General features: G+C 35.2%; 1 protein-coding gene, 1 long non-coding RNA gene and 1 pseudogene across 9 annotated transcripts; 1 reads left to right on the top strand and 2 right to left on the bottom strand.

Annotated features, from left to right (window-relative positions):
- The first annotated feature begins 21,064 nt into the window (after positions 1-21,064).
- On the top strand, positions 21,065-68,064 carry LOC149542304 (dephospho-CoA kinase-like). Of its 8 annotated transcripts, none has more exons than XM_089797289.1 (6): positions 21,065-21,128; positions 21,211-21,306; positions 23,841-23,988; positions 24,655-24,800; positions 44,357-44,844; positions 67,409-67,518. In XM_089797289.1, the coding sequence occupies exons 3-5, from the start codon at positions 23,881-23,883 to the stop codon at positions 44,796-44,798; spliced, it is 696 nt and encodes a 231-aa protein (XP_089653415.1). In that variant the 5' UTR covers positions 21,065-21,128; positions 21,211-21,306; positions 23,841-23,880; the 3' UTR covers positions 44,799-44,844; positions 67,409-67,518. The 8 variants fall into 8 exon arrangements, with proteins under 8 accessions (XP_089653415.1, XP_089653410.1, XP_089653412.1 ...); XM_089797284.1 differs by having other exon boundaries at positions 21,068-21,128; positions 23,880-23,988; XM_089797286.1 differs by having other exon boundaries at positions 21,071-21,095; positions 23,880-23,988.
- Positions 21,321-22,571, bottom strand: LOC149542306 (protein BPS1, chloroplastic-like; annotated as a pseudogene).
- On the bottom strand, positions 44,882-46,374 carry LOC149542305 (uncharacterized). Its single transcript, XR_016355450.1, has 2 exons — positions 46,092-46,374; positions 44,882-44,951 (listed from the first exon to the last, which is right to left on the bottom strand). It is a non-coding gene; the product is annotated as an uncharacterized LOC149542305 (long non-coding RNA).
- Positions 68,065-72,089: the final 4,025 nt, after the last annotated feature.

Here is a 72,089-nt window from a genome sequence, read left to right as displayed (position 1 = left end):
TACTAGCCTCCCTTTCCATTTGACTAGGTATTCCTCATAAGTTATGTTCCTTGTACTTTTTTCTAGCACGACTGTCTAGTATCTCCTCAATCTCCTTTGTAGCCGAACTAGCTGCTAGAATACTCCACTGCGCTTCTACAACTTCATCTCCATCACCTAGTTCATAATACTCTATCAAATCTGAAATATTAAATATTGGTGAAATATTCAATTTAGCAGGCAACTCCACTTCATAAGAATTTCCAGAATCATGCCTTTTCACTATCTTGCATAGTCCAAACTTCTTCATCTTTAGCTTATTATATGTACCCACTAGAAAATGCTCCTTCCTCAAATGAATCATGACTTCATCTCCAATATGAAATTCCTCATGCCTCCTTTTCACATCTACCTTAGCCTTATACTATGTATTCATCTTTACGATGTGCTTCCTCACCATGTATTCATCTTTATGATGTGCTTCCTCACCTCCTCATAGATGTTCTTCAAATGTTTAGCAAAATATTCTGCTTTGGCACTGCTTATCTCTCCTTTATCCAACTGCCTCAATTCAGAAGCATTTATGGGACTACTCCCATATACAATATAGAATGGTGATTTACCAGTACTCCTATTGATAGAATTATTATATGTAAATTTTGCTTGTGGTAAAATCATATCCCATCCTTTTGGTTTATCTCCAACTAAACATCTTAACAAGTTTCCCAAACTGTGATTCACAACTTCTATTTGTCCATCAGTCTGTGGATGATGTAATGAACTAAACTTCAAATCTATCTTCAACTTCTTCCGCAATGTACACTAGAAATACCCAACAAATTTGGTATCTCAATCTGAAACTATACTCTTTGGAAGACCATGTAGTCTCACCACTTCTTTGACAAATAACTCTACCACATGAAAAACATCACTAGTCTTCTTGCAAGAAATAAAATGTGTCATCTTTTAAAACCTATCAACCACCACAAAAATAGAATCATGCTCACACTATGTCCTTGGTAATCGAAGAACAAAATCAATGCTAACATCCTCCCATGACTCCTTTGGTACAGGTAATGACTAATACAACCTTGTATTCTGATTCACTCCTTTTGCCATCTAACATATTCTACAAATCTGTACAAACTTCTTCACATCTTGCTACAACTATGGCTAGTAATAATTCTCAGGAACCAAAGCTATGGTTTTATCTCTACCAAAATATGTAGCCAATCCTCCACTATGCTTCTCCTTGATGAGATTCTCTCTCATTGAACTTTTGGGAATGCACAACCAGCTTCCTTTAAATAACATATTATCCCGAATCATGAAATCCAACCATTTTGTCTTGTCAAGTGTAATAGATTTTGTACAAGCCTTCCACACTTCACCAAAATCAAGATCATCATGATACAAAGTACCGAGTTCCTTAAACCTAACCACCTCTATCTGCATTTATATTAGCAAAATTTGTCTCCTACTAAGAGCACTTGCAACTTTGTTAGACTTCCCACTCCTACATTTCAAAACAAATGTATAACTCTGTAAAAACTCAACCCACTTCAAATGCCTTTGGTTCAATTTTCCTTGACTATTCAAATATTGCAAAGCTTGATGATCAGTATACAAAACAAACTCCTAAGGAAGAAGATAGTGTCTCCACTTCTTCAATGCTTGAACATAAAATTCCTAATCTTAAACAAAATATTTTCTTTTTGTGTCATTCAATTTCTCACTAAAATAAGCAATAGATCTACCTTCTTGGTTCATAATAGCTCCTATTGTAGTACCACTAGCATCACAATCTACTTGAAACACCTTATTAAAATCAAGAAGTTCTAAAATAGGTTGCTCAATAACTTTCTATTTCAATAGATTAAAACTCTTATCTACTCCTATAGTCCACTTAAATTCCTTCATATCCCCTCTCATTGTTTCAGTCAAGGGTCCACAAATATTACTAAAATATCTTATGAACTTAATGTAAAAACTAGCCAATCCATGAAAATATCTTACATATATCACACACCTTGGAGTAGGTCATTCAAGGATAGCCTTCACTTTCTCTAGGTCCATTTTCAGACCTTCTGCTGAGATTACAAATCCCAAATACACCAACTCCTTTACAAAATTGCACTTCTTCGGGTTTATAAGTAACTTTTCTTCCCTCAACTTATCAAACACCTTGTGAATATGGATAAAATGCTCTTCCAATGTCTTACTAAAGATCAAAATATCATCTAGGTAAACAATGACAAACTTACCTAGAAACTCCTTCAATACCTCATTCATGAGCCTCATGAAAGTGCTTGGTGCATTGGTTAGCCCAAAAGGCATGACTAACCACTCGTATAGTCCTTATTTTGTCTTGAAAGCAGTCCTACATTCGTCTCCTTCTTTGATATGAATTTGATGGTACCCACTCTTCAGATCTATCTATGTGAAATACTCAGCTCCACTCAAACAGTCCATAATATCATCCATCCTTGGCAATGGAAATCTATACTTGATTGTGATCTTGTTGATAGCGCAAGAATCTGTGCACATCCTCCATTCTTCTTTAGTGCTAATATTGCTAGTACAACACATAGACTCAAACTCTCTCAAATCAATCCATTCTGCAATAACTCATAAACTTGTCAAACTCTTCACTTTCTGTCGGTGTTATTCTATGCACTGCCTTGTTTAGCAAACTAGCTCCTAGAAAAAAAAATCCATTTTGTGATTGATCTTCCTCATTGGGGGCAATCCATCAGGTACATTATCTGATAAAATATCAAAAAATTCTTCCAAAATATCTGCAACTTTTGTAGGCACCTCCTCTACTTCTTCTTTACTATCTTTTGGAATTATAGCAAAACACATATGCTCACACTTCATACCTTTGAGAAACTCTTTTCCATCAATAAAACATATTCTGATAGCACTACATACCTTTTCTCCTTTCTCCTTCAATGACTTCAACTTATGTTTCACTCCATCCTTGGTCAAAGTGTAGATATTTGCTCGCCCATCATGTGCAACATGCCTATCAAACAGCCATGGCCTACCCAATAACATATGACATATGTCCATAGGTATGATATCCCATAGTACCTCATCCTGGTAGCTTCCAATCTTGAACTTCACGGAGCACTGCTCATTGACCATGACCTTATGGTCATCTTGCACCCAAGCAATACAGTATGGATGCGAGTGTTTCTGTCTCTTTAGCTTCAACTTGGTGACCATCATTTCTAAGACCAAATTGTTAGTACTTCCACCATTAATGATCACATCACAACACTTATCTTCACATCTACACCTTGTGCGAAACAAGCTCCTTCTTTGATCAAGTTCATTCTCACCACGCAGTAGCACTCTTCTATTAACTAGGTCTTCTCCTCTTTCAACATCTTCAAAATGTGATGATCTAGCATCTTCATCAACATGTGCAATCTGGCCTGGCCTTCTATTCTTCGATCTATCTTTCGTTGGTGCTGGGTACATTCAAATGCACTATGCCCTTCTTCTCTATAGTGAAAACATTTCCCATGGAAGCCTCCTCTTCCATAACCTTTCCCTCTACCTCTTCCTCTCTAATCTTTGTGGCTATGATCATAGAAATAATTGGAATTGTTTCCCCTCTGGTTCTGACTACTACTTCCAACCTCATCCTTGTTCTTCTGATCATCATTATGACCTCCATAAGATCGTCTGCCAAATCTTTCACTGCGACCTCTTCCACTATTCTTGTTGTTAAACTTCTTGATCAGTTTCTCCTCAACTCTTAGGGAAAACTAGTATGCCTCCTCAATATTGTTCATTCGAACTAGACTCATCTCATCCTGAATGCTTGGCCTTAACCCATTAAGATAGCAGGTGACTTTCTCCCTATCAACTTTTGCATAGCTGGTTCTAATGAGAACTAGGTAGAACTCTTCGGTCTACTCTTGAACAGATTTTTCTGCTTGCTTCAACCCTTGCATTTTCTTCAACAAATCAAGCTCATAATCCTTGGGAATTGATTATTGCTTCAGTTTAGCTATCATCCGATGCCATCTAGTGATTTTGTCCTTTCCCTTTCTATTTCACTCCAACTATACCTCCTGCTACCAAATCTTCACATGTCCCTTCATTTTTGCCTTCGCAAACTTGACCCTATCAGGATCATCAATATCTTCATACTCAAAGTACTCCTCTATTTTATTGATCCAATTGATCAGCTCCTCTAGGTTAAGATTTCCTAAAAATGTGGGAACCTCAAACTTAGGTCTTTTTCCAATCTTAAAGATGGCCATAAAATCCCTCTCTTTCTTTGGGTTTAGAACTGCCTCTACTTTAGCATGTTCTTCTACTTCATCCTCATCCTTTCTTTCATCTCTTACAGGAAGATTTTTTCCTCTATGCATTTGTTCTTCCAATTCTTGAATTTTCCTTTGGAGGGCTCTAAAATCCTTAGGTATAACACCTACAGCTCTTCTGCTATGCTCTCTTCATGGAGACATTTTTGCACTTCTACTGAAACCCTAGTGCAAACTACCTCATAATTGGTGATTTGTCTACACACTCAACCCAAACCATGGTCCTAGTGCGAACTGCCTCATAATCGATGATCTATCCACACACTCAATAACTCTAACTCTGATACCACTTGATGAAGGGTGCTCCACTTAATACCATAAACTCATAACAAAAACAAAGTAATAATAGCAAGTACGAGAACAAAATATGGACTTCTTATTTGCGCCACAAATGTGGAATTACAAAATTCATAAGTACAATATGCTAACCCACATGGGTGCCTTTGTTACAATAAATTACAAGACAAGCTATGAACTATCACCCAGAGCTGTCCTATACAATGTTCGAGCCTTTCTTAAATAGGCAATTTTATGCCGCACGAGAAGGTTCTAGACAATGAAACTTAATACCTAGGGTCGACAGACCCTAACAATACATATAGAGTCGGCCAAATACATATTTGACAATTATTTTAGATATTTCAAGTAGCCCAACTTTGAAAGGCCATAACTCATGAACTGTTGCTCCAATTGGCTATTATAACCACTTTTTGAAAACACCAGCTTTTGATCTATAGGCCTAGAATAGTGCTAGCACCCTTTTGTTGAGTTTTTGGACCTCATTCAAGCACTCTAAGGCCTCCAACAGTGAGCCTAAAGATTTTTTTGCAAATTTTTCACCAAAAATCCACAATAACTTCTCTAATACTTATGCTTGAGCAATGAGATTTTTATGGTAGGCTTACAACTCTAAAATGAACTTTCTTATAGAAAATCAGAACATTCCAAGCTCATATGAAAAACTTACTAAAACTAGCAAGTTCCCATAAATAGTAACCATCCTGTCTATTAGTCCTTATTAAAATAGAAAAGACTGAAATAAAAATATTTTTGGGTGATGCAAGATTGCTCTTACACCCAGGATGCTCCTGCATCACTTAGCATTGCTTTTCAAAGTGACATAGTCCATTAAGCACTCAACATCTAAACAATTCTAAAATTGGTGACCATAACCTTTGAAGTGAAATGAACAAGTTTTATCCTGTAAAATATGAAACAACTCAAAATGTAAAACCCTAACATGGATCATCAATCTCAAATTATTTGTCACTTGTTTTTTGAGTTCTAAAATGGATAGCATCTCTCTAAGAATCCCTATATTAAGAATCCTTTAAATATTTTTATCTAGGATTCCAGAGCCTTTGAATTGTAGACCGATCCAAAAAAGTTTGGCAAATTTTAAAATCTACCTCCATTTCTCATGTATTTATACAAAACTAAATTTGGAAAATTGCATGCCATTCCATAGCTAAGATATTTAAATTTGGTGAATAAGGTGGGTCTTAGCAGTGGTAATAGAATGTTCAATATGAATTTCAAATGGCATTACCATTCTTATAGCAGTGAGGAGCGATTTTTCCCTATTTCCCTTGTACTAAAAAACAAAATATTTAATGTGTTGGTGAATATTCCAAATAGTGATGTAGTGCAAGGCAGGAGTATCCCCAAAACAGATTTTCAAGCCCCCATCTATACAACCACACAGTGAAAGCACAACACCAAGAAACAACAAAAAAAGATCTGATACACAATTATAATAATATATTCATAAATATAACTGATTACATGCAATGTGTTAGGCTGTAAGGCCTTCCCCATTATGGCCAAATACAAAGCAAGTAATAGTTTTGCAAGATCCTTCAAGATCCAATCCAAACACTAGCTAGTCCAAATCCATACCTTGGTAGAAACCCTCAAGGAAGATCCCATCTTGTGCTCGCAAGCCCACCAAGCAATCTCCTTATTTCCAAGTCACAGCTACTAGTTCTTCTCCCAAAATTTGCTCTTCAAGCTACTCCACTCCTCCACGATGGATGAATAATGCCTAAAGACTTCCTCACAACCCCTACTTATACCAATCTAAGCCACAAGTCAGCCCAGAACACAAATTAAATACAAATACATAAATTAAATGCCACAAGTTGGCCTGCAACAACAATTAAATGCCCAAAATTGATGTCTAAGTAAAATTATGTTATCTCCTAGATCCAAATGAATTAGAACTCATGCTTAAATCCATAGTTAGTACTCTAGGCCCTCTTCAATCCCTAAAATTTGCATCCTCTAACTCATTGTGGAAAATTAGTTACACAGCCTGCAATAGGCACCAAATTCCTAAGCAAGGTCGAGCTCCTCCTAGACCATGTCGAGCAACAAAAGACCATACTGAGTAACCAAAGACCATGTCAAGTCCCAAGACCATGCCGAGCAACCATAGACCATGCCAAGCAACCAAAGACCATACCGAGTTCCGAGACCATGCCAAGCAACCATAGACCATGCCGAGCAACCAAAGACCATGCCAAGTTTCTAGACCATGCCGAGATCCTCATGTATGCCAAACACCAGCATCTACCAAGCTCCACAACACTCAACCAAAATCCCTCCAAACATGTAGGATTGCGAGCAAAACCAAGATGCTCCTGCATCAAATAGCAATAAAAAAACCATGTCTAGATTTTGGTAGTGTCAATTTGTGATTTCTTATATATGTCTAGAAAATTTGTACGAAATTAAAACTAATACTAAAAGAATTTGTGTATGGGATGGTGGCAAAATAAGTCTAGAAGTTGCCAATTCACAAGAAAAGAGGCAGCAAAAAAACCAGTTGTGTCATCAAAATTTTGAATTTCTGAGGTGAATCAAACACACATTCTAATACTATTATCTGCTAAATTGTCAACATGGCCAACCATCGCAATTCACAAATTGCCAAAAAATCACTACTAAAAAAATTGCTACTTCTTGTTGTTGTTTCAACCTATTGAGAATAGGTGAAAGTAGATTTGAATATATGGTAGCATAAGGACTAATAAAATCTCATATAGTTTGAATCTTGTGACTATATTTTTGCATAGTTAAAAATGAAAACATCAAATAGAAGTTGTGATCTCACACGTTGTATAGGTCAAGAACATATGTGCACACAAACAATACTCTAGAAATGTCTCTTTAATTGTGTCCTCCACCTTACCCCAACTACCTAGAACTTACATAGACCATCCAAAATTTGATATTCTTATGTTGACATGCATCACTCAAGATCTTGAAAGATCTTCACAAGTCACAAGAAATCTCCGCTATATGATTGTTAAATGAAAAATGCCCATGTTATTAGTTCTATTTATTAGGTAGGTCTTGCAACCTAGAGACATTAACAACTAGAAAGATAATTTCATATAAAAAATGTTTGCCCTTCATCATCTCCCCCAACTTGTCCCAATTACCCAAAACTTAAAGATGTCGTTCAAAATTTTTAGAACTCAATTGAAAAGAAAACCAAACTCTTATCTTGGAGGAGGAATCAATTTAAAGACATCAATGCAATTCATTCTTCTCCCTTTGTATTTCCTTCCATTGCTAATTGATTCCTTCGCTTCTTCAATTGTTGACATACAACAAGCCCTACGTGGCTCCCACATGACATCTCTATTCTACACTAAACCTCTCACAATTTGAGAGGCTTAAAATTTTCAATGATTGAAAGCATGGAAGCATCGACAAGACATGTGAATTTAAAAGATTCCAATAAAATGCAATATTGAACACATAGACACAAATGTTAATCGGCTCACCATGTATAGTTTTATAAATTATAAGTTGTATAATGGAGGTGCTAATGAACTTTCTATTTCCTTTTATAGATCTTTAAATATTATAGATTTTATGTACATGGGAATGTAGCTAAATATTTACATCCATGGTATACATTGTTCATTATTCCCTTGACATTGACACCTATTTAGGTTCTTGCCAATTGAACACATGACAAGTTTCTTAGAAAATAAAAAGGAATAAAAAACCTTCACTCCCAAATTAATCTCTATGTGAATAGGACATGAGAATGTCAAAAGTAAAAGAGGGAAATAAATAAGAATTCAAATATTTGTTCATTGGACTTCAATCATGGAATTTATTATAAATTATTTTGTAGATTTAATAAATACAAAAGCATGATTTGTTGTTCAATAGGCTTATTTGCAACCTCATTCACATAAATATTCTTAGATATGATATTTTAAAGATTCTAGGTATCCATATAAACAAGTATACTAGACCACAACAAAATTTTCCTTAAATAGTATGGGTTATTGTATAAAACTTGATAGAAAGGACTACCTCCTTACACACTCAATTTCAAATAGTTTTGTGCTTTCAAATGAAAATCAAAGAACACATTACCTAACTTTGTAGCAGTGGAGAGTGTTTTACAAAATATTTTGTTTTTGTTCTACAAACGAGAGCACAATGTAAAAGTGGTTTTACAAGGATGGGTTTTTCACTATAAATGTAGGGTTTAATTAATCAGGGTCTTTTTAGGATACCTTACAAAAGTCACAATTTGTTCTAGGGTATTTTGGATTTAGCTTTTGTACAAAGCATGAGTAGACATTTAAGCTATAACTCCTAAACATAGTAAACCCTAGGTAGTTAAAAGCATCACCGTGTTAAAGGACAATTTCAATCATTAGAAATTAAAGAGTTGCTTATGCACCCCAAGTTGTAAGTAATACAATATGACAATAAAGTTACTAAAAGAAAGAAAAAAAGGCATATTTTGGTAAGCCACAAAGTCACAATAATGAACAAATTATATAGTAAAGGTGAGAACCCAACTCATTAAAAAGTATCCATGAACTATGTAGAAAAAGACAAAGGAGGTTTGCCAATGTACCTAGTTGAGAATGATATATTAAATATATTTGCAAAGGGAAAACTTCAAGCAAAATGCACACAAACTACTACAAGTAGTGTGAGTGTAGTTCATGATATTTTAACATGATGTTTATAAAGGATGAGGTGGCATAATGCCTTGTTAGTAGGGTTGTTGACAATGAAAATCAAGGGGAGATCTTGAAAAATCCCAAAAAATGATTAATTTAATCTAATATTTTTTTCTAGAATGATCAAATACAAATTGCATAGTTACCACCTTTGAAATATACACAGATTAAACAAAATCAATTTTATTAAACAACTAAGATCCTCATTTATTGCTTAATGAGCAACTTATATCATACTCAAAAATGAACAAGTGGTTAGGGTTTTGAAAAAACATGTTTGGAGTGAAATCCCCACTTATAATAACCCATTGACCAATAATAGTATTATATAATTAAATTAATATATAATTTAAAAAATATTATTTCTATATTTTTTCTTTTACTAAAAATAATTTATATAAATAAAAATTAATTATATAATTTTATTTTTTTTGTATTAACATAGCGAAGTCATGTAGGTTACATCATGAGTTCTATAAAATGTTGAGCACCTTACAGTACATCTTCAAAATATGCCCTTCAGAAGATATATGTATACAACCTAAACATATACTTAAGATGATATTACTTTTTACAATACATAGTACCTATCAACTTATTACAAAAACATCTAACATAACTGATATTTAAAATAGTTAATATAAAAAAGGATGTATAACCAATTTGAATTATCCTTCCAACATAAAAAAAAAACCCATATATAGCGCTAGCCCATCTATCCACCTGCAACATGATCATGAGGACCAAAATTAATAGACTTTACTTTATCTCCAATACTGAGATCTCTAATAAACTACCTGAGATTGCCAATTTCCCTTTGCTTAAGCATATCCTTGTGGATATCAAAATATTGACATGAGACAATATCATTTTTGTGGATCAAGATCTGTCCCTCACACATCAACATCATTCCAAAGTAGCAGCAACTATGACATAATTTGAAATTGTATGAGTTTACATCCAAACTCAGTAAGTTGTCTCATTCTCTTTTGGAAAATCACTTCATTTCTCTCCTTCCAAAGAAACTAAAGAATTTCACAAGTTAAAATAGACCAAAAATTATTCATTTTAAGATAAAAAAATTCAATAAAAGCTGCAAGGATTTCATTCCATGAGAGACCTGGCCTACTATTCCAAACTATGGGTGACCCAAGAAAAATAGACCAAACACCACATGCAAAGGTACACTCAAAAAAATGTGCTCATAAGACTCATGGACAGAGTAGACACCACACATAATAGGATTACTAAGACTATTAGGCAATGTATTACCCACATCAAGTTTCTTCAAAAGTAACAACCATCTAAAACAAGATTTCTCGGGCTCACACCATGAATGCCAAAAAAAGTAAAGATAAAATGCCATCTATCAACCAAGACCCCCCAACCCCCAACCATGGTTAACCCTTTCAATAATAGAACAATCATCTTTAAGAATTTTATAAATATGTTTAGTAGAAACACTACTGAAGTGATTACCATCTTTCCACTTGATCTTTTGCACAAACTATTTAGAATCCATAATATGTCTAGGGAAGACATTACCATTAGCTTTAACAATGATGGATTAAGTCTTCTTTTGATAATTAGGAATGTGAAATTTTCTAGCAATCTCATTCCACAACCCTCACCTATTGTCAACCAATATATCACCAACATCAGAAATGCCATACTTATTCCAATTTTTATAGAACAACTTTGGGTTAATGCAAGAGGTTTAACATTAGATTCAACTCCCCAGCAAATAGATCTATCTATAACATAATATTTAGGGGGACCACCAACTGCATCTCTAAATGGAATAAGCTTCCTAACCTAAGACCAGGCCTTCCATAGAGATTGAAAGATGTTGGATCCAAACACAGATAACTCAAAATTCCCAAAAACCTTGTCACACAATTGAACATTGGTCCAACTTTTACCCTTTTTGATACCATATCTAGAAATTTTGTTTCTAACTAAAACTTTCCATGGTTCTTCCCCCTCCGAGCTTGAATGATCCACTTAAAAGCTAGTGTTATACCTTGAGCTTTTAAATCCATAGTCCCCAATCCCCCCTTCTCTTTGGGTAAACAACACCACTCCCATTTTACACAATGCCTTTTGTTATTCCCTAATCCATCAAACCACAAAAAGTCCCTCATGATCCTTTCTAAACTGTTGCTCTAATAGTTGGAAAATAGCCATGTTGAAGAGAAATATATGTGATGGGCAGATAAAACTTTCTGAACCACTTCAACTCTACCTACTAGAGAAAGGGGATGGGATTTCCATTTCAAATACTTCTTCTCAATTTTGGAAAAGAGCCACATCCACATATCCTTAATAGATGGCTCAATAGAGAATGGAATTCCAAGATACCTAACAATCTCATTATGTCTCAGCCATTGCCATCCTTTACTCACCACCCAATCTAGAGGGGACAAGGACTAGACAATAATGGATGATTTATGAGGAGCCACTTTGGCCCCAGATGCCCAATAGAAAAAATGCAATCTATGATACACATTATCAAAATTCTCTTCATCAAAGCCTATGGACAGGGGAGTATCATCTACAAATTGAGCATTAAGCAAGATCTCTTGATTGGACATAGTAATACCCTTGATAGGAGGTCCTAATTGAGACTCTTTGAGAATATAAAATAATGCATTAGTAGTAATTATAAACAAAAAGGGAGCAATTGGACATCCCTTCCTTATAGATCTTTGAGGGACTATCCTTTCAGTCAACTGCCCATTATTATCTATAATTGTAGAAGAATATTTAAGTAAATGTCAATCCACTTACAAAAACCAGGAGGGAACTGAAAAACATGCAACATACCCATCGCAAAAGGCCACTCTATTTTGTCATAGGCTTTTTCAAAGTCTAACAGGACCATTATTGCATTCTAACCATCATGCTTGGCCCAATGCATTGTTTCCCAGCTAGTAATGATGTTTTCAAGAATAAACCTCCCTTTAATGAAACTAGTTTGAGTAGGTGAGATAAACTCACTAAGAAGCCCCCCTATCTGCCTAGCCAAGATCTTGGCAATAATTTTGTAAGAAAGATTTGGTAATGTTATGGGTCTCCAATTCTTTACCTCTAACTTATCCCCTCCTTTTGGCAGAAGTTTAATTACCCCTTCATTGATGTCAACACCAAGTGAACCAAGATGGTAAGCATTCTCATACAACTCCAATAATTCAAGACCAATCCATCCAATATTATATTTCTAAAACTCTTTTGGAATGCCATCAAGACCTGGAGCTTTGTCATTTTCTAGAGAAAGAATATCCTCCTTAATCTCATCTAGAGTGATGGACCTATCCAATTTCTTAGCATCTTCAATAGAGATCTTGTTGGGAATGAACTTAAGACATTGATCTAGCTCCAACTTCTTTTCATCACTACAATCTGAAATAAAGAGACCTTTATAGAAACTATAGAAAGCTTCTTTAATACAACTAGGATCATTATTAAGGTCTCCATTATTTGGACGTGCTCAATCAATTATTTCTTATGTTTAGCTCTAATAATATTAAAAAAGTATTTAGAGCCTTTATCTCCTTCCTTAATCCAATTCATCCTAGCTTCGATTTGTTGTCCTTTTATCCTATACTACTAAATTTTCCTAAGTTGAGACTTAGTCCATATAAGTCTTCCCTCTAGGTTAGATCACAACCCTTACTTCGAAGATCTCTTTCAATGGATTTTTGCGTGCTCTGCAAGAACTTCTCCTCCTCATCCCTATCCCTAGCTCTTTTCTTACCAATAATTTGATAGACTTTTTTCCAAGAATCCACCAATAAGCTCCATCTATCCTTGGGATTCAACTCCGAGTTACAAATCTTACATAAATTGCCGCATATGGATGACACCATCATCCTCATCATTATTCAATAAAGACGTGTTGAGTTTAAAACCACTTTTAGCTTTCCTTTTATTACCAAGATAATTGTCCATAAAAATATTTGCATAAATAGGATGATGATTAGAGAGAGATGCAGGTGTAACACCAAAAAGAGCATGACCATCCTTATTAACAACACTAAACATTGTTTCCTCCACATAAATCCTATCCAGCTGAAAATAGACTCTTTGGCTCCCAGATTGATTGTTACACCATGTAAACCAAATATCAGAGAATCATTTATTTTGAAGGGCTAAAGGATCAACAACTTTGATTTTTCTCTTGAAACAAGACCAGAAGTACAAGTCATTACCTTTCCAACATTAGGTGGAACCCAAATTTTGTCTTCCTTATTCTCTATCATATTGAAATCTCTAGCAAAATTCCACTGTGCCTTAGGCAAGTTATAGGTTAACCACTCCCATAAGGCAGCATGGTCCCTATAGTCATTGGGGGTATAAATATTACATACTCCAATTAACATTTCATTATGTTTAAAAATAACCCATAGAGCTATATGACACGAGGATAAAACATTAGAAACAATCTAATCAGCCCAAAGTGGGCCAACCATGATAGCCAACCCACCTTTGCCTTTGAGATGGTTAGAGTAAAATATTATAGATTGATCCTAGACAAATTTCAAAATGGTATAAGCTTGAAAACCTATAATCTTGATTTCTTATAAACAAATAATATCCTTTAGTTTAAGATTGTTGCACCATTTTCTAACTACATACTTCCTGTCAGACATCTCTAGACCTCGCACATTCCAGCTATGTAGATGCATCATTTAGGTTGAAGAGATTTAGAGTTATTATACAATTTGTTAAAATAATTTGGTATCTCCTTACCAATCCTTCTATTCTCATTAGAGATAGACTACCTTTCCGCCATTTTCTCTCTTTTTTTACACTTTTATTAATGACCTCTGTAAATGGTTCTTCTTCCATTACATCATCTAGATGTTACCACTGACCTTTTTAACAATCACTGATTTTAGGGCATCAATTAGGTTCTTATCTCCATTCAGGGATCCATTTGTGCTCCTCTTAACATTCTCAGCTCTTGCATTAATGGTATTAAGAGCTAATTGTTGAGCATTAAGCTTAGGTGGAATAACATTAACCTCTGCATTACCACTATTGTTAATAGAAAGAGATACTGGTTGACAAATTGTTAGGGCTTTAGAGGTATGAGAACCTAGGGCTGGCATAACCTCAAAGTTAGTTTCAAACAAAGGGTTATTTAAACTAAAGAACTTACCACCATTAATTGTCTATGTTACTATTTCATTCACTTGCACATCCTTATAATTACTAAGAGAGCTGACACTAACATCTGGTCAGTTAGCCCTTGATGAATCATTAATGTTAGTATCATCTTCTAATGACAAATCATGCTTACCACCTTCTTTTGGGTTAGATTTAGCCATAGTTTCAAACCTAGGGTTTTTCAAATTAACAAGGACTAGGCACTCCTTTTTTGTATTACCATTCTTTTTGCAATGAAAACAAGACCCTGGATTCCCTAGTAAATATATTTCCCAAATAAAACTTTCCTCTTCTAAACTCATTGAAATAAATTTTGGAAATTCAATATCAGGTGTTGGGGAAAGCAAAATCCTAGCATTTAAGTGAGGCAAGGTATACCTGGCATTTTCAATTAGAAGAACTGAGCCTAGTAGTTGGACAATCTGAGCGATAAAAGGCTAGAATTCTAGCTAAAGATTCTTCATTTCAATCCATATAGGGGGAGAATGAGCAAAAACCTACTCAATCTTACATATAGCCGACCATTAATATGCCCTAAAGAGTGAGTGATCAACATTCCAATAGTTAATTTTCAAAACTCTTTCCTGCATTCCATGGGTTTTGAAAAAAAATTGCAAAAGCCCTTTTTGAATCATTCTACATAAGCTTACTTGAATCCCTAGTTCTCTTCCCCAAATGTTAGCAATCTACTCATCAATTTTTTTTTGAGAGGGAAGGGACTCTTTATCAACACATACAAAAAAATGGCAGTATCCTTCAACATTTTTGTTCCTTGCTAATAGCCAAAATCATGTCTTTGTTAGGAGATAAAGAAAGAGTTCTAAAGTCATTAGGGATGGAGTTACCATCTCCTCCACTGTTGATGTCTCCATCCTTGCTTGTTCTCCCCTTCAATCTATCTCTGTTGGCTGCGGGTCTTTGATAACTACCTTCTTTCCCATTGAAAACTCCATTAAATACGATTGCTGGTGGACATTTGGGTTTGGATTATTAAGAGAGAATTTCTTTATATGAAGGCCGAGAAACCCACCTTCTTTCTGCACATTGTCTTGGCAATTATTGGTCTAACACTCCATTTCTATATTGAATCCCTCCATCATTAGGCAACCCTCCATCCTTAGACATAGACAAGCCAGGCTAGGAGCTGAGGGGACTCGACTCCAAGGACATTATACCCAAACCCTAATCAAGCACACATAAACACTTCAAAGCACATGAAATCACACAAAAAAAGGATGTGAAAATATTGATAACATAGGAGGACACGAAAAAGACAAGGAGGGGAGGTACAATCCACATAGAGGAAGGAAAAGAAGCCACTGAGTTTGCACTGCATCCAAGGGGGTCATGTAGTTGCAGAGGCAAAATCCATTTTTGATGAAAAATAAATTATATAAATTATTTTGTAAAAATACATATAATAATTAACTATATAAATATATTGCATAGGTTTAATATATTTAGAGATTAAATTTATATTATATATTATTTAAATTCAAATATATAGTTAGAAAAAAGAAGAAGAAATCATATTATAAAATTAGAACTATAAGTAGTACATTTTACCATTATTTTTCACTTTTTAATATACAAAAATTAGAATAGCTCAATAGAATTAAAAAATAAAATGATATTTATATAATCATGTACAATTAAAAATAAATATAAATAATAATTTAAAAAAAAAACTCTATAATATGACTAGTCAATTTAATTGAGAAATAAATTCATGAATACAATAGTATCTAATTTGACAAAAACTAATAAAAAATATTAAATAAATTCTTCACCCCTAAGAGACTTATAACAATATTGTAAATGAAGATACATCAACATAGAAAAATAATTAAATACAATTAACTTTATACAAAATAAATACACTCAACATTTATCATAGGTATTCCATACTTCTTCTCCTAAAAAAGTAAAATTAAAAATATTGCCACCTAACAATTTATTCTTCTTCAAAATGACTTTAGATGCCAAAAAGCAAGAATTCATGTATGAAATTATATAGACCTGGGAAATCATTGAAGAGTGTGGACAAACAAGGTTGATTCTAACGACAACCACTATGCAACCAATTATTAGGAAATAATAACAAAGAAATACACAACTTCTAAAAAATAAGACTAAGTGTTTCTTAGGTATGATTACTAAATATTTGGCTACATAGCCTTTGTTGACTCTAACATCTTGCATACTTTGATGAAATTTATGATGTGGGATGTTTCAAGTCATGATTTTTTTGGTCTTAAAGATTTTATAATTTTAACTTTTTATATTGATACACTGAGGTAAGAGTTCAACGAGGGGGGTTATGGTCTATTTTTTAGGTTCAAAGGCACTTTTTTCTTTTCTTTTTGTGGGGCTACAAAATTAATGAAAACTTTTCTCTTTAAAATAAGAGCCCCACTTTTTTAGGTCTCTAATTTCCAATCTCACCTCATTTTCATCTCTCAAATTTAGAGACATAAAAAAACAAGGCTCCTATTTTGAATGAAAAGATTCTAATTAATATTGTAGTCCCCCAAAAAATTCTTATGGGACCTTTTGGACCTAAAACAAGACTTGTAGGCCCCCCTCATGGGACTTGCCTCAAAAGAGATCATTTGAATAAGATTGAGAAAGTAGGGGAGATTATTGGAAGAGGATTGAAATGAATTAAGATGATTGGAGCAAATTGTAGGGAGTGGCTATGTAGCCATGAAATGGATAACCATACCAAGGGGAACACTCAGAATTTTGGGACACTAGGTGGTCTTTTATGCTCTTCGAAACAAGTGTAGAAAGGCTGAGGTTTGGCATTGGAAGACCACTCAATCACTTTTTAGTCTTTTGGTGTTACAAATTGTTCTTTATGGTTGTAAGGCTTGTGTTATTAGCACTTCCATTTCCCAATGGAAGCAAATCAAGGGTATTCAAAATCGTTTCATCATTAGTAAGTTCAAAATCAAGTGCACAACCTTGTATGATATCATGGTAAGTGAAACAATAGTTGCCCCTATTGACACTATTGCTATGATTTGTCTCCTATGTTATCTTAAAATAATCCAACAAATGGAAAATGGTAGATGACCTGAGATTGTCTTTAATGATGTTATGTGCAAAAGGAAGAAGACATGGATGCAACAAAACATCAAGTGAATGAGTAGATGGAACATCATTTCAACACGTGTCCCACTAATAACAAAGAAATTAAGACCTTCATTCTAGATAAATTTTATAAGAGGAATTGGGTTGAAGGGATAGGCAAGAAAAAACTACTATATTAGCAAGTTTAATCCCTACAGATGCAAACTTCAAAAGCCTTACATTAGAGGCAATATTGTTCAAAAAGTTAAACTTCTTATTCTTTTGTTGAGGACTAACTCGCATCAACTCCATAGTGAGACCAAACTTTGGAAAAGACCTAAAGAAGCTTGGGATGAGTGGGTTTGTACTTTTTGTTGTAATTATAAAAATGTGAAAATTGAGCACCAATTTGTTAATTGTATTGCTTTTAAGAACATGATCAAATTTACAGATTTCCTAAGTGCTTGCTCTTGTAAAACTTTATCAACAATGAAGAACCTTAGAATCCAAAAGCTACAAATGTCACTTAGACTATGTTTAGTTTTGACATTATAATTTCTTCTTTCTTCTTTATAAAAAAAAATCTCGTGGCTAGCCACTAACCAAACGATACCTCTCTATACTAGTCGTACTGTTTCCGTAGCTGGTCGTACAGTCAAGAGGTTGAACGTGGTGTTTGAGGGTGTTGTGGTGTTTGGGCTTTGGCATATTTCTTGCTATTCAGAGGTGCCCAACCTTTCATTCGTTGAAGACAATAAAAAAGTGGCCATTGGTGGCGACCTTCACAAAGCGTGCCATCCGAACCTAGGGCATCTAGTTGATTATTCTTTGGTGAATAATCAATCTTATGCAAGTCTGATTTTCTGGGTATGTTTTACATTTCATTGTAATGTTTATTCATCATTTAGGTAGTTAAATATTTGAAGAAATATAACAATTCCAGCTCTAGAAAGAAATCCATACTATCATTGACTGTGGAGTTTTCCTAGAAATTTGTGATTTTCTAAGATATTTCATTTTCTAGTGATTGTTGCTAATAAACCCTTTTCTGAAAAATAAACCTTTAAAACATTTCTGCACCTACACATTCTTCTATATTTCCCATACATGTCTACCAGGCAGTGGCAACTACATCCAATGATATTGCAAATTTGAAATTTTGAATAAATCATTATTTATAATTTCTAGCAGAAATTTTGTCAGTAATCGTTGATTTTTTAAGTTTTCCGTGACTTAAAAACTTCAATCAAAAAATAATTCCGTCATTCAGAAAGTTTAATCAAATAAGTCTGATAATGTTTTGATGTAATATTGTAAAGATGAAAGTAAAAGTGGGTCAATTAAATTAAACAATAAACACTTATTTGGAAGTATCGATTAGTAATATCACTAAGCCGCTTTCTCTTGCTGGTAAATTCTAGATTTGTTCTAAGATTTTGGTTGCCACCCATGTGTTTTATTCTTCTTGTTGGGCTCCCTCCAAAGCTTCATACCTCAAATTAGAACGTTTGCTCAGAGATTTTCTTTGGGCCTCTGGTTCTGACCATCATGGTTTTCACAGAGTTGCTTGGAATTTCTGTTGTCTCCCGAGGGAATATGGGGGTCTTGGCCTGCTTTCCACTCGGAAGCAAGGCCTTGCCCTCTGTGCTAAATGGATTATCAGAGCTATTTCTGGAGATGAAGCCTGAAAAATTCTTGTCAGACATTGCATCTCTTTAGGCTTCCCAGCTAACAGACCGGCTTGGAAGGGAATTGGTTTTCAGACCCTTCTCACTATGTGAGAACCAGTGGTCATACAGGGCTCCTTCATTATAAAGAGCATCTGGAAAGCCTGGGAAGCTATTAAACCTTGGCTTCGTTGGGCTAGTAATGAGTTCCGTAATGGGTTGTCCTTAAATCAGCAGAACATTTGGTGGTCTCCCCTATTTGCCTTCCAGGGTATTCCTCTTGCTAAGACTCAAGGTGCCAGTGCTCTGCGTTTCTATAAACGTGGCATTCGCACTACTAAGGATATTTTTTCAAGAGTCACCATGAATTTCAGATCTTGGGAGGATATGCAAGTTCAATACCGCCTTGTTCGTGTTGATCGTCAGACTTATGAGCTTCTGTTGTCTTCCATCCCTGTGCACTTACTTCATAAAGTGGGGATTCAGTCTGTTCGACTTTGGTGGTATGATTGGAAGTGGTTTCCTGCCACTCCATTTACCAATTATAAGCCCAATATGGGATATAGATGGCTTTCGCCCCACCTTTCGATGGTAGACACGCTTAATCAACGGTGGCATTTGCATTCTTCGCTTTCTCAATGGAGAAAACGGTTTGACACCATTTGGAGTGCCATTACAGAACCTAAGATTGCTCACTTTGCTTGGTGCCTTGCTTTCCAAGGTCTTCTCCTGGGGCCTCGACTCAAGCACATTGGGGTTCCTGACCCCAGATGCCCCTTCTGTGGCCAACCTGAGTCCTTTTTGCATATTTTTTGATTTTGCAAACGTGCTCAGAATTATTGGCACTGGATTCATGATTTTTTCAAGCTTTTCAGGCCCGAACCTTTTTCATGGCACATGATCCTTCTGGGTGATTCCCCCAGATTTCCTCAGAAGTTTTCCCAGATTTGGCATACCTTCAGGATGGAAATTTTGTTTTCTCTATGGAAAGATAGGAATGCAGTTTTATTCACTCACAGTTTTTTGGATGTTAACATTGCAGTGTACACTAAGGCATGCATTTGTAACAATGTCATTATGCAGATACAGGGGCAAGCTAATAAAGTTGCACTGGAGGTTGCCCACTTACAAGAATTGTTAAACCACTGCGGCAATGCTCCTTGTACCATTGCCAGAGTGCCTCTGGATGCCTCAGCTGATGCTTCCTCATCCTGCGGTCGCTGTTTCAGACGCTAGTCCTCTGGCTGCCATTCACACACGCCGCGCTCCCAGGGTCCCCGCCATCGCTCTCCCAGCGGTGGTCATGGCGGTTGGAGGCGCCGCTCTGCTTCCCCACCACGTGGTGGTTCTGGCTGGTCCCCGGCTCCCCCCCTTGGGCGAGCTTCTGGCTGGTCTCCAGCTCCTCCCCCTGGATGGGCGCGCTCTGGCAAGTTTCCCCGGTTGGCCTTGGCAATTTCTCCTCCACGGCCAGACAAGAAGGATGCGGAGACTGCAACTACCCTAGATCCTGCGGATGCTGCTGACGGCTGGACTGTTCCTAGTCCGCCTCACAATCTCATTGATGCGTGGGGATTTCCTGATAAAGATGATCCTCCTCTCTCTGCTGGTACTGCCTTGGCAGCATGAGGTTGTTTTTAATATTTTTTTTTTATGAATAGTTTATAGTTGCTGGTTGCGGCCATGTTGTTTGCTCTGGCTTCGGCCGACTGAACTCATTCGCAGGGTGATCCTGTATCCCCCGACCTTTTTTTGTGAATTGTAATCTTAGTAAATTTTATTAATTGAAAAGGACTATTCATAAAAAAAAAAAAAAAAAAAATCTATCATGCAGGATATTTAAGTGATTCAAATTTCAGGTAACTGCACTTCACCTTCGATAACCATGTCATGTAAGCTCCAAATATATTTTCTTGGTATTCTTACCTATTTGTGAAATAGGGTTTGTGGTTCCTTCAAATTGTGGGTTTTGAGTGAAGGAGAAAAAGATCTGGAATGCAATATAAGAAGATCGGAAGCTTAAGATGGTAGACAAAGTGTGCGAATTACCAGCTTGTCTTTAAATTCCAAGTGGGTTTGTTAAAATTGTTTTCTCTTGGTGCTGTATTATGAATTTTTGGTTTTGTATTATGAATTGTTTGATTTTGTAGGGTTTATGAGAACTTATTTCTTCCTTGTGAAAACATTTTAATGGTTGATTTCATCGAGTTTGTGGGGCTTGTCATTTTTCTATCATTTTCTTTAAGATCATGGTGTTTGAGGGTTTGAAAGCATGAGTAGGAAAACTCTGTCAGTTCAATCTTGGTCGGCCCCGTCTTGAAAAGTTTCTGTCATCAGACGCCCGCAGGTTTTCAAGCAACGCATTTCTACCATTTAATACAATCTGGAAAAATTCATTGACCTGATTCTTCAAAGAATCTAGCCCATTGGAAAGCATCTCTATGCTGTGCCTTAATTATTCAACACCCTCTCTGATGTGTGTCACCTCCTCCAATCCTTCAGGGACCTGCTCTGCTTTTCCTTTTCCTTCCAGAATGCCTACGTATGAGTTTTGAATGACCGAGTGAATGTTTTTAACTGATGCATCCAGGTCCTCCAATTCTGTGAAAACAAAAGCCTTACTAACCCCACTCTTGATGTCCTCTTTTACCTCTTGCTCCAAACTCCTAAATGATGTTGACCACAAGAATCGTTCATGAATGTCCAATTCTCCAAATGAATCATCGCATCCTGACAAAGCAGATGTAAGAATAATGCATACAAATATGGTGATGTCAGATGTAAGAATATCGCATACAAATATGTTTATCACCTTTACTGCATACATTGCCCTCATGAAAAGCTTGCCCTTGCTGGAGCATTTCTTCTTCCCCAAGTTAAAACTTTTGTTCATACTATGTAAAATAGCAGTACAACTCTTAGCTTAATCATCAACAGAGAGCCAGTATGTTTTGCATTATAGTTTGGAGTACTAACTAAAGCTTCTGATTAAATTATGTGCTTTTATGTTACAAGATATGTGCTTCTTGCAATTTTGAATAATGCGGCAGAAGATACTCATCCTTGACTTGCATCCATGAGTGTTGTCTTCATTCTGTAGTGACAAGGTAGTTATGAAGTAATGTTGTAAGTGGGAATGAGATTCTGTAATGAGGGATGAATGTTTTGGGTACCATATTAGTGAATTAATTTTTTGTTCAAGTGCAGGGATCCTATACTTTCCACAAAGAGAAATATAGTTTCCTATTAAAGTATGGACCAACTGGGATTGTGAAGTGTATCCAAACAGGCCTAAAAGTGATTGAAATCCATGAAAGACATGGTTCCAGCCGCATATTCTGCATCTCCCACAAATCTATTAATCATGCCAGGGTCTATAATGTATCTATTAGTTAGAATTTAAATTCAGACATTTGTGAAAGAGTTGTCCATAGCCTTTTGCCAACAAGCTTGGTAAATTCACTGCATAAGTATATTTGTGTAAACTTAAGCATATCAATGAGACTGAAATCATGAATCCACATTCCCTGAGTTGTCTGGTTTGCTGACATATTGAAAGTTTGTATGATATCCACAAGGTCTCACATAATCTATACTGTTGCACAGCTAACTCAAGTTTCCCAGTCTTTGAAATACTAATTTTGAGTGTGCTAATATTTTTTGCAGAACATCTGATAAAGGATGGTTTCAAATTTTTTTCAGAGGATAACTGAGTGCAACAGCACATTAATTTTTGGTCTGGCAGATCAAAAGTATATTTCCTTTGTACAAAATTTGTTTCTACGTGTTTATGCTAACAACATTCCATAGACACATTTTTTCATCCCTGAAATTGCAGAACTGTTGTCTCAATAATTGATAGTCGTCTTTCTTTTTTGTTTTGCTTCAAATCTTTTAATTCTCTGCAAGCAACCAAACTGATTGACATGCACCCAGGACTACTTTGATATATTTTTCTTCTGTTATAGTTCCCAAGAAGACTAGTGTCTTCAAAGGTCAAGAGATCGCTATATATATTAAACACAATACATAACTGGAAATACTTCTAAGTCATCTACATGTTTCTCGTATGTATAATGCATGCATGCAGCTTAAACAATTGATTTGCCATAATTAACAAATCAATTGTTTATGGTGTGAGCAAGTTCTTTATATAAACAACCAATGCATTGATCCCAATACACCTAATATTTACAAAGAGACACTATCAATATACCCAATCAATGAAAAAACTATGATAGCAGATACACACTAGGTGTCAAAATTGTTTGCTCATTTACATCTACTTCTCTAGCTGTTCAATTCTTTTGTGGTAACATTTATTTAGACAGTAGGTTACACATTTGTTCATAATTATTAATTAATTGAAAATAAAAACAATATATTTGGATTATCAATCAACTAATTAAGATCAATAGTACATTTTGATATCTGAATAAACAACAAACCTTAAACAAATTCACAGCATACGATAACAATCCTATCGGCTATTCGTTGTACATACTTAAACGTGCAACTGCTAGTATTAATTGGATTTCTATATTCTGATTGCTTTGGCGTGCTCTTTGCACATTGAAGTTCAACAGCCAGTAATATTGTTGCAGGAAAACTGAGCTGAGCTTTTCTTGAAAATTGATTGTCAGAATGAGGCTTGTAGGGCTTACAGGAGGCATTGCGTCTGGGAAAAGTACAGTCTCAAGGGAATTTCATTCGTATGGTATTCCTGTGGTCGATGCAGATAAAGTAGCTCATGTATGTATCACTTTTCCCTTCACAATAAGTAGGATACTGCTACTCTCTAAGATAGATGTCAGATATTGCAAATAATTTTGGAATTCTGAAACCTTCATATCAGAAGTGGTTTAAGAGATCTGTTGGCTGTACCAAACATCTCAATTTACATGTCACAATGGGCTTAAGCTCTTTGGATTTTGTTTGGCAGCTATTCTAAATTACTGCAAGAATAAATATTTTGCTCTACTAGTTTAAGTGCTCTTTGTGGCATTTGAGATTTATGTCCAGAAAATCATTAAAGCGGTTTAAAATGGTCTGCTTGATAAGATTTTGGCATACCAAGGAAGATTATTCAGATTTAAGGGCTGAAAATTGAGTCTACATGATGAATTCAATTTTTCTGTTTAATTTGGTTGTCATTTTCAGTTCAGTCCTATTGCACTTGTTTCATTTCCTTGCATTTTCTTTCTGGTTTTATCAAAATAGCCCATGTTTTATAACTTATAATCAACGATTATACAAATCTTGATCTTGCTAGTATAGCTGTTTAAGCCACATGTCAAACTCCATAAATTTTCTCTGTTGTTTAATGTTCCACATTGTATGGTTTATTGGCTATAAAGTATTGGGATATTTGTTTTTCTTTTCTCTTTTTGTGGGATATCAACTTGGAAAATGTTGCAGGCAGCCTTGAGAAAAGGCACAGGTGGGTGGAAAAAGGTTGTAGCTACTTTTGGACAAGATATTCTGCAAGCAAATAGGGAAGTTGACCGGGCACGATTGGGTCAGATTGTCTTTGCTGATCCTGAAAAACGACAACTTCTGAATCGGTGAGCCATAACTTATATTTAGTTTTTCTACAGGATTGTTTTTCTATTCGGTGTTTTCTCAGCAGAAATTTATGTTATCCTGTTCTAGATTCAGACATTAATGGCAACAGAATTCCAATATTAAGAGCAATTATGCATGGTACTCACATTATTAAAATATGCACCTGCTTCGTGAATCTGTAGTATGCCAATCTAGGTTCCGACAAGTAAATATTTTGATTTGTATCATACTGGCATTTTGTCAAACAGGTCGCTGAATGGAACTCCAAATCATATATTTTTTGCATCTAAAGCCCACAAAGTAATAATAAATCACTTAGTCTAACAGTTTTCAATCATCTGAATACAATCTGTTTTTATTTAAACTCAGAATACAGAAGAACTAAAATGCTTCAGTTCTAACTCCAACGAGCAACCTCATTTGTTGCCTGTCGGCTGTGCTCAATGAGCAGACCTTTTCAATGCAATGATCTCTGACTTTGCAGACAACAGTTTAAAATAGTTCCAAACTTATCTATGCTCAACTAAGAATTGTAACTTGAATCAGTTGATGTCTTAAAACTGGAGGAATGTGGACAGTTAACTTATCCTGAACAATCCCAAACTGGAGTCGCACTATCTTACCTCACTCGTAAACCAAGTTACTCCAAATGGTAATATATACTAGCAACAGTAATAATATGGGAATGAACATTAAGTCCTTAGCACTATGTATTTCCACAATTCCCTGAAGAACGGTTCACCAAATATACCTTTGCAAGCGATATCAGGAATTCAAATCTCTAGCTCTAATATGATTTCAGTTCTGTGCTCAAAGAAGTAGCTGACTGTTCAATGAGACAGTTCTGTGCCCAAAAATGATAGGAATTGCACTGATATGACTTAAAATTTCCCCAAGCAGACCCCTCCGAAAGTTCTCACAACAGAAGATAATAATGAAGCGGCAAAGATTTATGAAGTGCTGTGCTAAATTAAAGGAAGAGCGTTACAAATGATAAATAGCATAGAATAAAGTTCTACTTCCTCCTGCTAATCTCACAATCACATTCTATACTCAAATTAGTCCGACGATAAAATGCAAGTCCTTATTTTTATTGGATCGTCTTAATATATGCTGCTCATATGTTCTCATGCCAATCCTCAGGAGGCCAAATAAAGGGTCAGATCCCACAACATAATCAAATGGCTACAACATTCAGAATAAAATAACTATATTTTTCCAAATAGATGAAAATTACTTGAGGTCTGTAGATATCCCCTATTAATGCAAATTTGTCTTCAGATGAAGACTGCACAAATTTGGCCAATTGAATTTGAAGAAATTATTCAATCTAAAAAGCATCCTTATTTCCTCCATCTAGCTTCATTATAAAGAACTCCAAGAAGAATCTAAAACATTAGGCCGATTTAATCATACATGAAGGACTATATTTAATAAATTGATATTTTAGAATATTTTATTATTTTTTCATTTAGTTAATTAAATTAATTATTATTAAGTCATCATTTGAATATTTCATTTACTTTTGACACCTCAATAAAAGTCAATTTAATTAATTGTCACTTTAGAACTGGAGATATTATAATCTTCCATATGCAAACTTTGGTTGCCCTTAAGCGATTCTCTGTTGTACCACCAGGGTTTCATATCAATCTCAGTACTATGGCCTCACCAGTTTTCTGCATGACTCTGATTTAACTGTCATCAATCTGCAGCAACCTAAGAAGCACTCTATCCATCATGTAAATCCCCTCGATGGTGCAAGAAATGCCTCCAATGTCATGTGGTGCTGGAACCTCATCACCATGCTAATATTCAACATTGGAGTAATGATCCCAATCATTCCAATCTATCCAAACAACTGTTGTCATCAAATTACAATCTGAAACTTTTGTAAATAGCAATGAAGAATAGCCTCATAAAAGCAATAGTTGAATTGGAACCCAAAAGGATTTGGTGGGATCTCTCAGACCATTCCATCTTGGAGCATAGATCTGCTGGAACTCACCATTTCCAGGAATATGCCAACCCAAAGCGACTACTAATGTTAGAATGTAGTGTCCCCATTTCGGTCCTAAAAACAACTAAAACCAATAAATGATTAAATAAGTTTATATTAAAGATCTAAACTTATTAATAAAGGGAACAAGAATGATTACAAACACATGAATCCTGGTATTAACATAAAAGATGAAAGATACATGGACTGTAAAAGGATCATCATAAGCTGTGATTATATAAACACATAGCTATTATCAATCTTCAAACCCATAAATGTAGCATCAGATGTTGGCTAGCTAAATGACAAAATCATTGACTATTCATTAAAAATAGCAAATGTGGAATTACTCAATCACATATGACACAGTGTTGCTGACTTGAAGAAAAGGTGAATGGTTGGTTGATTCATTGGAAAAGAACTAATAAATATTGCAATGGCAAATGAGAATTAACGATGAAAAGGAATCCATGTTGGAAATCGAGTGATTATGTGGACAGCCATCATGAACAGTTCCACAACTGCGTGAATAGTATCAACTTATTAAATAATGACTAGAATGATAGTAATTGGTGGCAGGCTAAAGGTAATGATTGGTAGCAATAAAAGGATGAAATTCATTAAGGTTTGTGTCTTTCACTTGGACTACATGTCAGTAATTATGTTGATGACTTTGCCAGGTTGCTAAGCATCAATTATTAGTAAGGACTAATCAATCATTTGGGAAAGCACGATCTAGTTTATTGTTGAACATTGCTGATGACATAAACTAGGCTCAATGACATTGATTATACTCGTTAACTATTTGGAATGTTTGGGAAGATTTGTTGATGGTATGGTTCTTAAAGGGGACTTTGTGGGCCTTAATCCTTCTTCCTCGGCTTTAGTTTGTTCCCATCAACAATTTGTTGATGATTCTATTGTTATGGGAGAAGTGTCGGTGAAGAATGCTAGGAGTTTAAAGAAGGCTTTGGTGGATTATGGTAATGCTACTGGTCAAATTATTAACTGGAATAAAAGTCTGATTTACTTTATGAATGCCAGTATGGAAAGGCAATTGAAGATTAAAAAGATTATTGGCTGTGAGATTGGCTCCTTACCCGGTTCTTATCTAGGACTTCCTTTGGGATTATCTCCTCCTAACAGTTTCTGGAACTCTTTGATTGACAAAATTCATTCGAAACTTGAGGGCTGGTAAGGTTGTTGTTCTAAAATCTATTTTGCAAAGTGTCCCGCTATATGCTTTGAGCCTTTTCAAAATTCCAAGAAAATTTGCTCTTGCTATTGAAAATATCCAGAAAACTTTCTTATGGATGGGCATGGAGAACAAAAAAAGACTCCCTCTCATTGCTTGGGAAAATGTTTGTTTACCTTATCACAAGGGAGGTCTTGGGTTACGAAGGGTTACCTCCATGAATGAATTCTTAATGGCAAAACTATTATGGAGATGGTACAAAGAGGATGGGGAATGGAAGAATATTTGGAATGATAAATACAACTTTAATAACTTTGATTTTTACCATTTCCTAAACAGTAACGTGGAACAAGGGGATCAATGATTTAGAAAAATTCTCAGAAGCTTAAAAATATTATTCGAAAAGGGATAAAATGGAAGGTTGGCAATGGTAGGAGAGTTCTTTTTTGGGAAGATGTTTGGATTTTGGATCACCCCTTGAGTGATGACCCAAGATGGAACAGGTATATGGAGCTTTGTAAAACCCAGATTGGATCTCTTGTGGTGGACTATTGGATAGACAATGAATGGGTGGATCTCTATAGATTGGATCCCAATTTGGTAGAACTAAGAAAGTGCCTGAATGTGTTTTTCCTAAACCAAAAGGAGGATGAGTTGATATGGAGAAATGAACCTAGTGGTGTTTTTTCAGTCGCTTCAGCGTATGCTGATTCTTTTGATAACCATGATGAGCCGTGTTGGGCCAAGGCGTGGATGAAGGGTATGACACCCAAAGTCAACATTTTCTTTTGGATCCTTTTGCAGAATAAAGTGCTTACTCTGGATAATCTTAAAAAGAGAGGGATTATTATTATTAATAGATGTGTTCTATGCAAGAGTGATGGGGAACCAGTTGATCATATCATCTTGCATTGTCCTTTTTCAATGAAGATTTGGAATAATATATTCAACCTATTGAATGTTGAATGGGTTTTCTCTTCCACTATTCAGCTGTTCTTTACTAGTTGGAAGGCTCCTTCAAAGAATACTTTGATTGGTAAATTGTGGGATTTTATTCTGCCGTATGTTGGATGGGGTATTTGGAAGGAGTGTAATGACAAAATCTTTAGAGATGTAGAATCCAGCTCGACTCAGGTTTTCCACAAGATTAAGACTCTTTTGATAGAGAATATTAAAACTATGGCTTTAGAACAACAATTTTGTAATGAATGGGAAACCACTGTTCTTCTCAATTGGAACTTGAAGAGTGTGACTATGGGTGATCAGAAACCTAATCCTAGAGAACTTGCTAGATGGGATTGCCCTCCTAACAATTGGTATAAGATAAACTTTGACGGGGCTTCGAAAGGAAACTTGGGCAAAGCAGGGTGTGGTATTGTGATTAGAAACTCCAACAGAGATAATATGGGAATTTTGGCTATACCAATTGGGCACCAAACTAGTCACGTTGCTGAAGCCTCGGCAGCTCTCCATGGTCTTCTTTATGCTAAAAAATTGAACATGAGTAAAATCTGGTTAGAAGCGGACTCGCCCAATATTATTAATTGTCTTAACAAAAAAACTATACCTTCATGGACAATTAGTAATATAATTCATGAGGCTATTCAAATTATTAATTCTTTTGAAATTTGTGTTATTTCCCATAATTTCAGAGAGGCTAATGGGACGGCTAACTAGGCATCGAATGTGGCATGTAGAAATGATCAATCTATCATTTGGGATAATCATGACCCCTTACCACTGGAGGCTCGACTTCTCTTTCATAATGATAAATGGAGGTCATTACAAAAGGCTTTTTAATTATGACCGTGTCAGTACGGGGGTATTGATGCGGAGTTATGTGGCTGCGGGTTTTGTGTTTTAATTCCCAATGATTCTTGTAAGGTTTCGCATGGATTCTGGGTTCATTTTGCCATTGTGTTTGCTGTTATATGTGAGTTTTCCTTCATTTGGGAGTTGAAGAGGAGGAAAATTGAGAGTTTAGGTGCTTCAAAAATGGGAGGAAAGAGGAAACATGTTGAACTAGTGAGCTGCATGGAGTGGATGAAGAAGGAGGAGGTGTGGGAAATATTGCGAAGGGGTAACTTCACTGGGTTTATGGAGAGGTTGAATGGCAGCAATCCCGCCATCACACAACAGTTTATTAAAACTTGGAAAGAGGGTTTGATCATGGTAGGCAATCAATGCATGGAGGTTTCAGAGGAGGTGATTACTGAAGCTACGTGTTTGGAGCTTGAGGGTCTCAATTTTTACAGGGAGCAGAAATTATCAGACAGAGCTGTTGATGAGTTTGTGGATTCAGAGCTTGAGAAGAGCCATCTGGTTAAAATTGGTAAGTCTTACATCAACCAGCCTCAGTCTCTCGTCCCTGGTGGTTCGTTCTGTTTGTTATTATGGAGTATTTAACTTTGCACGGGAGATTCACAAAATGTTATGGTTATCACTTCATGCTGGCCAAACACTTTAGGCATAGTGTCAAAATTAATTTCCCTTTCTATTTAAAACAGTCCCTTAGTATCTCTGTTCAAGCTTTACAAAAAGACCCAAATGGCGAACATGTCTGCCATGAGGGTCTCATGGTGCTTATTATGAATGTTTTAAAGTCTAAAAGAATTGTGAGGAACAGAGGCCACATTAAGGATGCAGATTATGAAATGAAAGGGAGCTTGCAGGAGAAGGGTTATGTCTCCGAAACCTAGGATGAAGCTGAAGGTGGTGAGGTTAATATGAACAAGGGCACTGGGAATAGATCTAAGAAGAAAAGAAGAGTAGTGGGACACTTTGATTCTGAGAAGGAGAGTGATTTTGTGGAGGATTTGGTGAGGGATTATAAGAAAAAATCTGAGATTAAAGGTAAGAGGGTTAAGGAAAGTCCGGGGGTGAGGGCTCTTCCCCCTCGGATGATGAGACCCTTGCTCGACAACTAGAGAAGAAAAGATATCCCTTAAGATGCCTTCAGAAGGATTTAGGAGATAAAGGGGTGTCGGGTGATGAAGATTCTCAGGAGTAGGGGATACATGAGGATTATGATGACAAGTACGAAGCTACTCCTAGGTCTGTGAAAGGGCTGTATGGTAACCCGAGAACTATCCTGAAAGAAATTGGGATAATGAAAAGTCAAATGCACACACTTGATAGGGAAATGCAAGACTCAAGGAAGGAAGTTGTGCATGCCAGTAGAATAGCACGTGGTGAGCGAACTCTCGGCCAACATATTGACTGGCTTATGGAGGTGGTTGGGAGCGCCGAAGATGTCAAAAACTTAATGCAGAAGATCCCGCAATTGGAGGCCAAGAACAGGGCTATTGACAGAGACTTCAATGCAAACTAGGGCTAGGTCACCTTGATGGAAGCCAAGATGAGTAACCTTGAGAAACTGATAAAACAAATGGCTGACAATGTTTGTACTTTGCTGAAGAAACTGGAAATGGACAAAGGCCAGGATCCCCCTCAGGTGGCTGATAGCCAAGCTCCCAACAAATGCACTAGGGCTCATTCAAAGAAGATTGAAGACACGGGCAAGAAGGATGAGGTGAAGGTAGTGGCAGAAAACATGCAGATCCTGGCAGATCAGGCGCTGGACCTGATCAAGGCTACTTAGCTAGTTCTTTTCTGTCTTTTCTGCTGTCTTTTTGCAGTTTTTGTGCTGTCTCTTTGCTGTTTCTTTCAGCAGTTCTTTCTGTGACCTCTTTTGTGTTCTTTTTGGAGGTTTGTCTTGTGTTTGCTTCTAATTGCTCTATCTATTTCTAGTATGACTTGCTGTAAAAAGGTTTTGGGTCCTTAAAACCTGTTTTTACTTAATCAAAACTATTTGGAATCCCTTAACAAAGGAACTATTGCTACAAGGTTCAGTAATATGGTTAAGACAGCAATAAAAAAAGAATAGTCAAGACTTCAATAAAAGATATTTCAGAGTTATGATCCATCGTATATGGTATAAGGAGGATCATAGAAAATGCAACACTTGTAATTGGGATTCAGAAAGGATAAGGATTATTATTTATAATTGGTACTCTTCAAGGGAAGAGATCAGAATGGAAAATATATTGATATGATATTACATTACTGGCAAGCACAGTGTGACAGCAACTATGCTGAAATTTATCTGCAAGTAGATACTGATTACAGGACATTATATCTGAATTAAATACTGATTACAGAACACTATATCTGAATTTTATTAGAGATAAAGAACCATTATATGGTATGTATATATGTTAATAATAATGAAATTATAATTATATATCAGTTATGCTTATTTTATATATATATTTGTAATACATAATTAAATAATATACTGTGTCGATTCCTTAATCACTTACTATCACTTACTAATACTGTTAAGAGGATAGGGGGTTTGTGGGAGAGCCAGAGTATTTCAGTCACATGATAGGAAGGTCTCAAGATGGGTAAGAACCTTGAGACAGCTCGTTTGTAGACTGTTTCACATGTCCAACTAGGTTTGTGTAGGGAGAGGCTGACTACTATGGTCATATGATGAGAAGGTCCCAAAATGGGTAAGAACCTTGAGGGAGCCTGCTTGTAGACTGTTTCATGCTCTCTAACACATTATTTCTACCATCTTCCTTAGTGTTGATAGTTAGGAGAGAAGTAAGGAATTGGGGCTTAAGTATGTTAACTGTCAAATGTATTATGAATTGTTTCTTTAATTTAATATAATTTGAATGCATACTGAGTTGTGTTAATTGCTGGTGTTAGAGAAATAGGATCGATTAATCTGTTCTGTAACTTGTAATAGCACTTTTGGATATTTATATATTTTCCAAGTTACTATACGAGTGAATATATATGTGATATAAAGAGACATGTCTCTTTACATGCCTCTTAAAGAGACATGTCTCTTTAATATATTAACTTACATTAGTTATAGTTATAACATAATTAATATATCCTCAATATATTCTAATGATTATATATATATATATATATATATATATATATATATATATATATATATATATATATATATATCACTCTTAATATAAGTTAATTATTCCATATATAATATTTGTCATATATTATATATCTCATATATATAATATAATTTATCTGATAGAATTATAACATTAACACTCCCTCTTAATGAAGAAGGATAAAACACAAAGATATTACACCATAGGTAATATTTCAAGAATAATACATATAGGAAATATTTGATCAGAAGATTTCTAGAATATGATATCATATAAGTATTGACCTATCAGAATATCCACATATGATATTCACTAATTACTATTTGATATCATATTAGGTAACATGAGCATTGGCCAATCAGAACATCAATCAAATGATATTTACCAAGTACTTTGAGTAATGGCCTATCAAAACATCAACTAAATGATATTCACCAAGTACTCAATGTGGTAATGGCCTATCAGAATATCAAGGCAAGATGTTCACCAAGTACCTAAAATATATCTATACAAACAACTTGTACCTAGTTAAATTAATAATATCCAACGCCTAGTTGTTGATTTATAAATAAAGCCGTTCATGATTTATTTCAACATTTACATGATTTATTTCAACATTTACACAAAATGTATATCATGATACAAGTTATTGTAAGGTTGTCACCTTTCAATAACTTCTCCTAATACAAGTGATAATCATTTAGAAGTCGTCACTTCGTCATGATGTACACAGGGGAGCTCATACATGTATGACATCAAAAGTTCGAATGAAGTCTCCACAAATATTCTCATGTGGTGTTGTCACAACATTCACCATAAAACATATCAGAGAATAAGGTTTCTCCGTCTTAGTTTGATATCAACTTTTCTAACCTCTTAGCACAAGGTTTCCTTCGATGAAGTGTCAGACTTCCTCTAAATCTGTTATCATCCTTCTAACCTCTTGGTAGCAAGTCATGTCATGCTTCCCTAGTTCAATGGGTATCTTGATAGCATAAGGCCTTCCAGCCTACATACATGAGACTTTATCTCCATGAATCATAGTCCTCTAGCTGTTTTCCAAGCTTCTGACTAGTGTTGAATCCATCAACAAGGTCTACTCCCTTTGAACCAAGATCATCAAAAGTTTGATTGAAGCAGTTTTATTTTGTGCTCCCTCTCTTTCTCCAAGGTTGCCTCTAATGAACTGTCAGGCTCTCTCTCATAATGTCAATCATCAAGGATATTCGCTTCAAGAGACTCAAATTATCCAACCTAATCGTCAGATGATTAATGAATCCTAAATCACAGCTTCTCTGAAGCTACTGTAATAAAATTGAATCTGCACAATATTTGGTAGCATGCCTAATTTTCCAATCTTCTTCCCTACAAGAATATCCTAGAGAAAACAAAAAATGATCAAGGAAAATAGCTTCTTATAGTACATATAGAAATATACAATTAAGATAGAGACTAAATACTCAAGGAGATAAATACTTAAATCCACACACCAACTTCCTTGATACAAATTTCTCCAATTAGAAAAATGCCTTCATATAATCTTTTGTCAAACAATAGGAATGATACATTGATTAATATTCCCGCACACAATGTAAGATTCCCACTTATATCGAGTTATTCAAAGCTTTCTTGGCATCCTTGAGACAAATAACAAGGTAAATAACTCTTATAGTAATAAAATAACCTATAATAATTTTTCTGAATAATAAGAATATTATTATTACAAGAACATTAGAACTTTTATCCTGTACTTAATTTATAATGTATTAATTATATTCCAATAACCAATATAGTTACTATAATAGTTCACAATCATAAATCTTGGCAATAAAGAAAAGAACATTAAATTCGAACCTTTAATGATGGTTAGCCATCAAATCCTATGAGTTTAAGAGTCCAATGAAGTATACATTCCATTTTCATTAATTATCCTTTTCTTTTCAATATCTATTTTCTACTCTTTTATTATGTCCCTTGAATTATTTATAAGCAACATATCTCTTACCCTGTAAGACACTTAAAGTAATATATTCCTTAATAACATTAAATGTAATGCATTATATATACATACCTGTAAGGCATTGATACCCAATATATTGTTATTTATAACATGTGATCGCTATTGATTAGATGGCCCTCTTTGTGGGATAGCCCCCATCACCAAGGTCTCAACACGTCAATGTTGATTACTCTAAATTTACCTTATAGACCTTGTGGAACCCAATGCTCAAGCAGAATAAATAGTTTCACATAATTATATAAGATCATTTCAATAAAATATATATAAAATGTCATGAAATAGTCTTAATTATATATTTACTAGTGCCTCATGAAAGAATATCAGATAAAATAAAATAATGTGAACAAATAAAACTCAATATACCTTTTATACTCACCAATGTGACCGATAGGTTTTAGCGGAAGAGTTATCTTGAACCTCATCGAATATACTTTCATCTAGAAGCGGCATCTCTTCTAGAGCATATCAGGCTCTTGGCATCGATGATGATCTCAACTATTTATCTTCGCCCTAATTTCTTTGGACCTATCATTGCTCTCTTATTCTTGCCTTTATTGGGTCAGTACCTGATGTGCTGGATTTTGGCAATTATTTTGTTGATTTTCCAGATTGTCTACATGTTGTGTATTTTCTTGAAATATTGTATTCTCATAATGTAATGCTTGTCTAAATCATTGATATCAATATTAATCAAGGTTACCAGGAGACTGGGGTACTTGGAGACCTTGGAGACTGGTACTGGTACTGGTACTGCTAATTTTCAAAAATAGGAGACGAGGGTACTTGGAGACGTTAATTGTTGTTTAATAAAGAAATAATTATACATCATTGACAAGTCTTTCTAGAGGCAATTAAGCAAATTGATTGGAAAACTATAGTGGCTATCATTATAATTACTAACATATATGATATAAGTAATAACAAATTTTTAAGGGGTGATGATAGAGGATAAGATTTAGGAGTTTTATGATGCCTTATGCTCAATATTTTTGGTGGGAGACATCAATTGTTGGTTGGGGGACTTTGGAGATGGCAACCAAAACCTCGTGCATCCAAACATTTTTGGGGACGTCTCCAGTACCTAGAGACGTGTCTCCGGTACTGGGGGTCTTCGAGACGCGTCTCCAGGTGTAAGAGACGGGTCTCCTGGTAACCATGATATTAATCAATACCCTTCTCATGATAAGATATCTCACAACATACTTGCTATTATGCATTCCCTTTTATACATACATCAGTTACAGAATTTTGATGGTGTTGATAGATATATCATGGCTTCTACTTCATGGGACAAATGGACTTGTGCATGTTGGATGTAAATTCCTCCCTTATACATAATACACTTAATGTTTAAATATGTCGTGCACTTCATTTGACTTATAGACTTCCTTCTCCAATAAGCTCTTTGATGCTAAAGGGTGACTCTATTATCTAGACTTATGTCGTCCAGCATTAATTCATTTTCTAAAACTAAATCTCATCCATGGTTATGATGAAGACAAGTGAACAACACCGCACTTTAGCAGCCATCACGGCTACGCAATTGTCATGGTAGTCCCTGCACATGGATTGAAGACTGGCTACAAATAAAGTAGGATGTGGTTAAAATTTTGTAATATTTCTCAAATTTATCGACTGCAGATTGACTTTAGCAGCTACAACACTGATTGCTTCTTCAATTTTCTGCCGATACCATGTTATTTTCTTCTAGTGATGTGTTTGAAAATATGGGAGTGCTGTGTATAATTTTTAGCCCAAAGTTTGAATGTCACGCAGTAAAGACAAATCTGATATAGATGTTGAATTCAGTCCTTGACAATCCATATCTCGACACACATCAAACACCCAAGACACATCATAAAGTGCCATCAATCCTCATTGGTTGGTATAATACTTGTTAGCAGATTGTTTAGTTGTTGGTTTTGCTAAGCATGAAGGTTGGGCATATGGAGCCCGCAGTTCCCAAATTTCAGTGGTCCACCAAATTCTCAGCTGCCTACCAAACGATTTGCACACTTTGACATCACCAATAATGCCCCACAATGAGTATTTACAAGCTCATGACATTTCTAGCAGTGTGTATGGCAGCTGAAGATCCACGAATCTATATTCTTTCTTTCTCTGCACCATGGTTGAAGATGTATCACAGTCTCTGTATATTCTTAGATGGCAATACTTGGAATATATGGTATCACAAATATTACTTCTATCTGATCCTCCATCTGAATTCAACTTTAATCCCAAGTGCCGCATCCTCCCACGCTTTGCTAATATTTGAGAGACGTCATCTTCAACAATACAGAATTCTGTGATACTTGTCATCTCTATTGTACGATTAACACCGTGAAGTTCTGATCTTTCTCTATCTCAAATAGAAAACCTGATAATAGTTGAGTCCAAACAATTGTTATCAAATCTACGAGACAAGTAATTACGTCCAGATCCAACCATGTAAGTGAAAATCTCACAAGTCCCTAGTAATGTATGCTGCTCTGATACCATGTTAGTGAAATAGGATCGATTAATCTGTTCTGTAACTTGTAATAGCACTTTTGGATATTTATATATTTTCCAAGTTACTATACAAATGAATATATATGTGATATAAAGAGGCACACCTCTTAAAGAGACATGTCTCTTTAATATATTAACTTACATTAGTTATAGTTATAATATAATTAATATACCCTCAATATATTATAATGATTATATCTTAATATAAGTTAATTATTCCATATATAATATTTGTCATATATTATATATCTCATATATATAATATAATTTATCTGTCAGAATTATAACATTAACAATTGGGAATTGGCAGCCTCCTATTGAGGAATGCTACAATTTTTCCCTTCACATGTGCAATAAAACCTTGTTGGGAATTTTAGGGTAAATCAAGTGAAGTTCCAATAGGGGATGTTGCATAGGACTGCTTCATACTGCTGTTGGATGCAACTGATACACTGATGCTATTGTTGGACATAATTGATGATGATAAGTGAAAAGGAGAGATTGTTTTCTTGAGTGTCTAGATTCAATGTATTTGAGGTGGAAGAGATTAATCGATGATTGAGGCTAAGCGGCAAAATCTGTGAACAAGCTGAAGTGGCAAAAATTTGTCTATATAAGGAAGAGACAAGAAGGTAGATGCTGCTGGTCCAGTTGATATCCAAGTTAATGCAAAGTGCTGAAGGAGATTCTACTGAGCAGATCAGAGTATTAAGTTGTGGTAAAATGAAGTGTGGATGTGACGGCCAATTAGTAAGCAAATAGATATTGAGCAGAATGGAAATTTGAACAAGCAAAGTGAATTGCATTTTTATTAGATCATTTGACTATTACTTTCTAACCATTGTAGCAGAAAGTCTTTTAACCTAGTGGACTTAACAGTCTTTTTGTTTATAAATCCTTATTGTAAGGTGACATTCCATTGAATGTTTGAAGTCCTTTAGAGAGGCCACTTATCAAGTAGTGACAAGGTTTAGATGGTCTTTGGTGAAAATCCCCTAACAGGGTCACACATAGCAGTGTGCTTGTAACCTTTGACAGGGTTGACTCTTAACCAAGCTCACTTCAGAAGAGTGAAATTATTTTGGGTGATTAGTCTTGGTGGTTTTTACCCTAATCGGGTTTCCATGTTAAAAATCTCGGTGTTAACGTGTTCATAGATGTTTTGCATGTTATTTTCTTTTATATGATAAAACTGTTATTATTTCTGTAAGTCGGGTAATGAAGCTGATACTCAGTATAGGAAGCCAAAGAAGTGAAATTTGTTTGATGCATAAGGTTGATTGAGTTTACTGTGATTACCGAGTTGATTATTGATTAGTTAAAGTTGTTATAAGATTGGTGAATTGTTTGAAAGGGCTTGAGGATAACTAATTCACCCCCATCTCAGTTATCTAACAATTGGTATTAGAGCATTGGTGCTTGGAGGAACAAGTTTAGAAGACTTAAGCTAAAGATCCAAAGATGTATAAGAGAGAGGTACAAAAGCTGAACAAGGAGAATTTCCCATCATGGCAAAGCAAAATGAGGCTTTACTTATCTGGCATTGGAGACTCTGAATTGTACTTTCTGGACAATCAATACACACCGCCACCCTTGGTCCTATGGTAGTTGTGCAGATGAGAGAAAAACAAGATCACAACTCTGTGATGATAGAGATTGCTTCTTCCCTAAATGATGCTGAGTTTGATGATAACAAAGCTTGTGCTATTGCTAAGGAGATGTGGGACAAACTGATACTTGTACATGGAGGAGATCACAATGTGCTAAGAGCTGAGGCATAAAGTTTAAGAGGTAAGTTTGATGATATGAGAATGAAAGAAGATGAGAATACAGTAACTGAATCAAGGAAGTTGCTAATGCTATTAGAGAAGTTGGAGGAGTCATTAAGTGACGAAGTTGTGGTAAGCAAAGTTCTTAGAACTCTTTTACCTATCTATGCTATTAGAGTTCTTGCTATCCAGGAGTTGGGATATATACCTGGAAATAATAGTACTCTTGATGCTTTGATCAGTAGGTTGACCTCTTTTGAGCTGAATAATTTTGATATTTGTGTGGTACCTAAGATTGAATCTGCATTTAAGTGATCTCTAACTATTGGAAGTTCAAGGAAAGAGGAGCACTCATCACAAAAAGAATAATAGTGATAATGAATCAAATGATAATGATCTATAAGAGCTTGAACCATTGCTTGCAAAGAGGCTACTGAGAGGCAAATAAAAGTATGAAGGTAAACTACCTTTGATTTGTTTTAAATGTAACAAGGTTGGTCACTTTGCATCTAGATGTCCTGACAGGAATAGAGATGAAAGGAATGATAAAAGAGAAAACAAATACCGAGGAAAAAGAGACTACAAAGACAAAAGAAAGATTGTTTGTTACTTAGCTGAGGAGGAAGACACCAAGTATGAAATTGCTGATCAAGAAGAAGGTGAGAAAGTTGTATATGTTGCAATGAAGAAGGACTCTGAAGGAGAAGAAATGTATGAAGTAGAAAAGGCTCTCATTTCTCAAGGAAAAATGACACATGGCTTATTGATAGTGGATTGTTAGAAACAATAGTCCACCAAGATAACTTGGGGGGGGGGGGGGGGGGGTGAATCAGTTATTCAACAATTAAAACATTTGTCCTCTTTAAACAAACTTAACCATTCAACCAAAGTAAACAACAACCATAAAGATTCACATAAACAATTACACAAGATATGTTGACTAGGGAAACCCTTGATTAGAGGGAAAACCCCGGTGGGAATGATGCCCACAAGATGATGTACTTATATAAATATTCCTTGTTAGAGGATGGACCATGTTAGGAGTCTATTATAACATTTAGTACAAAGAGTCTCTGTTAGGATACTTTGAATCCTTGTTAGGAGATTCCAACCATGTTAGGACTTGTGCCAACCTTGTTAGGAGTTGTGGAAGACTGTTGAACCCACTGTTCAAACAACTTCAGGATCAGATCAATGAACCCATTGTGCAATTGACCTCGGCACTATTCCTTTCAGAATAATAGATGTGAAACAAGCTTTTACTTCTTCCTCTGTCCAGTATGTCAGACTTCTCCTTCAGAGCATGCAATCAGATATGGAACTCTGTACTCAGTAACAATAACCCTTAAGATCACTTACACGCATTGGTAAGTCACTCTGCTTCTGTAGCGCTTTGTTGCTCAATAATTCGCAAGTCTTATCTACTCTCTATGTGTTAAACACGAAAAACATCTTTCCTTTATACCTTGCTCGATAATAAATCCTTGAGTCGGTTTCCCACTTAATTATAATACGTTAATTAAATGAATACACATTTAATTAATGCTATCGGCTCACAATTATAAACAAACTTCCATACGTGTGACTTTCGTACATGCGCACTCTCTGACGTCATTAACGGCCAGTATACTGTCTCCAATTAATTGCGCAACCCATCACTACATTTGTGATGAACTACAACAATCACACAATAGGAACTGCTTTCGTAATACTCTGTTTTGATATGGTTCTCTATAGATTAATCATATCTTTCGTACACTTTCAAATTAGGTTTTGTGCACTTACCATTGTAACAAAGACATACTGTAGTATGTGCTGGAAACTGTGCATTAACGGATAAGTAATTTATTGGTCTTAATACAAAAATTACAGTTTGCTACTCTGTCAGTCTTTACAAACTTATTACAAACTTATTACTATGTTGTCATCAATGACAAACACTATGATGAATACATCATATCAATGTTTTGCAATGCTCCCCCATAGCATCAGCATTCATGCTAACAATGTACACATCATATGATTGGTGATATTGGTAAATTTGAGAATCTAGAACATTATGATGGTGGATTTGTTAAACTTGGAGATGATGCTCCACGTTCTGTGAAAGGAAAAGGTTCTACCATGTTGAATGAGAAGATTAAATTTGATAATGCATACTGGGTACAAGGACTGAAATATAATTTGTTGAGTGTGGCTTAGTTGAAGAGAACAAGTCACCGACTGGAGTTTCAAAACTAAAAGGTGGAGATATATGATGATGCTAGGAATCTGATCGGTACTGGTGAACAATCAAGAGGTAACCTATTCTACTTGGATTATGACAAGGACTGAAGATGTTTTGGTTATGACACAAAAGACTGTCATGTTAATTTTGACAACATAATCAAGGTTAATAGAAAGAAAAGAGTAAGTTTTTTCGAGCTTCTCAAGCTTGAGCTCGAGCAATTGATTTTAAAAATAATTGCTACTAATTGTGAAGAAGTTGATTGTAATAAAAGTCATTGGTTATCAAAATTTGCATATGAATTTGTCTTGTGAATTTTGTCTAATTGGTTTTCTCAAAGTAATTAAATTCAACTAGACTAGGGTTTGTGTTGCCAATTGAAGCTTCAGTCTATAGAGTAGTGGATGGTATAGCATTGTCTCTCGAGGTTGTATATAAAAGTTTGGAGAAAGTATCACTCTATTTACCCAAGTTTGGGTAAGGGATTGGTCTGCAGTTTATTTTGTGAAAGTGGGTTGATGTCTAAGGCCTTGAAGTTCAATATTTTGCCATATCTAATGCTCATAAACACTATTCCTTTCATTTAAATAATATTCATTTCATAAGTAAATATCCCAAAGCATTCTATAACTCTTATTTTGATCAAGTTTTAAGGATTTTGTCAACTTAAGAACTCACAAAGTCTAAAGTCGCTATAGAAAAGCTTTGAACCAAGTGATCAGGGTTTGAAGGTTTGCCCACTTAGGTTTAGTGAAGCCTAAAGTGCAGGGGAATTGAATTAGGAGGCCATTCCTGTTTGTTGGCCAAAACTGATTGAATAACCTATTAGAGAATTGGCAAACTCTTGGATTTCCAATGTGTATTGGGAACTAATACACTGAATTTCACAAAATCATAGATTTCAGTCTAATTAGTAAATTTAAAAAAAAAATCATAATTACTTTCAGCTTAGTTTAGAAATTGAAATAAGTTTCAGTAACCAAAAAGTAATGATATAATGACATAATGTTCCAAATTAAAATTTCAAAAGAAAAAAAAACAACCCTACCAACACAAATCTTAATAATTTAAAATTTGAAAGTAAAAAAGTTCATTCTAATGATAAATTTGAACATGTAGTTTTTGAATTTTTTTTGTAAGAAACTAGAATGAAAATCTAAAAATAATTGTAAAATGAAGGAAATAGTAAAATAAAAAACTTAAAACTTACCTTGTGCTTGATGAATCATTTGCAAGATTGAATCTTCCTACTCTTGTTCTTGCAATCACTTGCAAAACCACTCTCCAAGTTCTTTCAAACTCTTCTTCTCATTTTGCTTTCAATTCACTAGTACATTTGGGCTCATTTTTTGACCATTATTGGTCGAAATTTTGACCCAGGTTTGTTGAAAATTTTCACATCAAAATTTCTACCAACATACTAGTTGGTCGAAATTTCCACCAATCCATTGGTCAAAAACTTTCCAGAGCCCTTGGTGCAATTTCCAATGCTTGGTCAGGTATTGGTTGAAATTTCGACCAAGGCCTGGTGGAGAACACCCAGGGTTTGGTCGAAATTTCAACCAATGATGGTGGAAAACACCCAGGCGTTGGTCGAAATTTCGACCAATGCTGGTTGAAAACAACCAGTATTGGTCGAAATTTCGACCAACGCCTGGGTGTAATTTTTTTTAGGCATTCTATAAAACAATTCACATGCCTTGCCTATGATTTGACATTTTGCATGCATCCTGCACTCTCTCATTCGATTGATGATGGATTACAGAGAGTGATCTGAAACGATGATGCTAAAAAACACACACAATCAATTCCAAAACGAACTTGCATTAGAAATGGATTGTGGAAATCTGATATTGTCAATTTTACATATGTTTAAGTTGTGATTGTGCTGGTAGACATGCATGCAAAATTGACAATATCGGATTTCCACAATCCATTTCTAATGCAAGTTCGTTTTGGATTTGATTGTGTGTGTTTTTTAGCATTATCGTTTCAGATCACTCTCTGTAATCCATCATCAGCCGGATGAGAGAGTGCAGGATGCATGCAAAATGTCAAATGTTTTATATATGTTTAAGTTGTGATTGTGCTGGTAGACATGCATGCAAAATTGACAATATCAGATTTCCACAATCCATTTCTAATGCAAGTTCGTTTTGGATTTGATTGTGTGTGTTTTTTAGCATCATCGTTTCAGATCACTCTCTGTAATCCATCATCAGCCGGATGAGAGAGTGCAGGATGCATGCAAAATGTCAAATCATACGCAAGGCATGTGAACTGTTTTATAGAATCCCTGAAAAACACTGACATTAACTAATCAAATCACTTTCCATACAAACAGAGACATGATTACCACCTTTTGCCATAGGTAAAGAAGGTCTGCATCCCGCTGGTTTATAGCCCTTGCTTCCTTTTCATCAAAAACTTCTTCAATCCCATTGCCAAAGGTGAAAGTAGCATTAGCATTTTCAGGGTCACTTCCCATGTATAGAAACAAATGCTCTTTGCTGATAGGGATGTCACCGTACTGCATTATGTGGGTTCCAGTCCTGTATGTGTTATGATCTGATGTCCTCATTTTAACCTGTTAATGATTTTTTGTATCAATATATGCACTTTAGAAATAGCAAGCACCTTCTAGTTCCACTTTATCAGAAATAGGATCAAATGAAGTTGGTTTTCTAATATATTTACTAATTTCAATAAAAACTTGAACTATTAATGGTAGTACTTTTGAAATGTCTTAATACACAGTATGCTTGCTGAGGTTGTTTGAGTTTTAATTTTCCTGTTGCTTATATTTGTCTTTCTGTTTGTAGAGTAGTTTATTTATAAACAAAGCTCAGCAATCCCATAATTTCAGAGTTTGACGTAAGTCTTGTCTTCTTGTGTAGGGCATTGGCTCCATATATTGGCTTTGGCATTTACTGGGAAATAGTGAAACATTGGTTAAAGGGATCTGAAACAATTGTTCTTGATGTTCCTTTATTATTTGAGGCGAAAATGAACCGGCTTACAAAGCCCATTATAGTGGTTTGGGTTGATCGTGAAACTCAACTTCAACGGCTTATGACTAGGGATGGAATCTCTGAAGAACAGGCAATGAATCGAATAAACTCTCAATTGCCACTAGATTTGAAACGAGACAAAGCTGATATTGTAATAGACAATTCAGGTTCATTAGAAGCAACAAAAGACCAAATCCATGATATTTCACTTAAGATTACTGGTCCATTAACATGGAAAGAATATATGCGATCAAGAAGAGGAGTTTTAACAATCGCTGGTGCAATAGCCTCTATGATTTTACTACTGGTCTGTAGGTCCTCCCTATGATTTTGACGATTCTCAAGGGTTTCTGTTTGATGCTGCAGGAGAGAAGGTATTTTGCAGTGTGTACTCACCTTAGTCTTTACTGATTTTTCCCTGAGCTGCCTGTTTAGAGACTTAACTATTTTTGGGACTTCTTGCTTCAACATCAACAATGGGCTGCCAAGACATTGAATGATATAAGCCATTTTGAGGATTTATTATATTAGACGACATGATAGCTGCATTTAGTTTAATGATCGGTTGCTATAAAATATTAACAAAAAAATGCCAATGTTCCATTACTATGATTGCTATGCTATGATTTTATAAGGCAGACCAGTAACCAAACAATTTGAGAAAAATAACTACGATATCCATGAATACTCCTTTCAATCATGACAAAAAAGCACTACATCTTCAAAGATTATTATAGAGAATGCAATTACGGAGAAAATGGGAAAACATCGAGCCATTCTCATCTGATTCTTCCTATTAGTGAAATGTGAAAGATCTAACACAACTTCCCACACATTCACTATGAACAGTCAACTGATGATGTCATTTCCCATATCAAACCTTGTTCATTGTTCCACAATGTCAAATCAAGACCAAATCATTAGCTAGTACCAATATCTTGTTGGTATAATAAAAGAAAATTCATATGATATAATTATACAAGCTTTATCCAGACTAAATGAATCATCTTTGCCAAGCCACTTAGAGTTCAAGAAACAAGTCTCCAAAACAATTTTTTTCAATTTTCAAGAAAGATCAAGATGGCTCTTGTCTCAATATCTACACTTTTACACTGCACCAAAAGTTCTACCTCAACATGGTTTTTGTCAATGGACCCTTGGTCTTCTGGTATTGAGATGGCTCTGAACTTTCCATAACATGTGAGTTAATGCAAATGGTTATTTTGATGTCAATGCAGATAGATGGGGGTTTCCTCCTTTCATTCCCTTTTGTATATAATCCCAGTGAGCTGACGTCATTATTTCTTGTTAGAGCTTTCGAAAAGGTAACCAAAGTATCAGCTTTACTAAGATTATACAAAGATTAATAATGTCATTAATTCTCGGTCATTTCATCTAATGTTCTTTAAAACTTACAAAGGCCTCAATAACTAACAGTATAAAATTAGAGATAGCGTCAACAGACATTTCTCAGAAAACAGTACGTCTGTCTTTAAAATAACAGAGTTGGAAGTCAAACTCCCATGCACAAGGCAGCCAACAAACCTTTAACAGGATACCATCTCAAAAAAATCTGCAGCATTACAAAACATCCTGGCTACATATTTCATTAACTACTTGCCTTGAATGTCGGGCATCCCCTGATCCTTTAGTCACGTTCCCACTCTGGCGTAGCAACTCGATGAAGGCATTGAACATATCCATCTGCAGCAATATTAACAAGAGGTTGAAATCATAAAGTGCAAAATAATGGTATCATTCACCTGAACAAAAATGAAAGAAAAATGTTAATACTTTAACATTTTCTTCTCTCTCTTTGAACTTCTCTATCAGCCTTGGGCAATCCTGCAAAACAGATTCCATGCAACCTTAGAACTCATTCGCATGCCAAATGAGACTATTAATCTCGATGAGAAATTAATGAATGAAAAAGATTCATCTCAATACTGTAAACATATTCTCAGGGATATCACAAAATTGTTTTGTTCGATAATTGAAGCAAAGAAAATTTTTGTGTATTGTGCAAGTCTAAATAATGCTATCATTTTATATTTATAAAACACTTACTGGGAAAAATAACGAAGTGTTCTCCTCTTAGATTACTTCCCATTTAACAAACCAAGGAAAATGCAATTGATATATTTATCAACAAAGAAATAAAATCAACGAGAGTAACCATGCCATCTCTTAGCATTCTCAGTATTGCCATTGGCACATAAAGAACTGGGCTACACTTCACAATGCCAAAACCTTGAGCAGAATTCGCTGTGGGAAGAAGCAAGTTATGTTTCCTTGGCAGGTGTTAGCTAGCAATCATTTCATGTAACATCTTATAAAAGAATTCCTAAAGCTAACCACATTTTGAAATGAGATAACAACTGATATATATAATTTCAAACTCAATTTATTCCTGTTTGTGCATAACATTAGCAGGTTAGTGTTATGCCAAGAGAATGGAATTTATGTATCCTCTTGACTCTAACAAAGACAAAGGGCCATTCTTGTCACTCTTTGGAGGTAAACCATAAACTCTGAAGAGAAACTAAGCCAAAATTATTGGGCACACAAAGGTCAAAAAACATGGCAAATGTATAGGACAAATAGAGACAACTTTTATGAAATGATAAATATCTCCCAGCAACAATTGAGAAAGTTGCAAAGCACATGCCTCCTCATACAGCTTTAATAGCATTTCTGGACGAGATGTTATCGCAGCAGGCAAACACTTAGCTGCTGCCCTCCGAACCTTCCAGCTGATATCCTCATCATCGCTATATTCATTAGCACTCTCTCTACAGCAACAGAATAGTATTCACATGTTGGTAATAAAATTCATAATTACATGAAAATAAAAGACACCATTGTGCAAAAATCAATTTTTCTCAAGCAAATAATTCTCTTAAGCAATCTTAACATACTCATCCTTCTCCTCTCCATTACTCTCTTCTGTATCTTTTTCCATATTATCAGTGTAGTTTGGATCATAGCTTATGTACTCCAGAGCAGGTTCCAAAATCGTATCACAATAAACAGCCACATCTCTGGCACAACATAGGACAAAACTCTCCAATGCCTGCAAATTACATCTTTAAGGTGAATATTTACAGATTTTAGAATAATTAGGGTTTTCTATTTGAAGAATGAAATCTGAAGATGCATTTCACCAAAACATACATATACTTTCAATATAGATGATATGAACTTTTAAAATGGAACCACTAATGTTAACAAATAGTGTGAGATGAAAATACATAATTTCTCTAGAACCAAACTCTTTTAACACCTGCAAGCTATATTCTCTTAGCTCCTCATCAGCTTCAGATGCACTTTTACAATAGTTAATAAGCAGGGGAACAGTTTCATTTAGATGCAGTCCAAACCTGTACCCAACAGCTCGACTGCAAGGGGAAAGGACATATATTAGAAAGTTCATTAGCAGAGTTGCAAAACATTTACCACTGATAACTTATAAAGACAAATAGCAATTAAAATTAATATTAATAATCTCCACAAAAAACTCTGCATAAATCTAAGGATAACGTATTTGTTTAGCATGGCCCACAGGCTGAGAAAATAATTTAAATGCCGAGTTGGATGGACAATAATGTAATTCAGTTGTAAGATACTATCACCCCAGCTAACACCTTTCAAGGCTAATTATCTTTTTGGATTGAATTGATGAATTTTGCAGGTGCCAAGCCTGGGCACCACCATTAATGATGGCATTCATTGGGATGAGAGAATCACCCTCCAAATGAAATTGTGAAGTTCCTATCTTCTACCAAGCTTAACCACATGAAGAGCAGACATTGCCTCAAAAATGTTATTAATCTCATCTATAATCCTCTTCACCGCATATAAAGAATATTGTCACTCTAATCCCAAGCAACAAATACAATAACAGATGCCTTAGATGGCCTTTACAAGAGTCGTCTAAGTTTACCTTAATCCAACCTTCCAAGGGTCAATCCCATTTCACATCTACCTAAGAACTCCAAGAAAGATAAATACACAAGATTGCAAGGTAAACAAAGTAGAGGCTGATAATGGGAAGGTTCTAGATCCAAATCTTAGCCAGTGCATTGAAAGTTACAGGGGAACATTTGTTACCAGAACGAGTAACAACCAACAGGAACATGATAAGAAATGGTGTTTGAAAGGTTGTAATGAGCTGATTACAAGGTGATAATAATCAGTTATGGGCCCCATGTTCTTGGTCAGAGCTGGTGGTGTTTACTACATAATGGATTCAGAGGACGGAATTTTTGTCTGCTGGTCACAAATATAGTCATTTGTGGCATTCCTTATGGTGGTGGAGTTATTAAATAAAATAGATGCCATCTTCTATGGATTATCCGAAATAATTAGATTTTATTCCAGGTGCAGATTTAATAATCACCTCAATCAATTAATCAAAAATTAAAAGATTTTCAACATATATTTTTCTGTATAAAAATGTGATTTGTTCACTCTACCATTCCAGAGACAAGAAATGAATGATTGGACTAAGATCTTTGTTAACTCCAACAAGGTTCCTACATTGGAAATCTTGATCACTTTTTGCGGAAGTTCTCTCAAAAACTGTGAATCTTTTTCTTATTTTATTTTGTGTTGCAGCGCAGCTGAAGCCATCTTAGTAGTGTCTCAATACAAATATCAATATCCCAAGAGGTAGCCTTTGTACAATCTCCAATGCTATATTTTATACATTAAGGAAGGGCTGTTTACATATAGCTTAACTGACACTTAACAGCTACAAAAAATTCATGCAAACAACTCTCACTACAGAAATCATCTAACAATAGCAAATTAACTTAAGCTTTCAACCAAGAACTTATGCATGAGTTTGTATATATTATGCATGCCATTTTAAATTTTTTTTCTCAGTAATAGTATTGCTTACTTCACTTTTGACTGGAGTTTTGAACCAATGGGGGACCCAATCCCTGTTTGGCATCAAAACTTATTTGAGTTTTAAAATTCCAAAATTTTATTGTTACTGAGCCTTTTTTTGTATTCCAAGTATTCAACTAGACACTTGGAAAGTTTTCATTGTTTGGCCCGTTTGGAAAATTCACTTGGAGCTTAGTGTTGATGTTCATAGTTTTGAAGTTGTCTACTGCTTCCTCATCCATCTTCTGACAAAGATCTTCAATCTTATTCTTTAAAACTAGCCAAGACTCTTGTACCAATGCAGTATTGTGCTGGTTCATATCTACCAAATTTGGCTCATAATTTGAAACACAAAATCCTTAAAATCATCTCTGACTCTATGGAGTTCATCCTTTTCTTCTGGAATTTTCTGCAATTACCACACTAATACATCCTTATTGAATGTAATCACCCTGATAGTATTTTCCACGAAATCCTTGTCATCAGGCTGTAATGAGTTAATTAATAATTATTGACCAAAATCTGGAAGGCCTCACCCATCTCCCATGATAGTGGGTAGCTATCTCCATACATGTTATTTAGTTTGCATCATTTCTATAAATTTGTCCATTATCTACATTAAATAGTTGGGCTCTTGATGTTATTTACTTTCTTACTCTGGAGTCTGGACTACCCTTTTTTATCAGAATGTAAATCCATTTATCTAAGCCTGAGCTTTCTGTTTCGTGTTGCAAGCTACCCTCATCACCTTTGGCCATCAAGATTGGGGCATTTGTAGAACTTGGAGCTGAAGCTATTGGAGTTATTTATTGTTTTACAAATTTTTGAAGTAGTTGTAATTGTTTCTTAAATTCTGTCTTTATGGGTTTCTCTTTAGCCATCTGCATACTTAGAGTCCCCACCACTGTTTCTAATGAAACAACTTCATTCTACCTTGTGTTTCCACAAATTGATCTGGGTGCTCTTATAGTCTAAAGGTGTCATCTCTGCTGCATGCTTTTCTACTGTGGGTGTTGCAATTTTTGCAATTCTTTCCCTATTTAAATCCATCTTTAAAGTCAATATGTCTCGAGGCTTCTTTATTCTTTCTTGACTGACCATTGGGTGTAATGCAACTAGGTCTAAGGGCTGTGCTTGTGAAGTCATCTTTCTATTTAATAATCTGAGCCAAAATTTTGACGCCAAATGTTTGCAATTTTTAACAGTTTGTAACAGGCTGATCCAAGATAGTCTTTTCTTCTTGTTTTTTTATGAGACACTTGAATAATCACTGTAGCATCAATTTACAAATCACAGTAACTCATTTCAAACAGAAAATTAACATATAAAATTGTCAACAGGGAATTAATTTAACTTTGTAAACTGCTGATGAGAAATGACATACACAAATTTTTTTCTATACAGTAGAAATATCATTTACAAAAAAATAATATTGGCAAGTGAAGTGCTGACCTGGGCTTGGAACAGTCCACACTCCAATCGGTAACCTTTTTAACCACTTCTCCTAAGCTTCAATTCCCTTTTCATGCCAGTACAACATCTCATATTTAATGTATGACAACATTGTTATAGAGGCTGATCCCTTCAAGAAGGCTTTGCAATGGAACTTCAAAAAACTGCAATTAGCATGTTTCAAGCCTTTAGAGCTTCCTCGTTAACCATTCCATGCCTTTATGAGGTGTTCTTAAAATGTACGATACCTGCCTTAGTAAGAATAGAAAGGAAAGGGTATGGTTGGGAAGTAAGAATAGAAAGGAAAGGGTATGGTTGGGCAAAGTCCTAGCAACTTAAAAAAATATTAAATATTAAATTTATCTCCTCCACAAAACACACATTACAATAGCTTTTGATTTCTAATCCACTAGCACAGACGACACTTACAATTTCTGCTGTTTTACCACTTACACACCTCACTGTTGAGCAAAAAGTTTCCCCCTAGCAGCTCCAGGCTAAACTCCAGCACCATAAGGAATGCCACAAATGACTCTATATTTGTGACCAGCAGACAAAAATTCTGTCCTCTGAATCCATTATGTAGTAAACACCACCAGCTCTGACCAAGAACATGGGGCCCATAACTGATTATTATCACCTTGCAATCAGCTCATTACAACCTTTCAAACACCATTTCTTATCATGTTCCTGTTGGTTGTTGCTCATTCTGGTAACAATGTTCCCCTGTAACTTTCAATGCACTGGCTAAGATTTGGAGCTAGGACCTTCCCATTATCAGCCTCTACTTTGTTTACCTTGCAAACTCGTGTATTTATCTTTCTTGGAGTTCTTAGATTGTTGTGTAAGCGAAGATTGATTTTTTAAGCCCCTGGACAAAATTGTTTTAATTTGGATGCTTTGTTCCCCTGATAAGGCATTGTCAAGAATCCTTTGAATGATAGGAGCCTGAACAGTGTACATTGCTAACATTGAGATATAAGATTGAAAGGATAGAGAAAGATTCTTTTGTTAAATTTAGAAGAAAGCAACTAGCAGATATGCATATAAAGAAAAAAGAGCATTCATTCAAAGGGATGCATGCAAAAAGATGACTAGGGGTGGCAGTAGCAACTAAAATAATTTCATCGACCAATCTTGTGGATCATCATTGAACTGTTCACAATTACCTCATAAAAAATGAAATATTTGAACTATAATAACTTTGTCTATGATGCATATAGGTCATAGATTTCAAATCAATTCACTTGCAAACTCCAAATTACTTGACCCTAATGATGATGGTTTTTCAATTTAGTCCACACGGAATCCCTGAAATGGAACTGCTAATGCAAGAGACGGGTTTTTTTGCTGTAATGACAATTCTGCTCAAGGGTTTTCCTCTCTGGGGCTGAACTCAAATTGAAAACTCAGCAAAGTAAATTGAAAAAAATCAGATGCCAAAACGGAATGCAACAACTTCTAAAAATATCTCATCAATAGGACCTATTTTGGGCACCTAACTTTGTAATTGTTTTATTTATGTTTATTTTATTACCTCATCTTAATATTATATAATATCATTTAATATTAATGCATTAAAAAATTGTTTTAGATTAATAATACAAAAGTCAATGGTGGGAAAAAGGGAACATGGCGATCCTCCCTGCCTGCAATTGTTTGCCCTTGAAACAATTTCAGATTTGGATGCTAACATCTTTTAGTAGAAATTTTCCTTCATCTTCAAGCGGTGGCAGCTCCAAAGAAGGTTTAATACGCGCTCCAGGAGCTCTCTTTAGATGTGTCACATGAAAAACATTGTGAATTTTGCTATTATCTAGCAGCTTCAACTCATATGCAAACTCTCTTATTCTTTGCATGATCTTAGAAGGTCTATAAATTATGACTTAAGCTTTTCTGCACCACTCTTCTTAAGGGAGTATTACTAATAAGTTTTAACTTCAAAAACCATGTCTCATGCCTCAAAGTTCTCTCCAATTGATGGCACTCAGCATATATCTTTTGCGGATTTTGGGTAAGTGTAACATACACGCCTAATTTTTTTTTAATAAATGCTAGCTTCAATTGTAAATGAGATACGTAACATTTCCCTTTTCACTATCTAATCACATTATTACCTAGATCTTGGAGAAGGCAAGGTGAGAGCATATGATGTTCAGGAAATAGGATCACGATCAACTGGAACAAACTGCTTAAAGGAAAGCATCAGGTGGCAAGCTCTCCGTGACCATCTATTCAATGGGATGTGTTGCGATACTGAAAGAAAGCAATCTTCTACTTGTTCAATGGGAATCACAATGACACTTCCACTTGCATTGGGAAAGTTTAGAGGCACATTTGGTTGTTTAGTGGGAAAGCCTATACAAGTCTTAAAAGTAAATGATGAGTTTGTGGACGTTTCTACTTGCAGTGGGAAAATTTCAAAATATAGGGGCACATTCACTTTTCAGTGGGAAAGCTTATTCATTGCTCAGAACAAAGTAAACTCCTTCCACTTATCCAGTGGTGGGTGAATCTAATGAATCATTTAGCCAGGGAGTAACAGTAATCAATCAACTCAATGGCATTATTAACATCCAATGTCAAAATTTGAATAGCTTAGAAAAATATGTCTTTGACGGTATAGCATTCCAAAGGGTAATAAGTTTACTCCACATTCATTATAATCCCTGAATAATTGCTGTAATGAAGTACTGATACAAAACAAATACTGAACACCTCTCCAAAATGACCCAAAATAATGAAACCAATTCACCCATTTGGAAATAACAAGTGTACCTTATTTGGCTGACTGGGAAGCCATCACAGGTCTGCGAAGGGACTGGCAACATGCTGTAACAGCCTGGACAGCGACATATCAACCTGGATAGTTCACCAACACACATTCAGCATATTCCATTACATGCTTCCAAACTTCATTGAATGTCATTGGAAATAAGTAATATTACTTTGATAATTATGATCAAAACAATATAGAAACATCAATATTAATTTATTCTATGCTAAACTGCATGGAAACATGTTACCACACCTAGGTGACTCCATACATCAAGAAAATGGTTTTAAGCTTGGGCACTTTGCCTGAGCGAGCTCATACCTTTCCTCAGCCATGGGACAAACAACAAAGTAAAATGGCGTGACCTGGCTTAAATGTGCTTCCACACCCTTCAATGATGTACAATGTGCAAAAACCTAATAAATGACGTCCAAACAGCAGATAAATCAAGCACTTAAATTTAGAGTTAAACCCACAAATAGAAAATTCGTAAATAATCCGTGACATAAATATTCACAAATAATAGATTAGTTAGGGGGGTTTTGTCCTTGAAACTAGAAACATTGAGAGAAATTTTATCCTCAAAAGATTTTGGAAGAACCCAAGCTCATTCCTGCAATGTAACAATAACATTCTTCAGCATATCCTAAAAATGATCCCTAACACCTTTTTAAATAGCTTTTGGAGGTAAAATATTCAATCAGAAACATCCATTGAAAGCAAATCTTTAAATCTTTACCTAATATCAATACCCCCTCTGAAGGCATATCTAGTGACATTATCATGAACCCACATGTCTGCAGCTGCCGAAGAGACACTCATAAGCCTGAACATGTCATTTGGAATGCCCACCATGACCTGAATACTAGAGCCCACAAGAGCCTCCAAAACTAGGAGATCTGCATCAAAAATCTTCACCTTCATAATATTATTGGCCCTTAGAAGCCTCGCAACAGTAGGAGGAGGGGGTCTATGTGCTGATATGGTGCCCCAGTTGACGCCAATGTCTACTGCCTTCACACTGAACACATGATGGTCAAAGCCCTTTTACTTTGCCCTTTCAACAAGCGCGCATTTCTCTTCACGTGAGATAAAACTTTTTTTATTTTAACATAATGAAGCCCGTGTTGGTCGAAATTTCGACCAACATGGGCATGGATTTAAAAAAAAAGATGTTTTTCCTTGCATATTCCGACCAATTTGACCCCATTTTAATAGATGGTCGAAAATTTTGTTCTAAAAATGGGGTCAAATGTACTAGTGATTGTTGCAGAAAAAAAGGAAGGCTAAATGAAGTATATGGGCCTTTTGAAGGCTTAGAGGGCTCCATATGTGACCCACATAGACTTAGGGTTTAATAGGGAAAAAAAAAAAAAAAAAACTAAAATTTTGTTGACATTTGGGCTGTCGTTGCCAAACGCACCCCATTCTATCTTGGGTGCGGTCGAGGGACACCTCGGTAGTTCTTAGGCGTGTCACCCCACACCCACATCTTGGAGTTCTAGATAGGGATAGGGACGGGGACGAGAATGAGGATGATGATAGTGTAGTGGCGAAAATTTGCGGTGGAGGTGCTTAGGTGCGACGTACCCGTTCTAGGGACATCCTAGCACCCGGTGTAGGGGGTGTAGGCTTGGGTGTGCATCCATGTGTTACACTTGATATCAACTATTAGGCTCATAGGTGGATCAAACTAGATATTACTATTTAGTGCAAGCTATATCATTCATCAATGGTGGTATGCATGAAGTGTATGCTTAGCATGCATGATGAAGATGTTATCTAAGATAATATTTCTTATGCAAATCACCAATCTTTCTAAATTCTAAATTTATTCATCTCCTAATGAAATATCAAACATGATAAGGTTGGAAAAGGAGTACAAGGAGGGAGAAATTGTTAGAGGTCCTCTTTAAAGCATACCACCTGATGGTGGTGACAAATTGTCCCATGAAGGCAAGGGGGTGCACGGAGTGCCCCGCCTTTGGGCTTAGAGGGTAGGACACTCCAAACACCTTATTGTAGTTTTCTTAAGCCCTTATCTTGGTTGACCATTATGTTAAGCAACTGTAATTATAAGGAGGATACATGAGATAATGTAAGAGGGGGATGTTTGGATTCCTCACTAGGTATGCCCCCTCATATTGATGTCAAGGGCATCACGAGGCCATCAGGGATGGTGCCCACTCGTGGGCCTGGGGTAGAGGGTTGATCAACTATGGATTCCTCACTAGGTATACATCCTCATATGGGTGCCAAGGGCCACATGAGGCCAAGAGGGATGATATCCACTTGGAGTAAAGGGTTGATCGGCTATGGATTTCTCACTACCTAATTCCTCGCTAGGTATACATCCTCATATGGGTGCTAAGGGCCACATGAGGCCAAGAGGGATGGTATCCACTTAGAGTAAAGTGTTGATTGGCTATGGATTTCTCACTACCTACAAGGCCAAGAGAGATGACACCCACTCTTGGGTGTAGAGTGGAGGATTGATTAGTTGAATATAGCGATGTATTCCCCCTCGGAGCCCTATGTTTTCGAGACGAGGATGTCTCTGGGATATGGGGACAGGGATATGGCAACCTCCTACCACTGCCCACCAAGACGGCTGGGGACACCCAAGAGTCCCTTGAACCTCTCTAGGAAGTTTCTTGTCCCCAAACGTCTCAAATGTGTAGTTTAAAAATATTCGCAAGCAAATCGGATTGTACATGTATTTTTGGCTGATTGAAGGACATTTTTCAGATTATTTGCAAACCTAAATAGAACAGAACTATGGTATCTAAGTTGGTGTTTTCTGCAATTATGTGGTGCCACTGTCTTATTTATCCAACAACTCCTTATCCAATTCCATTTTCATATATGGTTAATTTCAATGGATAAGGGTTTCATATAATCAGTGGTGGATGACAATATCACTATCTCTAAAATATCAGTCATAGTCAGCAGTTAAATTTGACATATTGACACATTCAATTCATATCTTAGTATTCACTATCTGTAATTTTACTATGTTACCAATTTGCCAAAGTTTCATTTGAAATGTGATTCTCACATGTCTTTTCGTAAGTAACTTTTATAATACTATATGCATGTCAGCACCACTCCCTTCCACATCCTCTCCACTGTCTCCGACCTTACACCCTTTGTTCCCCTGTCCCCAAAAAGCACCCCCCTGTCCTCAACAGGTAGTGGAACATTGGGATTGATTAAGACACCCTAATATGCTCCTATCCGAGCTCTCCTATGGTTGAGCTTCATCAATATAATATATTTGATATTTTAATTAATGTTCCTAACACTAGTTGTAATGATCTATATGCTTTTAGTGTTTCTAATAAGGAAGATCCATTTTGTGAATTATGTTTCCATGATTTCCTAACATGTTGCAGGATCTCAACCAAGTACATGGTGTTATTAATTCTATTCCACTACTTGTTCTACTTTTAGTTTGTTATTTAGGGCAAAAACCAGGGCATCACAAAAGGGGACAATACACAAAATCACCAAGTACCCTAGTTTTGAGATGATGGAGGCTTTTGAAGAAAGCTAGAAATGTAATCAGGAGGCTCTGCACACTATTCCAAAGATTGGGATTGTAGCTAGACAGGCACTGGGCACCCTTATCTGGGGCTTTTGGTCTGTTCAAACTTAAAGTCAGTTGTAGTCTGTCACTGCCTGCTTTAATCATGATTGCTGTGGTGGACATGAATGTTTGAATGCAAATATGTGCTTGAAAGACTTGCTAGACTGTGTGAATGATTGCATGAATGTCTTAGAGGATGGAGAACTTTGAAATGGGAAAGGGAGTTGTATTTATATGCAACTTATTCCTTTTTGAATGACCTTTTTGGTGGAGGCCGAGAAAGCAATGTTAATTCCTGCAACTTGCAAGTGGAAGTTGAGCCTATCTGTTTGGGATAGGGGCACTAGATGCCTTAGTCCTAGTAAAATGTGCTATAAAGAAGGCTGGGAATAGGGGAATAAAACAAGTTGATGGAACCAACCCTGCAATCAGGCACAATAATGTATTGACACATGCCAAAATGGGTTCAATCTTAGTGCGAAATTGTTAAGGTCAACAATTTATGACAGTACAGGTATCTTGTGTAATCAAGCCAAGTTTGATATCTATCATTTGGAATTTAATTTTTCTTGTGAATGTGAATAACAGAGCATTGACTTTTATTTTCTCTATTTGAATTTTGATAAAGAAAAGTTCAGAATGTTTGTATAAATTGTTATCCTTACCGTTAAGCATATCTGTCTTCATAAATTAACATGGAAATACAAACAATCATATTGACACTGGAGGTGCTCCCTCTTGTTTTTTAAATTTTCAAAGGAAGTAATTTCCAACATTTCTAGGATGCATTTTTGAATGTAGTTTTCATCATTTCTTTTCTATATTATCAATCATGCTCAATGCCCAGAATGATTTTTAATTTCCTTTAAAAAATAGTAGCAGTGGCATGCTTACCATTTTATTTACTTTTCCTTGTTGACTTAGATCCACCTTTTTCATTTTGTTGTATATAAAGGCTGTCATGTACCGTCCTTTTCCTTCTCTAGATGGAGCTTGTCTCATCTATGCCTGTAGGCTTGGTTAGCATTACAGATATCCTTAAATAACTGAGAAATCCTCTAATGTACTTTGTCAGACATCATAGTAGTGTAGAGCACAATTTTATTCTGTCAGGACACCCTTCTCTCAGAATTTACTATTAATACTTATACTTTGGGTTCCTCATTGCCTAAAATATAGCCAATTGCCTGACCTTCCTTTTCTTCATCTTAATTGAATAAAATTGCATATTTGTTAGCTTAGCAAGTTCACCCTGTTTAGAAATTGGTGGTTCTTTTATATTGTGTGAATGATTAGCCAATTCTAACCTTGCAATTGTTTTGGTTGTGCTTTTCTAATAGTACACATATTATAATAAACCTCAAGCTGGGCTAACCAGTCTGATCTGCAAAACATTTAAATACTCCATTGTGATCTTATCAACATGCATCCTAGGTTGCATGGGTATGCGTGTCCACACCCCTAGGACGTGTACCCGCTTACACTTAAGTATTGGTTACTCAGTGGAGAGCATCATAGCTAAGAACCTTTATTAAGAGTTTCTAATTTTTGTTTGATTTTTTGTTTGCGTATCAGCTTTTTGTTTATCAAGTGCAATTTAATATGTAATCAGTTTGACACTATGATACAATACTGATTAACAAAACTTTATCACCCTTCAAGAGAAGTTTATGATTTGCAATATGTCATTGTTATATGATTTATGATCTTCTTGTTCAAGTTTAAAATTTGCCTTCTCTGTTATGCATCTAAAGATTTAGCATATATTATTGTTACAAACATATTTTAGATCTGAAACTGAACAAATAAATTACATCTGCAAACTTTATCACTGTTCTTGTTTTGGAAAACCATTGTCATGACTCATTTTTCCAAATTTTCTATAAATATTAAATTATTAAAAAACATTTGATGTACCCAAGTACCCCCATCACCTATTTTGCAAAATAGCCTTAACCGTACCCATAACCTAAGTACCCAAGTACCCCCGTCCCCGTGCAACCTTTCATGCATCTTATTTCTTCCAGATGGATGGGTTGGGATGGTATAAGTTTCAACATATCTTTGTATTCTGTTTTGTACTGTATGGGTTTGTCTTCAGCTGAACTTGCTTGACAAGTTTATCTGAAGTTGAACTCATCATGTGTGGATTGTTTTCAGCTGCTTATTGCTCCAGGGTGTTGGGATCAACCATCACCTTCGCTACATCCTTGATTATTCATTTTCTGTCCTACATAACCAATTATTTTGCTGAAATGGTCCCCTGGATCAATTTTCTTATACATTTATTGTCCTACATAACCAATGATTTTGCTGAAATGGTCCCCTGGATCAATTTTCCTATACATTTATTGTCCTACATAACCAATTATTATTTCTGAAACGGTCTCCTGGATCAATCATCTTATTCATTTATTGCCCTACGTAACCAGTTATTTTGCTGAAATGAATTCCTAGGTCTGTGAGTGTGCCTTAAAGCATTTGTCATTTAAGCTAGTAAGTGTACACAGTAGAATGAATTAACCTGAATTCAAAATGTTTGAGAGTCCTATTTGGATTATACATAAAAATATATAACTTGTGTTTTAAAAGTTTAAATATGAACAGTCTAACAACTACGATAAATATGTCATTAAATATTTGAAAAGACTATAAACATTCAATTTTAAATTCCATCAAAGTTTTTAAATGCTTATGCCCACTCAACAGTCTCTGGTTTGAATTATAGAATGTTTTCTGAGAAAAACATATGTTTGAATTGGTTATCGTTAGTATTGTATGCACATCTAACATGTGGTTACTGGATTGTATCTATTATGAGTATCAGATAGAATGCCACGGTAACAATTGCGGTTTTGTATTACTTGTGTTCTTTTATAAACCGGTGCTTTTATGATATCTATAGAGGCGGGGAGGAGGATGGTCCCTAATTCTCAAATTGATTTAGAGTTCAAGAATCTTAAATATTTAAATATACTGTTCTGACTGATTTATCAAAATGCAGCTTTAAAAGAGACATTGTTTATAAATAGGAAAATAAAATTCCTGCAATGAAAAAACCACAAACCCTCTCAGGGGAAAACCAGTTTTTATAGGGGTAAATGGCCTACTAGCTCAATAATATTCACAATATTACCGAGTACAATGAGTTGCTATTGATGCAATCTGCCCCTCACTCCTCCAATGGCATAAATAATTGTTACAGCTCTTATTTGCACCGATGAACCAGTTGAATCCTCATATTTTTTTTTGATAGATAATGGGCCAAATCCTAGAGTATATTATTTTATTATTATTTGTTGAAATTTATTATTATTATTATTATCATAGTATGTGTTAAACTTGAGTAGACTCGAACCCAAGACTTCTCAAATGAGAGATTCACAATTTACCATTGTGGTGTAGGCTCTTGCTTCTGAGTCCTTATTTTGATCAATACAAGATTAAATGAATTCTCCATGTGTAAAGATACACTCCTCACTCATGTTTAGGGTTGGTGTTCGCGCTGGAGCGTTACTCTGTTTTGCATTTTTGGGATCTTTCTGCGGTATAGATTTTAAACCAGGTCATTTCTGCATGTCTGGGTTGAGTCCATCGGTGCAGGTTCATCCCGAGTCACTAATGACCCTGTAGATTCCAGACTGTTTTTGTTCTGCATGTGTTCTGTTAAAAAAACTACATAATAACTTTTCTTTCTTATTCATACAGATCAATATTGAACCTATAGCTGCTAACCTTCAATTGTATTTGAAATGTTTGAAATTAATTGCCTTCTAAGTTTGTTAAAACAGTCAGGGACTTGTAAAAAGGTAAAGGGCTTGTGGATAGAAAAAAATCAGGCAAGAAAAGGTTACAAAATCAGACTTGATAAAGGGAAAAAAAAATCTGTTAGTTAAGGTTTAAGAATTCCTTAAGGCCTAAGACATAAAGGGACGAACTTAAATGGTAAAGGGCTCGTGGATAGAAAAAAATCAGGCAAGAAAAGGAGACAAAATCAGACTTGATAAAGGGACAAAAATATGTTAGGTAACGGTTTAAGAATTTCTTAAGGCCTAAGACATGAAGGGACAGAATAAATGATTTAAAGAGGCAACTCAACCTACTGTAAAATTCAATGAAAGGGACGAACTTAAATGGTAAAGGGCTTGTGGATAGAAAAAAATCAGGCAAGAAAAGGTGACAAAATCAGACTTGATAAAGGGACAAAAATATGTTAGGTAACGGTTTAAGAATTTCTTAAGGCCTAAGACATGAAGGGACAGAATAAATGATTTAAAGAGGCAACTCAACCTACTGTAAAATTCAATCATGGACAAAAAATTCGACATTTAATGCATTTTTCTTCAAGACTTTCCACATTTTTGTTATTCTATAAATACTTAAAGCTTCAGTCCCAAAACTTCATTTCACTAATTAGCTAGAAGTTGTTCCATTCATTCTAGCCCACAATGAAAATTTTACTGTAGGAGTGGGTCTTCTCACTATCTCTCAACGAGAAGTTGTATTACAAAGTAATTTGTAAAATGCTTGCTTGTTATAAACAGAGACCAAGAGGTCTATATATACAAAAGAATAAAGTGATGTTTCCTTGGGAAATGATAGTAAAGAATATAAATATTCTATTTTAGCTAAACCCACAACTAACTAAATATTAATTTTTTTTAATATTTATAATAGATTACAAATAGATAACCATTAACTAATAATATAAGCTTATCTATTATCATAGTACCCTCCCTCAATGGTTAATCTATCCAGAGCACAGAACTGTCAAAAAGTGTAAAACACAGATTTTGTCTGCTCAAAGTGTTTCGTATTGTTTGTTGTGGGCTGCGAACCATATTGCTTAGATAGGGCAGCTAAGCGCTTCTGACATTCAACCTTCAGGTGCCCATACTTGTGGCAATAGTTGCATTGAATGTTCTTTTTCTTTGGAGCCTTTTGAAGTTGGAGCAGAGGATCTATTGATAAGATTGCCGAGAACTAGAACCACCATGTCGTTGTCGCGATATTCGAAGATGGTTAGCATCCGTTGTTTCCATGTGACATATTGGCGACTATTGAACTTTTGATTTCCCTCAACAAAATATTAGTTAGAGATGCCATAGCACGTTTTCCAGTGAAAAAGTGTGAAAATTTGTGAAGGCATGTACTTTGAGGCAAAAAACAGAAGACCTAGAAAAATGAAGAGGTACCCAGAAGAGAGCTCAGAAAACCTAGAAGGAATATGTTGTTGAATTTTGGATCTGCTAGCTCGAAAGTTAAAGCAAGAAAATCAAGGTACCCAGAAAAATGGACAACCTAGCTGAGCTCTTGAAAAATCCACCAAGAATCTAAGTTACAGGATTGGGTTCGGTTCCAAGTTTGAAGTTCGAGAACCGGTTCGCAAGTTTTCAAAATTTTGGAAAGGGGTTTTGGTTCATTAGTACAGAATTATGTAAAAATTAGAATAAATAAATAAATAATGAACCATGAGTTAAAATTAGAATGTAGCATAGTAGCATAAACACAACAAAAACACCATAAAATTGCAATCATAGTGATCATACCATCATATAATTCAACATCAAAGATTTAAAACATTAAAAATAAATCATGGCATCAAGTTCAAGTATCATTATTTCACGTTCATTTGTTCAACTAATGGAATAAAAATCTATTAATATTCTTAGTTCTTCAATCTTCATCTTTTTCATGTTCATCATCTTCTTCTTTGGCATTAGTTAACTCAGCAATAGAGCTAATGCCAATGGGATCAGCAGCAACAACAATGGTATTGGCATCAAATTTTTCAAAAAATGACAATGACAATGAGAGGCCTCAAAAAATGACAATGCGAGGCTACCAAAAGCATTTTATAACAACCTTGTAGGATTGTGGATGCCAAAATCTTATTAAATTTTGCAAAAAAAACACATTATTGTCGTTTGCGAGGCCTAGAAAGCATGTGGTTCGAACTAGATCGAACTAGCTAGTGAAATTTGGAACCTTGCCTGAACCGGACTGTGAACTAAACCCTAACTTTGAACTAGTTCGAACTTCTATAGGTCTGGGGGGTCCAAGGACGAACCATGGTAACTTGGCTAAGAATCTATAATTTTTTTTATAGGGTACAAAAATTTAGGGTTTCAATTAAAAATGGCACTGGCTGCAAAAAAGTTTAAAAAGAGCTTAGAAAAATGGTGGATTCATAGAGAAAATTGTAGAATCTGGGCACGAATAACCAACAGAGGTTTTAATAAACCTAGATGCCTCCAAATAGGCAAAAAATAATCACTTTTAAAAATAAAATGGAAAAAACAGGCCATAAAACAGATGTGCAATTTTCAGAAAAATTTGGATGCGAGTGGCATAAAAATCTAAGCATGAGTGGCAGAGAAATGGCACCCAATAGACCTCCACGTGAACAACAGAGAATAACCCTTGATATTTAGAGGATTTAGTTGCGCTAGTTGTAGATAGGAGGGCACAAGTTTGTAGATCAGAAAAAATCGCAGGTGTTACAGACAAAATGGCACAATTTTTTTGGCAGAAAACCCTAGTTGAACCAGAGGTTTTGGAAGCAAATATGCATCAAAATAATTTCAAAAATCTAAGGCAGATAATTTCAACCAAGAAATTATAATTATTTTCAAAACTTTTTAGAGTATTGGCTTTGATACCATATTACGAAGTAACTGGTAAAATACTTGCTTGTTATTAACAGAGACCGAAAGGTCTATATATAGACAAGAATAAAGCGACATTTCCTGAGGAAACATTTGTGAAGAATAGAAATATTCTATTCTAGCTAAAAGAAAGCTAAAGAAAGCTAACAGATAACTATAACTATCTAAATATTAGGAACATTCTAATATTTACAATAGATTACAAATAGATAACCATTAACTAATAATAGAAGCTTATCTATTATTGTAATAAGTTGTTCCCTTCATTCTAGTGCACAACAAAATTTTACTACAGTTATAGGTCTTCTCATTCTCTCTCACCCTAAGTAACCGGTACTTAAGAAATTTCCTTCAAATGCTGGTACGATACGTATCAGAATTGGATACGTTGGAAAATCACTGTGGAATCAGATAGGGTTCGAGTTTTCCAAGTTTGAAATGTATATGACTTTTGCAACCTCTATCCGAAAGTTTTTATCCTGACGTGGTGATCTGACTTCGGTTTTTTTGTTTTCTGACGAATTGAGGGTGGCGTGTTTTTTTAAACCCCTCTTTTACATTCAAAATCTCACAACTAAAGCTCGACATCTTTCCTTTCTATCTGTTGCAGACAGAAACCCTCCCAAATGCAAACAGAAATGTCTACAGACAGTTGTTGTTCGAATCCACTGCAGACGGTCGTCTTCCTATCAATTTGCATTTATATTAGAGTAAATTCTAACTGAATCAAAGTGCAGACGTTCACCTTGTCCAAATTCTGGAAATGGTACCTGCGATGATGGACCAACCTATGTATGACAGCTACGAATGATTTTTTAAAAATTGCTTATACTATTAAAGTTTTAAATTGCTTTAGGTACGGGGGATTTTTAGGATGATTTAATTATTTTAAATATTTAACTTTCAAACACTTACAATCATTAGGAAAAGAAGATGTTACGGGAATATTTAGAATGGTTTAGGATAATAGTTAAACTTCAAAATAGTATTAAACTTTAAAATATGATAATAGTATTAAACATTAAAATAGTATTAACTTTATTTAGAATGATAATAGTATTAAACATTAAAATAATATTAACTTTATTTAGAATGATAATAGTATTAACTTTTAAAATACTAAATATATTTATAATAGTAAATTTTATATAATATAAGTTGTTAAAGTTTCTTAAACATTTAAAAATTAAATTGCAAGTTTTATAATGCATGGATGTTATAATATTTGATTATCATATATTTTTCTAATTTATTGCTTAATATTGTATTGTTTAATGTTAATATGTTTTTTTAACTTGTTGGCTTTTGTAGATAGCATAATGGCTAATATTCTATTTTTCAGGTCGTAAACATCTATACATATATATTTATGACTTTTTATATTTTTTTTGTCTAAACGTACCCAAACGTACCCAAACCCCTTTTCAAAAGTTTCTTGTACCCACGTACCGTACCCGCGTATCTGTACCCATACCAGCAACTTAGCTCTCACCTGCACAGACTATCTACTGATGTTGTAAAGTGCCTTTTATCTCAAAGATGAAAATTGAAAACCAATTCCAAGAGGCATAATTTGAAACAAAAGACAAAAATGCTATGAAACTAACACCAGTGAAGAAACAATGGAAAGTTCAAATAACGAGTGTATAGCACCACCTCTGTTTTTTGACATTGTTGTATGATTCATATTTGTGATTTTATCTTAATTTTAAATGCCTAATTCTCTGTATGCTTAAATATTTTGGGATTAATTTTTGAGGCCTGTTTCTAAAATCAGTATTCTTGTCGGGGTCTGAGTTTGTGTTTTGGACCCAAAGATTGCCCTTTTATGGAGTCTGTTGTTATGCAGAGCTGTAACATAAGCTTTTTCCACTGAAGGTTTGATTATATTTTAAAAGTAATTTAAATAAAATTACAATGGGAAGTTTGACTAAGTTTTATTGTTAGGAGAATATACAACTTCTATCAGAAGTAATATTATTAATATTTAGTATGGTTTCAAACCAGTATATGAGAGAACTAAACTACAATAAGAAATAGTCAATGCCAGATAATTGTGAGCTACATTGTAGATAAAAGTTGTTTTGGGAAAATAATGCAAGATGATAAGTAAGGGATATTTTCCACAGCAAGTCAAATTGTGATATTGCTAGGAGATAATCTCCACATCAAGTCAAATAATGCAAGACTGCAGTCCGCAAATTTTATCGTTCCAGGATTTTTCATAAAATTCTAGAACTCGTTTTTGTTCAAAGTATTAAATTTTATGCTGCTACACATCATCTGAATCTGGGACCCTTTCCAGGAGCATTTCCCTATATCCCCACATAGTAGGTACTTGGTATAACACAAAACATAAAATTTAACCTTCTGTTGTTATGGTATATGGCTATGCTAATCTGATCTCTATCTTAATGACTTCTTTTCTCTTTTCAGTTCCATTTCTCTGTTTTAGGCTTCCATGTCTTTGTAAAAACTCTTTATTTTAATATAATTCGTAAAGGCTCGGCCTTTTGTTTAAAAAATAAATACAATTCTGGTGTTTGTTGGATTTTATAGTTGGAATAAGTTAACGAATCAGTTGCTACTTCAATGTGCTATCTGTTGTGTTGAGAAAATAGTAATTCTCATATTAGGTACAATAACTGGATCATTTTACAAATGAGTACTTATTTTAGGAAGTTTTAAAAATTAATGTTCTTTTAACAATTTTTGTCTTGTTCAAATTTTTATAGAAATAAGTTGTTGCCAAGTTCTTTTCTGAATGGTAAGGCCAAACACATTCATATCTGAGAAAAAGTGTAACTAATGAATACATGCAGGAATACAAGGACCAAAAGTGCAATTGAGCTTGATGCTTTTATGGGTTGCAACACCTGAACAAGATCAGTTCCTTTGAAATCGTTTCTTCACCTAGTCACCTCTCAAAGTCCTTATTCCATTTTGAAGACCATGTTTTAGAAGTGTTATTTTCTGCTACAAAGGTTTTGCTTCAATCCAAAGTGCTTGAGATTCAAGAATATAATAAAGCACACTCTCTTATTTGAGTGTACTAAGACACAGCTTATAGATGTTGATTGAGTTTGTACTTTTTGTCCCTTATATTTGCTCTTGGCTGAAATGTTGGTTAAGACAAAACAATTAATATCTGACAAGAATGTAAGCTATTGAAAGGCTACTTTTGCTGGAACATAAGTACCCAAAGCACAATTGGATCTTTGATGCCAGTACGGGCTGCAAGACTTGAATAAGATTAGTCCCTGCAAACTCTTCAGAATTTAATCACCTCTACAAAATCTTAATCCATAATGAAGGCCATTATTTTAGAGATGTCTTTTTGTAGGATTCAAAAGTTTTCTTTGCATCTCAAGTGCTTGAGAAGTTTCCAGCTTTGTACTTTTGAAGTGTCGTAATACACAGTATGCTTGCTGAGGTTGTTTGAGTTTTAATTTTCCTGTTGCTTATATTTGTTTTTCTGTTTGTAGAGTAGTTTATTTATAAACAAAGCTCAGCAGTCCCATAATTTGAGAGTTTGATGTAAGTCTTGTCTTCTTGTGTAGGGCATTGGCTCCATATATTGGTTTTGGCATTTACTGGGAAATAGTGAAACATTGGTTAAAGGGATCTGAAACAATTGTTCTTGATGTTCCTTTATTATTTGAGGCGAAAATGAACTGGCTTACAAAGCCCATTATAGTGGTTTGGGTTGATCGTGAAACTCAACTTCAACGGCTTATGACTAGGGATGGAATCTCTGAAGAACAGGCAATGAATCGAATAAACTCTCAATTGCCATGGGATTTGAAACGAGACAAAGCTGATATTGTAATAGACAATTCAGGTTCATTAGAAGCAACAAAAGGCCAAATCCATGATATTTCACTTAAGATTGCTGGTCCATTAACATGGAAAGAATATATGCGATCAAGAAGAGGAGTTTTAAAAATCGCTGGTGCAATAGCCATTATGATTTTACTACTGGTCCGTAGGTCCTCCCTATGATTTTGACGATTCTCAAGGGTTTCTGTTTGCTGCTGTAGGAGAGAAGGTATTTTGCAGTGTGTAACCAATAGTTTTACATCATGGTGGTTTTTGAATAATGGAAATGCATTGCAAAGGAAAATGTGTATCAAAATGCAAATGCAAATGGTGAAATATTATGGGCATTTAATGCCTTTTCTCTTATTTAAATAAATAATTTCATATGACATGCGAATCAACTGAATTATTGCTGGGAAATATAAGTCCCTCAAACTGTCAATTTTGTTGATCAAAAAATATTAAGCATAAGAAAAAGTAATTTGGCAATGTGTTAGCACTGCAAAATTTGGCTAAGCCCTGTTGAATTTCGTCTAGATTTCATCCTCTGGTTATATAGAATTGGTTTTCTCGGTCTCCATGTGCTGGTCAGTAATCATGGCAATTAGAAGTTTCATATTTACATGATATTTTAGTTGGCTAGTCATTGTATGTTGAAAATCTGAGTTATCATCTATTGATTTGTCCATGTCAACGTCATGTTTGGTCAAACAGTCGGTCATTCTTGTTTTATGCTTTAACTCGCAGGTCAATTTCATGTTTAGAAGTTTAAGTGGCGAGCTAGCGAGTGTTGGTTTGGGTTTAAGTCTAGAAGCCTCTAGCTGTTTGGGTGATAATGTTTTATGCTAGCGAGTTAGAGAGGTTTGAATTTTGCTTTGGTCATGGGGTCTCTTGTTAGTTTGATGTCATGCTTTTTAACTGGCGAGAGTTAGCGAGTGAATCATTTTATGCAGTTGCTGTTAACTCTCATGTTAGTTTAGTGGTAACACTTTTGAGTTGCAAGTCAGCGACTATACAATTTGTGATCAAGTTTCGCAGTTATCGTTAACTCGTGATGTTATTTGTCTCATGCCATATTCAAGCCGCAAGTAGTGAGTGGAATGCTAGCGGTTAAACTTTTGCCTTGTTGCCAGTTTGCAAGGTCAAAAGATGTTAGGTGTTGTCAGACCAAGAGTTAACGAGTGCATGCCAAGTGTCCAATGGGTTAAGGCTATCTGTTATCTCTAGCTCACTGAAGTTTATGAATGTACATCAAAAGTTGGAGAGTGAGTGACTGGCAGTTGAGTTTAGGTACTCGCTAGGTTGCTATGGTTATTTGATGAACAATTTTGTGTTAGTGAGTACGTGATAAGGGTTAACATTACCATTGTGGTTGGGTCTAGCGGTCTAAAGGAGTTGGTATTTTGCAGTTGAGAATTGGCAAGTGATGGTTAAGCTTCCCTTAGTTGTTAGCTCTCGAGACTTTTGAAAACTTAGCATTTGCGATTGGAGGGTTGGAGTTAGAACTCCCAGGGTTTGTTGCCAGGTCGCAGGTTTTCTAACAAGCAGTCTATTTCCTTGATAATTTTAGTATCATGAGGGCATATGGGCGTCCACAACCATCACACATTTTTCCAAAATTTGTTCTAATTAGGTTAGCAATAATTGAATTTATTTGGCAGCTTTCTGTAGTTCGTAAATAATATCTTGCACCTCACAGGAAAGGCAGTTTCTTGCCTAGGGTGTGGGTTGTCCCTGATTTCACTATTGGGAAAAGGGCATTAAATGAGATAAATAACTAGTTAAAAGTTAAAACAATATAGGGTGACTACTGTTGTTCCAAGATTTGGTGATCCTAAACAATTTATTGATCTTACATTAAAGAAAATGACTCTTTGGGCACACATTCAAGATCACGAGCCTCTTGATGAAGAGGATATTATTAGGAATTTGATGGAGAAGATCTTGTGCATGAGACGAGGGGGAAGTGGGGTGACCTGATGAGGCTGGAATAAGAATTTCGAGAGTGACCCCAACTTTAGGAGATTTTATCATTAAGAGGGATATTTTGAGAGGATGAAAAAATGCTTAATGCATATGAGGACTTAATGGCTCAAATGCCATAATTAACCAAGCAAGATGAACCTCAAGAGCTGGAGGATGAAATGGCCTCTTAAGGCAACAAGCTTGCTAATCAACTGGTAGTAGATATAGACAATGGTGATAAGGTGGAGTCAACAAGGGAGCCACCCGTGAAAAAAAAAGTTGAGCAACAAGGAATACTGGTAAAGAGAGACTGCAGTAAGGCAGTGGTTGTTGAGAAAGGAAAATGCTTTTCAGACTATCAAGCAAAGATTGAGATAAAAATCAGTTGAGGGAGGAACGAGAGAGGTAGATTTAACTTTGGCTACTTGTATGGATGAAAGAGTTATGTTATCAAAGACCTTTATGGAAGATGATTCTTTCATGAAGGCTGATGAGTTCAAGAGCTTCCTCTTAAAACTTAAACAGAGTGAGTTAAGAAAAAAGTTGGATTTGGCAAGGGAGGTGAAGAAAATAATGGAAAAATTGTTCAAGCCCTCCAACAATATGATCCTAACAGTGAAGAGATAGCAGTGGAGCAAGCAAGATTGCTTGTAGAAAAAATGGATGCTGCTATTGCCTAGTTGGGACATTCATTCCACTTCTATTATCAATCAAATTAGAAGGCAACCATATCCTCTCTTCAGGTCAGAGATAGATATGGGGGATTTTGTTAGAGGATTAATATTTGATCCCAAATCCAAGACATTTGCAATCTGGTCGCTTGCTCAGCCACACAAAAGCCCCACCTTATGAATATCCAAGGGGAGAGGAGGGGAGATAGAATGGTTTGGAACTTGCAGAACACCAAGGGCAAGGAAATTGCAGATACAATGACACATTTATCTTATGCGAACGAGGCAAAGCTTGTAGACATGGAGAAAATATATAATAGAACATATCATGAGTTGATTGTTATTGCAAAAAGGTATGAAGATGGGATCCCAAAAGGTGCAGTAATGGAGCAATAGATTAAAGAGCTTACCGAGAAGTTGGCCAATATTCCAAGTATATTCCATATTGTAGAAATGGTGGATGTTGCCACCAATGTACCTAAAGAGCCTGCACCTATGTCTACTGAGGTTGGATTCCCACGTCAAATCAAAATTCAATTAGAGTACACTAGCAGAATTGAAATATTAAAGGAGGCTAGGAATGAGAAGAGTGTATGCTTTGTTGGAGGTTCTCCAACACAAAATTCATAAAGTGAAAGGTAATTTTTTTTTAGATGGGTAAGAGGCTGAAGCCAAAGGTAAAATTAAGGATGTTCACAACTTTAACATTTCTTTGAAAGAGGTTAGTGATGTTTGTTTTTTTGCAATTGCAATTTTGGAACCATTGTAAATTCAATATAAATTCAATACTCCAATAATGAAAAGACTAGTCCTTTAGCTTATTTGGGCAACAAGGTCAACTAAAATGAAGATTATAACATACAACTTTATAATGTTCTATGCACATAAATTATAAACAGTTCAATAATCAAGATGCGACTCATATATATATATATATATATATATATATATATATATGCAACTCTAAACTAGTCTAGATTGCGCTTTAATTCTTAAGGTCAGGGAGTTCGACTGAACACGGATTTAGAAACAATTATATATTTCACAATATATGCAATGATCGAGTTTAAAATGCCATAGATGACCTCATCCACTTATTTGACATAAATTGTTTACATAATTAACATATAATTATAAAGGATGAATCAACTGCAATTTAATTCTTCATGCCATTATAATAGTAAAAAAACAACAGACTCTTATCAATCATTGAAATATAATATTAGAATATATTACAAAATCATATTCTGCTCCTTATTCCTCTAGACAAATAAATATATCAATGTCAAATAATGTCAAATAATGTGTCTAGTTTTTATCGAATGATATTGACCTTTTATATTTTACATTATAAAAGAACAGGACTTTTCAAAAAGTCATTTCTTTTTAACAAATAAAAACACCCTCCTTAATCGCACCATTTCAAATTTTAATTAATTTTCATTATGGTGATATTATTTTGTTTATAATACTCCTACGCTCCTTCAAAAGTCTTCATGGTTTTATTTGCTTGGCAAACTGATGACACCTGGTAATAATAAACCGATCACTATTCTTCTCAGATTTGATTATTACAGCACTATGTATATTTATCACTCTCTTTATGCAATTAGTTCTCTGAAGACGCATCATCAATGACATAGACGACTATGTGACAGATTAATTTGAATCATATAATACTCTTTCTGCCTTTGTCTTACTTCGATCTTCATCATTGACTATGTGGCTTCCCATATAGTTTCATTGCCTTAACACTGACGATGCCTTTGGTTACCTAACACTTGCT

Source organism: Cupressus sempervirens, chromosome 8 (assembly GCF_028749045.1).
Source record: "Cupressus sempervirens isolate cs-2001-9-10 chromosome 8, ASM2874904v1, whole genome shotgun sequence".
Lineage (NCBI taxonomy): Eukaryota > Viridiplantae > Streptophyta > Pinopsida > Cupressales > Cupressaceae > Cupressus > Cupressus sempervirens.
The sequence above is the reverse complement of the archived record's forward strand: the minus strand, read 5'-3'. Positions and strand labels throughout refer to the sequence as shown.

Coding starts and splice junctions, on each gene's coding strand:
- LOC149542304 (XM_089797287.1), top strand. CDS start 23,881: ATGAGGCTTGTAGGGCTTACAGGAGGCATTGCGTCTGGGAAAAGTACA. Junction 23,989..24,654: donor ATGCAGATAAAGTAGCTCAT/GTATGTATCACT, acceptor AAAATGTTGCAG/GCAGCCTTGAGAAAAGGCAC. Junction 24,801..67,408: donor AAACGACAACTTCTGAATCG/GTGAGCCATAAC, acceptor CTTCTTGTGTAG/GGCATTGGCTCCATATATTG.